We start from the raw sequence: 72,089 nt of genomic DNA on the forward strand, positions 1-72,089 counted from the left end.
CATTTCTCATTGTTAAAAGTGTGTCCAAAGTTTCCTGAATTTTTTATTGTTTTTTTTTCTTTAAGCTATCTGTTTCCTTGAATATTTCTCCCTTCACTTCTTGTATCATATTTTGGATTTCCTTACGGGCTTTGCCTTTCTTTGGTCCCTCCCTGATTAGCTTAATAACTAACCTCCTGAATTATTTTTCGAGTAAAGCAGGGATTTCTTCTTGGTTTGGATCCATTGCTGATGAACTAGTGTGATTTTTTTGGGTTTGTCGAAGAGCCTTGTTTTGTCATATTACCAGAGTTGGTTTTCTGGTGCCTTCTCATTTGGGTAGGCTCTGTCAGAGGGAAGATCTAGGGCTGAAGGCTGTTGTTCCGATTCTTTTTTCCCACAGGGTGTTCCCTTGATGTAGTACTCTCCCCCTTTTCCTGTGGATGTGGCTTCATGTGAGCCGAACTGCAGTGATTGCTGTCTCTCTTCTGGGTCTAGCCACCCAGCGAATCTACCTGGCTCTGGGCTGGTATTGGGGCTTGTCTGCACAGAGTCCTGTGATACCAACCATGTGTGGGTCTCTCAGCCATGGTTACCAGTGCCTGTTCTGGTGGAGGTGGCGGGGTGGGGGGTGCAATGGACTCTGTGAAGATTCTTAGCATTGGTGGTTTAATATTCCATTTTTGTGCTGGTTGGCCTCCTGCCAGGAGGTGGCGCTTTCCAGAGAGCATCAGCTGTGGTATTGAGAGGAACCGGTGGTGGGTGGGGCCTAGAACAACCAAGATTATATACCCTTTGTCTTCCGCTACCAGAGTGGGTAGGAAAGGACCATCAATTGGGAGTGGAACTACGTGTGTCTGAGCTCAGACTGTCCTTGGGCGGGTCTTGCTGCAGCTGCTGTGGGTGGCGGAGGTGAGATTCCCAGGTCAGGGGAGTTGTGTTCCTAGGAGGATTATGGCTGCCTCTGCTGAGTCATGCAGGTTGTCAGGGAAGTTGGGGGAAAGCCGGCAGTCACAGGCCTCACCCAACTCCCTTGCAAACCAAAGGGCTGGTCTCACGCCCACAGTGCACCTCCCAACACCCTCCAGAGCATTTCCAGGCTGAGAGCGATAAGGGCTTGAAAACTTGCCCCAGGCTGTCTGCCTCCTAGCTTTGAAAGAATAAGAGCTTGGTTTTTCCGCTGCCTGTGGAGTCTGCACACTGAATTTGCACCCTCCCTCCAGTTCTGGCCAGGAGGCTTCTCATCCAGTTCAAATTGTTAGAAAGTTCAGCTAGAGATTTCCTTCTTCCTGTGTAGTTTTACCCTCTGCTCTTCTCCCATTGGATCCCTGGGGTGCCAGGCAGGAATGGCCTGCTAGGGGACCCAGCGAGCTCCCAGGGCCCTTCTGCTGCTTCTTCTACCCGTGTATTTTGCTTGGCTCTCCAGATTGACTCAGCTCCAGGTAAAGTTAGAAACTTCTCCTGTAAACAGACCTTCGGCTTCTCCAGTGGGGGTGTGTGTTCAGGAGAGGAGGGTCTCCCTTTCCCACTTCGGCAGTTGGGGCACTCGCAGTTTTGGGGGTGTCTCCTGGGTCCTGCAGGAGCAGCCTGCTTTTTTCAGAGGGTCTATGGGTCCTTTCAGGATTGCTGGTTTGTTCCTGCAGTCGATCTGGTGCTAAAATTCACGATGCCAGCTGCCGCCCACTGCTCTGTCCAGAGCTGCAATCTAGTCCTACCTCCTGTCCACCGTGGTTGACCTTAAAAACTATCCAGCAGTGTTCTGATAACAATTTGAATTCATTTAGATGCTGTCAACATTATTGCTTTAGGATATATTTTGTTTAGCTGCCAAGCCACAACACTAACTTTTTTATTCTTGGCATCCTTTGCTGAGAATAAAACCTGTTTTGTTATAAATTTACTTATCTTGGGGTCTGAATGGGCTTTGGAATGATAGAGTCTTGATTCTAATCCCACTCTGCAATGTAAACTTAAAATTGTTCCCAGCTTAAGTTTTCTCCTTTGTAAAACAGGGTAACAATCCTTACATTATTGTGGTATTTTGAAATCAAGCATGTTGGGGGGCTGACACAATTGCTTGGCAAACAATAAATGCCCTATAAAGGATAGGTATTACCCCCTGCAGAAAAATGAAACTGGACCCCATCTCTCATTATATACAAAAACCAACTTAAGATAGATTAAAGACTTAAATGTAAGACCTGAAATGATAAAAAATACTAGGGGAAAACTCCTGTGGACATTGCTGTAGGCAAGGAATTCATGACTAAGACTTCAAAGGCAGAAGCAACAAAAACAAAAATAGACAAATGAGCTTTAAGTAAACTAAAAAGTTTCTCCACAGCAAAAGAAGTGATCACCATAATGAACAGACAACCACAGAATGAGAGAAAATATTTGCAAACTATGCATCCCACAGGAGACTAATATCCAGAATTTATAAGGAAGTCAACTCAACAAGAACAAAAACTAACCATATTAAAAGGTGGGCAAAGGACATGAATAGACATTTTTCAAAAGCAGACATACAAATGGACAACAAGCATACGAAAAATGTTCAACTCACTAATCATAAGAGAAATGCAAATTAAAACCACAATGAGATATTATCTTATACCAGTCAGAATGGCTATTGTTAAAAGTAAAACAAACAAAGCAAAACAGATGTTGGTGAGGATGCAGAGAAAGGGGAATGCTTATACACTATTGATAGGAAGGTAAATGAGTGCAACCTCTATGGAAATCAGTATGGGGATTTCTCAAAGAACTAAAAATAGAACCATCATTCAATCTAGCAATCCCACTATGGTGTATCTACTCAAAGAAAAATAAATCATTATATCGAAAAGATACCTGCATTTTTACACGTATCACAGCACAATATTCACAATAGCAAAGATATAAAATCAACCTAAGTGTCCATTAACATATGATTCAATAAAGAAAAGGTGGTATCTATACACAATGGAATACTATTCAGCCATAAAAAAGAATGAAATAGTCTTTTGTAGCCACATGGGCAGAACTAGAGGCCATTGTCTTAAGCTAAACAACTCAGACACAGAAAGACAAATACCTTCTGTCCTTACTTATAAGTGAGACCTAAATAATGTGTATATGTGGACGTAGAATGTAGAATGATAGGCAATGGACACTAGGAAAGGTGAGGGGATGGGAGGAGGGTGGATGATTGGGAGTTACTTAATGGGTACATTATTTGGGTGATGGATACCCTAAAAACCCTGATTTCACCATTATGCATGCAGTCCATGTATATAATAAAATTGCACTTGTACCTCATACATTTATACAAATTTTTAAAAAGGCAAATATAAGCCCGTTTTCTTTTAAAAAAACTAAAATAAAAGGTGGGTATTATTGTTAGATGCGATTATTGTTAGATGCTACTTTCTGACTTATTCCTAGTTCTTAGATTGGGGGAACTTGATTTTTGACTCTACAGTTCAACCTTTGGGTTTCTGAAAAAAAAAAAAAAAGCATTTTGGAGAACAGATTGGAGTTTATCTTTAAATAATCAAATTAAGCCTTTGTAATGGGAACAAGACTAAATTTTCAGCTCTCTAAATTAGCCACAGGAAAGAAACAAGAAGGACAAGTGATATTATTTTAGGTGCTCAGATATTTGTATAGGCTTTGCTTGCTCACATAAGGAATTGAGTAGAGTATATCAGCACTGACCTGGTGCTGTAGTCCCAGCTACTGGGGAGACTGAGGTAGGAAGATCACTGGAGTCCAGAAGTTCTGGGCTATAGTGTGCTATCCCTATTGGGTGTCCATGCTGTTTGGCATCGATATAGTGACCTCCCATGAGTGGGGGACTACTAGGTTGCCTAATGAGGGGTAAAACAGCCCAGGTCTGAAATAGAAGAGGTCAAAACTCCCATGCTGATCTGTGTATCAGCAATGTATACAGTCTTGAGGAATCACACAGGACACAAAGTACCTGAATCTTACTCTCAGATATGTCTAAAAGGGATTGTTAATTTTCTGCTGTGTGTCAGGCCCTATCTAGTCATGGTGTGAAAGACAAAGATGAAGAAGGCAAGACTCTTATGCAGTTGATGGATAGCTCCAGGAAAGACCTCCTGGGGAGCAGGACTATGTGAAATAGGGAAGCAGTTCCTGTAAATTCTTTTTTTTTGAGACGGAGTCTCACCCTGTCACCCAGGCTGGAGTGCAATGGTGCGATCTTGGCTCACTGCGACCTCTGCCTCCTGGGTTCAAACAATTCTCCTGCCTCAGCCTCCCAAGTAGCTGGGATTACAGATGCCCAGCACCACGCCCAGACAATTTTTGTATTTTTAATAGAGATAGGGTTTTACTGTGTTGGCCAGGCTGGTCTCGAACTTCTGACCTTGTGATCTGCCCGCCTCAGCCTTCCAAAGTGCTGGGAGTACAGGCGTGAGCCACCGTGCCTGACCTCTAAATTCTTCACATTGGGACTGTATTAGTTAAGGTTCTCCCGAGAAACAGAGCTAACAGGATGTATATATAGAAAGAGGCTTATTTTAAGGAATTGGCTCACATAATTGTGGAAGCTTGATAAATCCAAAATCTTCAGGGTGGGCCAGCAGGCTGGAGACCTGAGAAAGAGTTGCAGTTTTAGTCCAAAGGTGATCTGTTGGCAGAATTCCCTCTGCTTCAGGGGCGGTGAGTCATTTTCTGTTAAGACCTTTCATTGATTGGATGAGGCTCACCCCTATTATGGAGGGTAAGCTGTTTTACTCCAAGTCAACTGATTTAATATCAATCACATCTATAAAACACTTTCACAGAAATATACTGTTTGATCAAATATCTGAGTACAGTGGTCTAGGCAAGTTGACACATAAAACTATCACAGGAACTTGTTTTTGGAATCTGCCTTGGACCCCATAGCAGATTCAATCTTATATAGTATCCCAGCCCTAGGCCTTAAGCCTCTATCACTTAGTTCCATCCTTTGTTTGGGACTGTGCTTCAAGCCTACTTTGATTGATGGCACTGCTAAGACTGTGTGCCTTTCTGATCATACCATTAGCTTCAGTCTTGTCAACATTTTTATCTTTTGCAGATTTCTGCCTGGCCTCTTCCTATAACCCTAAGCTCCACTTTGATCCCAGCCTACTTCAGTCTTCTGCACAGTTGATTTGGCCTACAGACTGCTGAACTGAGGCAGGATACTCATAGCTCTTAGGGGGCCATTAGTGTCCTGAGAATGTCATATCTTCCCCTTAGCTTTGTATACTATCTAGAAGTTACGTGGCTTCCTGGGATTCTTATTACAAACTTCAGATCCTTCTTGTTTAGAGGTCATTTATTGTGAGCCTGCTCCTGCCCTCTTTGTTCTCGCATCATGTTTTGTGGGGAGGAGTAATTATTAAATATACTGCCATTTTTTAAATAATTGAATGCATATGGTATTTATGACCTGCATACCAGTACTCTTGTTTTGCTCCATTATGACTTTTATTCTCAGAGGCCTATGGTTTTCAAATGCCGCTGTTGTGAATAGCTGTCTGTAGAATTGCTACCATGGTACTTGAATCCTTATACACTAGCCATCCTACCTGATACCGTATTCCAGTGAGCACTGTGCTTGCTGCCCAGCATTTCAGATTGGATCTGATTTCCTGGGATTAAATTCCAGATGTTATTTTCCAGTTTGTCATCTGCCTGTTTGGGGGAAGTTTCTTTCAGGTTGTAGGTCAGATATGCATTCACTGACAACTTTAGATCTTATTTATTGGGTCTTCTTGTTGGTATTTTTTTCTATAATGGCAGAATAATTTGTTTTCCTCTTCAGAATAATTGCAAGGTGAAAACAAATAACTCTAGCTTAAAAATGATATCAAATGACTTCATTGGTTATATTTTAGTAGCTTGGAATATTACAGAAAAGAAGTATGTATTTTCTTCTGCTTTGAAAGGGGGAAATTTAAATCAGGATACTTTTAGTCTGTAAACTTAACTACTTTTTAAAAACATATATGAGAAATATTGGAACAATAAAATCTGATTCATCTAATAGCTTTCCTTGATACTTCTTTTTATTTTTAACTATGATAGATATGTATTAACATGTAGTTATTCTCTTTGAAAAAGTATATTCATTTTCTAAAGTGTACTTAGCTTCTCAAATATGATTCTCACAGTCTCCTGTGTATTGTAAAAAATAATTACTGAAACAGTTTCACTTTGAAGTACAGTACTTGAAATCTTCAGATCAATATCGCCTTTTAAACCTTTAATACAACCTTATGCCAATCAAATCACAAGTGTAGTTTGCTAAGGTAGAAACTTCTTGATTTCAGTACAATTATAACTGACCAATCTATATTTCAAAACAGAGGCTTTTATAATGAGATTCCCTATGGATATTGATTTCAGTTTTCTGTGTTAATATAAAAGTGCAAGTGGTCTCAAGCTTAGATGATCCAAAATATTTTTTTAAGGTAGTTGTTTGAAACTTAGAATGTTTTTTCTAAAGAACTAGTGTTATACATGACAGGTTTGCAGGCCCACCCACAAAAGGCTGCTCAAACCATAGTGTAAGCTGAAAATAGTGTCCTAATGGTGGCTGTAACTTCTTTACTTCCCTGAAACCACTCTAAGTCCTGATTTTCTTTGTGTTTCTCTAGTATTTGAGTGTGAGAGGGTAGTTGGTAGAAGCAGGTAGGTTGTATGTGGTTAGGGTAAAAGTGAGAAAAAGGGTTGTTGATCAGTTCAGGTGGGATTTAGGTATAGAAGCTTCATGAATTAGTGAGTTGCTAAATATCAGTGAATGTAAAGAGCAAAGTTTTGGCCTCTGGGGTCTAGCAATAGCAGGAATGGTGCCCCTGTCTTTAGCAGAGGACCTCAGTGTTTCCATAGGGTCTGTGATGGAGCAGTAAGGGTATGGCCCTTAGCAGAGGTATTGGCACTGGTAGCTGTTTGTATACATAGGATTTTTGCAACTGAGTGTTTATAAGGATTGAATGCTGGGATTTAGATGCCAACTTTACTTTTTTTAGGGTCTGCTGGGCTGAGCCTTTAAAGTTTCCCTTTGCTTTTAGAAATTAATTTATGGACCATACTTGTATTTGGCCCATTATCCCAAGAAAATCCTTAAAGCAAACATAAAATACATGGTCCAGGATTTAATCTAGTTGTCATATCATTTTAGGTTTTCTTAATCTGTAACAGCTATTCAGTCTGTCTTTGTCTTTCATGACATTAACACCATTTAAAAAAATTAATAGACTTTATTTTTAAGAGCACTTTTAGGTTTATAGTACAATTGAGCAAGATAATAGTATTATGTCAATGTAAATTTTCTGATTTTGATAGTTATACATGGTTCTGTAAAAAACTGGCTTGTTGTTTTTAAGAAATAAACTGAAGTGCTTAGGGAAAAGAGAGCATCATTCTGCAATTTACTCTCAAAAACTATATATATAGTTTTTTCTCTCTCTCTCTATATATATATATAGAGAGAGAGAGAGAGTGTGTGTGTGTGTAGACAATAAAGCAAGTAAAGTAAAATATTAACAATTAGGGAATCTGGAAGCCTTTGTTCTATATATCTTTATATCCAATAATTTTACTTAAAATAATTTTTTAAGGAAATGGTCATAAATATTTTTCTTTCTCTTTTTTTTTTTTTTTTTTTTTTGAGATGGAGTCTCGCTCTGTTACCCAGGCTGGAGTGCAGTGGCATGATCTTGGCTCACTGCAAGCTCCGTCTCCCGGGTTCATGCCATTCTCCTGCCTCAGCCTCCGGAGTAACTGGGACTACAGGCATGTGCCACCATGCCCAGCTAATTTTTGTATTTTAGTATAGTCTTGACTGTAATAGCAAAAGGTTAGAAAAGACCTAAAGGGCTATCAATGAAGAATTGCTTACATAAGTTAGATTTTTACTTAATGGAATATTATGTATGTATTCATGAAAATGATGTAAAAACGTATAGTCCTTGATTTAGGCAGATGTCTGAAATATTTTCTTTTTTTTTTTTTTTTTTTTGAGATGGAGTCTTGCTCTGTCGCCCAGGCTGGAGTGCAGTGGCGCAATCTCGGCTCACTGCAAGCTCCGCCTCCCGGGTTCACGCCATTCTCCTGCCTCAGCCTCTCCAAGTAGCTGGGACTACAGGCACCCGCCACCACGCCCGGCTAATTTTTTTGTATTTTTAGTAGAGACGGGGTTTCACCATGGTCTCGATCTCCTGACCTCGTGATCCACCTGCCTCGGCCTCCCAAAGTGCTGGGATTACAAGCGTGAGCCACCGCGTCCGGCCGAAATATTGTCTTAAATAAAAATTGTCACAGAAAAAAAGACATTAATTTTGGCCAGGTGAGGTGGCTCATGCTTGTAATCTCAGAACTTTCGGAGGCCAACGGGTGGTTTACTTGAGGCCAGGAGTTCGAGTTCAGCCTGGGCAACATGGCGAAACCCCATCTCTACTAAAAATACAAAAATTAGCTGGGTGTGGTGGCACACGTCCATAATCCCAGCTACTCAGGAGGCTGAGGCACAAGAATTGCTTGAACCTGGGAGGCAGCAGAGGTTGCAGTGAGCCAAGATCATGCGGCAGCACTCCAGACTCTGTCTCAAAAAAAAAAAAGAAAAAGAAAAGAAAAAAGACATTAAATGCAAAGAACAGTGTCAGTATTGCTAGGATGTCAGTTCTTTCCAAATATATGTTCAACATATCCCAAAAGTAAGTTGCAAAACTGTAAAACTTTAGGAGATAACATAGGACAAAATATAGGTGATTCTAGTTTGCTGATGAGCTTCTTTTAGATACAACACCAAAAACACTGTACATGAGAGACGAAATTGGCAAGTGAGACTTCATTACATAAAAAATTTCTGCTTTGTGAAAGACACTGTTAAGAGATTGAAAAGACAAGCCACAGGCTGGGAGAAAACTTTGTAAATATATATCCATCTGATAAAAGACTGGTATCTAAAATATACAAATAATTCTTAAAACCCAACAGTAAGAAAACAACTCAAGTAAAAAGTAAGGAAAAGATTTGAACAGATACTTCACTAAATAAGATGTACAGATGGCAAATAAGCACATGAAAAGATGCTCAGTATTATATATCATTAGAAAATTGCAAGTTAAAATAACAATTAGCTGTCAATACACACCTATCATAATGGCTAAACCCAAAACTCTGACAACACTGAATGCTGACAAGGACATGGAACAACAGTAACTCTCATTCCTTGCTGGTGGGAATGCAAAATGGTACGGCCGTTTTGGAAGACAGGTTGGTAGGTTCTTACAAAGCTAAATTTAGTCTTACTATATGATCCAGCATACATGCTTCTAGTATTTACCCTGAGTTGAAGACTGTACACACAAAAACTTTTACATGAATATTTTTAGCTACTTTATCATAATTGGACCAAAGTAGAAGCAACCAAGATGTCCTTCAATGGAAAAATGCATAGACAAACTATGGTACACAGATATAATGGAATACAGATATAATGCGGAGACACTGCAGTTTTGGTTTCGGATCACCACAGTAAAGTGAGTATAGCAATAAAGTGAGTCACAGAAATTGTTTGCTTTCCTAATGCAAATAAAATTATGTTTACACTATACTTTAGTCTTTTAAGTATTCGATAGCATTATATCTAAAAACATATACATACCTTAATTTAAAAATACTTAATTGCTAAATATTGCTAATGATCATCTGAGTCTTTAGTGAGTTGTAGTCTTTTTGCTGATAGAGGGTCTTGGCTCATTGTTGATCAGGGTGATGGTTGCTGAAGGTTAGGGTGGCTGTGGCAATTTCTTGAAGTAAGACAACAAGGAAGTTTGGTGTAGTTAACTTATCCTTTCAATTTCTCTGTAGCATGGGGTGCTGTTTGATAGCATTGTACACACAGTAGAATTTCTTTCAAAATTGGGTTCAGTCCTCTCAAACAGTACTGCTGCTTTATCAACTAAATTTATGGGATATTCTAATCCTTTGTTGTCGTTTCAGCAGTCTACATAGCATCTTCAAAAGGAGTAGTTTCCATCTCAAGAAACCACTTTCTTTGTCCATCCTTAAGAAGTAACTCCTCATCTGTTCAAGTTTTGTTGTGAGACTGCAGCAATTTAGTTATGTCTTTAGGGTTCACTTCTCATTCTAGTTCTCTTGCTATTTCTACCACATCTGCAGTGATTCCCTTCACTGAAGTCTTGAAGCCCTCAAATTCATCCTTCAGGCTTGGAATCAACTTCTTCCAAACTCTCATTCATGTTTATGTATAATTGTAACATAGGCTGGGCCCATATATATATGTGTATTTTATGTATATGTATATATATATATGTACATATATATATACACACATATATATATACATACATACATATATATATGTACATATATATGTGTGTATATATATATGTACATATATGTATATATGGGCCCAGCCTATGTCATAATTTGACCTCCTTTCACAAATCATGAATGTTTTTAATGGCATCTAGAATGGTGAATCCTTTTTAGAAGTTTTAGAATTACTATCTGTGGCAGTTATAGCCCTATTAAATGTATTTCTTACAAGAAGGCTTGAAAGTTGAAATTACTCCTTGATCCATGGACTACTGAAGGGATGTTGTGTTAGCAGGTGTGAAAAAAACATTAATCTTGTAGATCTCCATCAGAGCTTTTGGGTGGCCGGGTGCATTGTCAATGAGCAGTAATATTTTGAAAGGAATCTTTTTTTTTTTTTTTTCTGAGCAGTAAGTCTCAATAGTAATCTTAAAATATTCAGTAAACCATGTTGTAAACAAATGTGCTGTCATCCAAGCTTTGCTGTTCCATTTATAGAGCACAGGCAGAGTGGATTTAGCATCATTCTTTTTTTTTCTTTTTTTTTAAATTATACTTCAAGTTTTAGGGTACATGCTCACAATGTGCAGGTTTGTTACATATGTATACATGTGCCATGTTGGTGTGCTGCACCCATTAACTCATCATTTAACATTAGGTATATCTCCTAATGCTATCCCTCCCCCCTCTCCCCACCCCAAAACAGACCCCATTGTGTGATGTTCCCCTTCCTGTGTCCATGTGTTCTCATTGTTCAATTCCCACCTGTGGGTGAGAACATGTGGCGTTTGGTTTTTTTGTCCTTGCGATAGTTTGCTGAGAATGATGGTTTCCAGCTTCATCCATGTCCCTACAAAGGACATGAACTCATCCTTTTTTATGGCTGCATAGTATTCCATCGTGTATATGTGCCACATTTTCTTAATCTAGTCTATCATTGTTGGACATTTGGGTTGGTTCCAAGTCTTTGCTATTGTGAATAGTGCCGCAATAAACATACGTGTGCATGTGTCTTTGTAGCAGCATGTTTTATAATCCTTTGGGTATATACCCCTTAATGGGATGGCTGGGTCAAATGGTATTTCTAGTTCTAGATCCCTGAGGAATCGCCACACTGACTTCCACAATGGTTGAACTAGTTTACAGTCCCACCAACAGTGTAAAAGTGTTCCTATTTCTCCATATCCTCTCCAGCACCTGTTGTTTCCTGACTTTTTAATGATCGCCATTCTAACTGGTGTGAGATGGTATCTCATTGTGGTTTTGATTTGCATTTCTCTGATGGCCAGTGATGATGAGCATTTTTTCATGTGTCTTTTGGCTACATAAATGTCTTCTTTTGAGAAGCGTCTGTTCATATCCTTCACCCACTTGTTGATGGGGTTGTTTGTTTTTTTCTTGTAAATTTGTTTGAGTTCATTGTAGATTCTGGATATTAGCCCTTTGTCAGATGAGTAGATTGCAAAAATTTTCTCCCATTCTGTAGGTTGCCTGTTCACTCTGATGGTAGTTTCTTTTGCCGTGCAGAAGCTCTTGAGTTTAATTAGATCTCATTTGTCAATTTTAGCTTTTGTTGCCATTGCTTTTGGTGTTTTAGACATGAAGTCCTTGCCCGTGCCTATTATTAATGGCCCTACAATATTTAGAATGTTAAACGAGCATTGGCCTCAAACTACAGTTACAACCTGCTTTAGCTCTTAACAAGAGAGTTAGCCTGTCCTTTGACTCTTCGAAGCTAAGTATTAACTTCGCCCCTCTAGCTATGAAAATCCCAGATAGTGTCATCTTCCAAAATAAGGCTGTTTTGCCTACACAGAAAATCTCTTGTTTAGTATAGCCACCTTCATCAGTTATCTTAGCTAGATCTAGATAACTTGCTGAAGCTTCTACGTCAGCATTTGCTACTTCATCTTACACTTTCATGTTATGGAGATGGCTTCTTTCCTTAAACCTCAGGAACCTACCTCCGCTAGCTCCCAGCTTTTCTTCTGCAGCTTCCTCACCTCTGTCAGCCTTCATAGAATTGAAGAGACTTAGGGCTTTGTTCTGGATTAGGCTTTGGTTTAAGGGAATATTGTGGTTGGTTTGATGTTCTATCCAGATTGCTCAAATTTTCTCCACATCAGCAATAGGGCTGTTTCAGTTTCTTATCAAATGTGTGTTCATTGGAGTGGCACTTTCAGTTTCCTTCAAGAAATTTTCCATTGCATTTACAATTCAGCCAACTGTTTGGCACAGGAGGCCTAGCTTTCAGCTTGTCTTGGCTTTTGACGTATCTTCCTCACTAATCTTAATCATTTCTAGCTTTTGATTGAAAGTGAGACACACGTGGCTCTTTCTTTCAGTTGAACACTTAGAGGCCATCGTAGGTTTATTAATTGGCCTAATTCCAATCTTGTTGTGTCTCAGGGAATAGGGAGGCTGGAGGAGAGGGAGAGATATGGATAATGGCTGGTCAGTGGAGCAGTCAGAACACACACATTTATAGGTTAAGTTCATTGTCTTATATGGGTGTGGTTCGTGGTGCCCCAAGACAATTACAGTTATAACATCAAAGATCACTGATCACAGATCACCATAAGAGATAAAATAATAATGGAAATGTCTGAAATGTGAGAATCACCAAAACCTGACACAGAGACACTAAGTGAGCACCTCCACTTGGGAAAATGGTGCCAATAGATGTGCTTGATGCAGCGTTGCCACAAACCTTCAATTTGTAAAACATTCAATATCTGTGAAGCATAATAAGTAAAGCATAATAAAATGAGGTATGCCTGTCTTATTTAGTGATATAAAGAAATGAGCTGGCTGGGCGCAGTGGCTCACACCTGTAATCCCAGCACTTTGGGAGGCCAAGGCAGGCGGATCATGAGGTCAGGAGATTGAGACCATCCTGGCTAACACGGTGAAACCCCGTCTCTACTAAAAATAAAACAAAACAAAGCAAAACAAAAAAATTAGCCAGGTGGGGTGTGGTGGCAGGTGCCTGTAGTCCCAGCTACTCGGGAGGCTGAGGCAGGAGAATGGCCTGAACCGGGGGTGGGGGGGCAGAGCTTGCAGTGAGCTGAGATTGTGCCACTGCACTCCAGCCTGGGTGACAGACTCCATCACACACACACACACACACACACACACAAAATAATAATAATAATAATAATAATAATAATAATAATAAATAAAAGGAAATAAAAGAAATGAGCTAACAAGTCATGAAAAGACATGGAGGTACCTTAAATGCCTATTACTAAGTGAAAGACAGCCAGTCTTAAAAGCCTTTATATACTGCCTGATGCCAACTATATGACATTATGGAAAAGGCAAAACTATAGAGACAATAAAAAGATCAGTGGTTGATAGGAGTTGAGTAGGAGGAGTGAATAGGTTGAGCATATGGCAGTTTTAGGGCCGTGAAACTATTCTGGATGATACTCTAAAGGTAAATATATGTTATTATGGATTTGCAAAACCCACAGAGCTGTACAAGAATGAACCCTCATATAATCTCTGGACTTTAATAAATAATAATATATCAATATTGGTAAATCAGTTGTAACAAATGTACCACAGCGATGCAAGATGCTAATAATAGGGCCAACTTTGGACAGGGGAGAGGGGATATATGGGGACTCTGTACTTTATGACCAATTTTTGTCAAAACTTAAAACTGCACTACTAAAAATAAAAGCAGTAATAAAACTCACTAAAAATGCATCAATTAAAAAAAAGTTGGAAAACCATGTAGTCTATTGATTGTTCATATATCCTTTTCCATAATTCTCCAGTGACTTAATATTTGAATTTAAACAATTTAAAAATGATATTCATATAATTCCAAGGTTTTCCACACATTTTTATGGACTCTCAATTGTTCTTGGGTGTACCTTAGTTATTCTTAGTTCATCTGTTATTTTCCTGTAAGTACATCTTTCCTGAAGGTATATGGTTATACTTTGGAACAAAATTAGAAACGATCTTACATTAAACATTATCCTATTTAAACTATTATAACAGTTTTAGATGATTTAAGTTCCCAGCATGCTTTTTCTATCTTCTGTGCTATATATGCTCTATTATTATATCCTTTGTTTCTTTGCAGATGAAATGGTTTCTATTGTTCTAGTTCTTTCTGTCTTTTGCCAATAGCCCACCTCATATCTCTGTACATGCATACCCATCACAAACAGACAGACACACACATGCATACAGACTTTTGAACCTTAGAGTTAAGCTGCATTCTTGTCAAAAAGATCTAGCACTCCAAGAGTGGATGCCTCTCCCTTTCTTTGGGAGATCAGCATTACTCATCACCTCAAATATTCTTGCTTCACTATTTGCTCATTGTTTTGGATATACAGAGCACTTAAATATTTGCTATTTTATGCATCATTAATGAACTGGTTATTATGTTTTCAAAGTCAAATATGGGTCAAAGTAATTTTTTTAACCAAGTTTTACTCTTCAGGTTCTTTTTTAATGTGAAAAAAAGAGGCCCACACTGTTTCTGTCTATTTATAGGTGGTAATTGGAACTTGGTAAAAGAATAGTCTAAACAGACGAGTCATATTGCTCCAGGCAGATTAAAAAAGGTATCTGGTTATATAAGCCTACATAAAGCCACATCTCCAGACTAATATTTTCAAATGTGAAGTGGATAAAATTTATATTATGAACAGCTGTAGATTTAACTTTGTGAAGCCTAAAATTATGGTAGAAAATATTTCAATTACAGTTCTTAAAATATGAAAGAGATGTTGATTGTACATTGAAATATTTTGCATAATGACATCTATTTTTCACACACATGCATACATACGCACACATTCCCATTTTGTAGATTATAAAACAGAGGCACACAGTAGTTAAGAGGCTTGTATAAGCTTACACAGCCAGTAGGGAGACAATGATTCAAACATCAGGCAGTTAAACTCCTGAGTACCCTCTCTGAACTGCTAAGCTATGTTACCTCTCATCTTAACTAACATGACTCATTTTTTGCCCTTAAAATGCCTTGAAAAATATTGTGAAGAAATACCTCATCCAGCTGTAGAGGAACAACCAACTACATTTATTTTTAGAAATGATAAGGGAGTTGTTTTGCTCTATACATAGACTTCTACAACTAGAGCAGTTGCATAACATGGTCTGTGTAGATTACACTTTTTTCACGATTCATTTAACTACTTGAATTTGATATCATTTCCTTTCAAACTGAAGCACATCTGATGCAGATTTACTGGGACATTCACATTCCATTTTGGTTTTAAAAGTTGCAGACCTCATTTACAAGAGCATGAACAACATAGCTATTTGAAATTATCCCATCTTTTATAAGGTTTCACTTTTCTTCTGGAAAGGAAAATAATATGTGGAAAAACATACTTATAGTATTACTGTTTTTTTATTATAACTGACATACTGCTTATGGACTAGTTGCCAGTTAACTCACTGATGTGTAAGTGTCCTAAACTGAGAGGCTTGACTGAAGAAAAATAACCAAGTTACTTAGCCTATATGACCAAGTTTCCTAAAAACCCCTCCATACACATTTGGAAATATTCATATTATATGTTTTTTTAAATCTCTAAATGGGAAATTCATGTGTATTTTTGAAATCAAATCCAGACTGCTTTGATTTGCTTGTGCTTATGTCCTATAATTTCAATGTCAAGGTGTAAAATTGTACTAGTCATTCCTTGGAGTGGTTAAAAATGAAACAGTAGTTTGATTTCATATTCATGATCGATTAAGTGAGAAATCAACTATGCATTAGAACTTTTCCAGTTTATATAATTCTTGAAGCTTTATGAGCTTTAGAATCAAAACGCTTTCATGATCTTTGCTGAAGACATTATAGTAGTGTTGCTTAGAAGACAAAGCAAATAAAAATACTTTTATATTCTTTGCTTGATACCTTGTAGTAGTCTTGCTTACTTAAAAAAATAAAGCAAAAAAAATCTACATCTGCCACCTTGCATTTAATATTTAGAAAATACTAAAATAAAAGAATAAAATTAACAAACATTTATTTACTCAACATAAATAATTAACATTTTTGGTTTTTTGCTTAATATATTTTATTAAAAATTTGATGTCAAAGATAAGGTTGAAGTCCACTCTGTTATTTCTTTAGTTCCAACAACCGCCCTTTCTTTCCAGAGGCTACTGCATTTATGAATTTGGTGTGTATTCATTTAGTTCATACTTTTGTCCATTGCCTCTACTAGTTTAATGCTTAAATTCAATCTGCCTTCTTGTATCAACCATCATGTTTAGTATTTTAGATGCACCATATTTTAAACTATTTCCAATCAAAATGTCAGTTATTTAAAAAATCAGTGTTTATTATAAATTTCTATGATAAATATTTTTCTCGGATCTAATTCCTTCTTTATTGCCAAAATTTGTTTTTAGTGAGAGTGTAATAAACTCTTAATTTTTTTATGTCTGAAAATTTCTTAATTTTATCCTTACTCTTTAATAATTTAGATTCAAGTATAGAATCCTGGGTATAGAATTCCTGCTGGATGGTTAGTTTTCTTCAATAATTAGAAGATAATATTTCATAATCTAGTAGCATTTGTTGTTGCTGATTAGAAGTGTTAGTCTAATTGCTACCTCTATAACAAGCTCTCATATCTCTCTGATAGCTTTAAAAATTTTCTTTTTGTCTTTGTTGTTATGGAATTTCATTACAATTATGAATACCTGTGGATTTATGTGCATGTAATGTGTATGTATATAAATACAATCTCCCATTTCTTCAATCTGATGATTCTTTTTTTTTGTTAGAGAATATCAGCCACATTCTTTGTATATATTATCTCTGCACATTCTCTTTGTTTCCTCACCTAGTGGGACTCCTGTGAGACAAATGATTCGTCTTTTCATTCTTGCACCTCAAATCAATTTCTCTTTCATATTTTTTATCTTTTTTCTTTCCATATTGTGTATCTGCCTCATAGATCTCTTTAGCTAAGTCTAATTTATAGTTGTATTAATTCTTTTATTGAGTTTTTCCTAGTTTTTTAAAGTTTTTTTTTGAATTCACCTTTTTACGTTGTCTTCTCCTTGATTTATATACCCTTATGAAAACATTTTAAACATGCTTATGTTAATGCTCAGATTGTTTTGGTTTTATTTCTTAGGATATAAGTTCTTCTGTTCATTAGCAAGTAACTTTTTCTGTTGGTATGACTTCTAATTTTTTCTTGCTGTGCTTGCCATCAATAAAGATTGTTTTCCATGGGAGTTCTGTGTGTTGGGAGTTGTAGATGTATTTTGTAAGATATTTTTAGATTTTATTTGACTTCAGGGATATTTCTGATTCCAGACCAGTTTTTTAGTTAAGTTTTCATTTGTAGTTCCTATGCCATATATATATGAAACTTTAGACCTCATACTTAATTGTACAGCTGAGACTGGGATTCTAATTTCCCGTGGGTGACTCTTTTCCACTCATGACCCTGGCCAGCTTTTTTGCTGATTTACTTCAACGGGGGAGTGGATTTTCTTTTTTTTATTATTATTATTATTATGTTTTAAGTTCTAGGGTACATGTGCACAACGTGCAGGTTTGTTACATATGTATACATGTGCCATGTTGGTGTGCTGCACCCATTAACTCGTCATTTACATTAGTTATATCTCCTAATGCTGTCCCTCCCCCCTCCCCCCACCCCACGACAGGCCCCGGTGTGTGATGTTCCCCACCCTGTGTCCAAGTGTTCTCATTGTTCAGTTCCCACCTATGAGTGAGAACATGCGGTATTTGGTTTTCTGTCCTTGCGATAGTTTGCTCAGAATGATGGTTTCCAGCTTCATCCATGTCCCTGCAAAGGACATGAACTCATCCTTTTTTATGGCTGCATAGTATTCCATGGTGTATATGTGCCACATTTTCTTAATCCAGTCTATCGTTGATGGCCATTTGGGTTGGTTCCAAGTCTTTGCTATTGTGAATAGTGCCGCAGTAAACATACGTGTGCATGTGTCTTTATAGCAGCATGATTTATAATCCTTTGGGTATATACCCCTTAATGGGATGGCTGGGTCAAATGGTATTTCTAGTTCTAGATCCCTGAGGAATCACCACACTGTCTTCCACAATGGTTGAACTAGTTTACAGTCCCAGCAACAGTATAAAAGTGTTCCTGTTTCTCCATGTCCTCTCCAGCACCTGTTGTTTCCTGACGTTTTAATGATCGCCATTCTAACTGGTGTGAGATGGTATCTCATTGTGGTTTTGATTTGCATTTCTCTGATGGCCAGTAATGATGAGCATTTTTTCATGTGTCTTTTGGCTACATAAATGTCTTCTTTTGAGATGTGTCTGTTTATATCCTTCACCCACTTTTTGATGGGGTTGCTTGATTTTTTCTTGTAAATTTATTTAAGTTCTTTGTAGATTCTGGGTACTAGCCCTTTGTCAGATGAGTAGATTGCAAAAATTTTTTCCCATTCTGTAGGTTGCCTATTCACTCTGATGGTAGTTTCTTTTGCCGTGCAGAAGCTCTTGAGTTTAATTAGATCTCATTTGTCAATTTTGGCTTTTGTTGCCATTGCTTTCGGTGTTTTAGTCATGAAGTCCTTGCCCATGCCTATGTCCTGAATGGTATTGCCCAGGCTTTCTTCTAGGGTTTTTATGGTTTTAGGTCTAACATTTAAGTCTTTAATCCATCTTGAATTAATTTTTGTATAAGGTGTAAGGAAGGGATCCAGTTTCAGCTTTCTACATATGGCTAGCCAGTTTTCCCAGCACCATTTATTAAATAGGGAATCCTTTCTCCATTTCTTGTTTTTGTCAGATTTGTCAAAGATCAGATGGTTGTAGATGTGTGGTATTATTTCTGAAGGCTCTGTTCTGTTCCACTGGTCTATATCTCTGTTTTGGTACCAGTACCATGCTGTTTTGGTTACTGTAGGCTTGTAGTATAGTTTGAAGTCAGGTAGTGTGATGCCTCCAGCTTTGTTCTTTTGGCTTCGGGTTGTCTTGGCAATGCGGGCTCTTTTTTGGTTCCATATAAACTTTAAAGTAGTTTTTTCCAATTCTGTGAAGAACGTCATTGGTAGCTTGATGGGGATGGCATTGAATCTATAAATTACCTTGGACAGTATGGCCATTTTCACGATATGGATTCTTCCAACCCATGAGCATGGAATGTTCTTCCATTTGTTTGTATCCTCTTTTATTTCCTTGAGCAGTGGTTTGTAGTTCTCCTTGAAGAGGTCCTTCACATCCCTTGTAAGTTGTATTCCTAGGTATTTTATTCTCTTTGAAGCAATTGTGAATGAGAGTTCACTCATGATTTGGCTCTCTGTTTGTCTGTTACTGGTGTATAGGAATTCTTGTGATTTTTGCACATCGATTTTGTATCCTGGGACTTTGCTGAAGTTGCTTATCAGCTTGGGCTGAGACAGTGGGGCTTTCTAAATATACAGTCATGTCATCAGCAAACAGGGACAATTTGACTTCCTCTTTTCCTAATTGAATACCCTTTATTTCTTTCTCCTGCCTGATTCTCCTGGCCAGAACTTCCAGCACTATGTTGAATAGGAGTGGTGAGAGAGGGCATCCCTGTCTTGTGCCAGTTTTCAAAGGGAATGCTTCCAGTTTTTGCCCATTCAGTATGATTTTGGCTGTGGGTTTGTCATAAATAGCTCTTATTATTTTGAGATACGTCCCATCAATACCTAATTTATTGAGAGTTTTTAGCATGAAGGCTGTTGAATTTTGTCAAAGGCCTTTTCTGCATCTATTGAGATAATCATGTAGCTTTTGTCTTTGGTTCTGTTTATATGATGGATTACATTTATTGATTTGCGTATGTTGAACCAGCCTTGCATCCCAGGGATGAAGCCAACTTGATCATGTTGGATAAGCTTTTTGATGTGCTGCTGGATTTGGTTTGCTAGTATTTTATTGAGGATATTCGCATTGATGTTCATCAGGGATATTGGTCTAAAATTCTCTTTTTTTGTTGTGTCTCTGCCAGGCTTCAGTATCAGGATGATGCTGGCCTCATAAAATGAGTTAGGGAGAATTCCCTCTTTTTCTATTGATTGGAATAGTTTCAGAAGGGAGTGAGTTTTCTAAACCTAGCTTCAGTGATAGCTTTATGCTGGTAACTCACTTTCCATTTCCTTATACATATGGGGCTTTTGGATAAGACTTCCCTCCTTGCCTGGGTATTTTAATGTGTTAGTTCCCAGCTATTAAGACATGATACTTAGTGAGACATTTTAGTTTTAGCTTTGCCCACCACTCTAAATTTCAGTGTCATTTATATCAGGTAGGACTGTACCTTTCTCAGTATTAAGCTTGGTTATGTCTTTTGTAATAGGTTATATTTTATCCATTGTAATAAGGTATTTACTATCTTGGCAAATATTAATCTCATATATGCAATACAAAAAAGAATCACTATTCAGTTTCTGACATTCAAAAAGTAGCCATGAGGGACAATTTCCTGTTTTCCTTTGGTCCCCCTTTAACACATAAACAACCAAGTATGGGAAATGTATTTTATAACTCTATCTCCAATTTCTGGATGGTCTGATTGGCTGCATCAATCAGTTAGTAGAAAGACACTAGGAGGAGATGAAGACGGGCAAAAAAAATTTATTAAAACAGGTTCTACTGCAGCTTGATACCTTAATCTCATGTACCTAGCATTTTCATGTATTCTTAAAATATTTATTTCCTCATATTTTTTTTTGTTGGCTTCTGTTACACATGATCAAATAGGAGTTATATACTCATTTGTTAATTTAACACATATTTACCAAGTTTTACTTTTCGCCAGGCACTATTTTAAGCACTGGGGACAGTAATAAACAATATCCTTGCTTCAATAAAGCATTCTTCTTTTTTTTTTTTAGACGAAGTCTTGCTCTGTCACCCAGGCTGGAGTGCAGTGGCATAATCTTAGCTCACTGCAACCTCTACCTCCTAGGTTCAAGCGATTCTCCTGCCTCAGTCTCCTGAGTAGCTGGTATTACAGACACGTGCCACCATGTCCACCTAATTTTTGTATTTTTAGTAAAGATGGGGTTTCGTTATGTTGACCAGGCTGGTCTCGAACTCCTGAGCTCGAGTGATCCACTTGTCTTGGCTTCCCAAAGTGCTGGGATTACAGACATGAGCCACTGTGCCCGGCCAATAAAGCATTATTCTGATAGTGCATTTAGGGAGGCATCAAATCAGTTAATAAAGAAATAAACCAAAAATTTAGTATGTGTCAGGATTTTATAAGTGCAATGAAGGAAGACAAAGCAGAGTAATGGGGACAGAGTATGAGCAGAGGGTGTAACTTTATATATAGTAGTTAGAGAAAGCTGTCTAATGATATGTGAGCAGAGATCCTCCCCAAATGCAGTTGGATCAATGTGTATATCTGTGCAAGATCATTACAGGCAGCAGGTTCAACAAGACCATACTCAACCTGCTGTAAGAATGCAGGGAATGGAGTGAGTAAGGTGAGAATGTGGTTAAGTCAGGTTAGGTAAATGGCAGAGGGCCTTATGTAAGTTCACTTTGACTTTCAGGGAGGTAGAAAGCCTGGAGGATTTTAAGAATAAGAGTGGCATGATATGTTTGATGATTTAAAGAAAGCATTGACCCTTCGTGCTTTAAGGAAACATCGAATTTATCCAGAAGACAAGAGTGGAAGTATGAGCACTACCTAGGCTGATGTTTCAGTAGTCCAAACTAGAGACAATAATGATTTTAACCAGGTGGTCAAGGTAGAGGTGTTGAAAAGTGGTTGTATTCTAGGTGTGTTTCAAAGGTGAAGACAGCAGGTTTGTTCAAGGGATGTGGGGAGAAGAGAAATAAGGAGTTGAGGATGGTCCTGAGGTTTTTTATCTAAGCAATTGGAAAAATAGAGTTGTTTTGTAATGAAATGGGGGTAATTTGTAGAAAGAACAGATGTGGGTATAAAAACTAAGAGCATGGTATGGATACGTGAAGTTTGAGATAACTGTTAAATATTCAAGATGCTGAGTAGAGAATAGGGCTTGGTGATACAGTTTTGGGAGCTCTCAGCATACAGACAGCAATTAAAGGCATGACATTACACAAAATCACCTAAGGAGTGAGAACAGGAAAGAGACCTGAGCCTTGGGTTCTGCCATTGTCTAGAGCTCATAAAAATGAGGAATGACCAGAAATGGATACTGAGGAAGAGTAGCCAGTGAGGGAGGAAGAGAACTAAGAAAGAAAAGAACTAATGACCTTGGAAGCTGTGAAGAAAATGATATAAGAAACTAGGGGAGTGACTAATTCATCACGTTTCTCAGAGATTGGGTAACGTGGAATGAGAATTAGAGTTGGTGACATGGAAGGCAATGATAGCTTCCTTATTCTATCTCTGATGATAAAATATAGCATCATAGAGCATCTAGATATCTTGTGAATTATTTTGTTTAAATTATTTTACAGATAAGGATTCTGGAGGAAGACTTTTCCTATGACATAGTCTCTTGGTTTCAAAATATATGTGTGTAATTACAAAATAATTAGATTTTTTAAAAAAGATCAGAGTTTGTAAACCCACACTACTATGGTACTGCCTTGAAAGTCTGTATTCTTATTCCACTGATCTTGCTGTACTAAGCCATTTTTGTGACCTACTTCAGAATTGTTTTCAAAACTGTATTAAAAGCCACTCATGAGAAAGACTGACATTATTTATAATTGGTATTTCTAGTCATGCTTTGGTTTTTTGGTAGCTCTTAACTTGCCATCACAGATATTGTCCAGAATAAATGATGCAACCTCAGAAGAAAGACACAACAGATTTCATGAATGGTACTACCAGTGGGTAAAGTTGTACTCTCGTGAGAAGAGACAGATATTATTTGTGTAAACAATTCTGGTGTTGGTATACATATTATAGGTTAAAAAATAGTTCTGCTGCCCTACATTTCCTTATGTGCAGTGGTTATTCCTTTAATGATTCTCTTGAATCTCTTTTGGGACATTAATTTTTACCCTATATTCTTGTCAGAAGGGCTGATTTATCAGCAACGACCTATATGTATTCCCAATTAGGAATATAAGTCTTCCAAATGGCTAAGAGGTGTTAAAGATTAAACCAAGTATATCTTTTAAGTATTTATTCTTTGTCCCTGGAGGAATTTGGAAATTGAGGGTCTGTGCCCTCATTAGAATTATCAGAGAAATGGTGTTGGTAATTTAATTTCAAATAATGATATCATTATTCAAATAAGAGAGACAGTGATTTTAAAAACTGTATATTGATTCAAGGTGAGATGGCTGACTAGATGCAGCTATGAGTCCTAACATCTGCCTCCAGGGGACGGGGACACAGGGAAGACTGGTGCACTCCGAGCACATCTTCAGAAGGAAGGCATTGAGAGTGGATGGAGGGAGGACACAGACTCTGGGCTAAAGGAGGAGGAAGCTGGGCACTGTGCACAGGGCTACTGAGCACCTGGACTCATTTCTTGCCCCAAAGACTCCTGGGGTAGGGGTGAGTTGGCTGGGTGAGAAGCAATCCCTCTTGCTGTGGACCTCTGGAATCCTGGCAGCAGGAGACTCCACGACCCCCATGAACACTCGAATTGGCAGGGAGAGCTCTTTGGAGAGGTGGTAAGGGGTGGTCCTGCAGCCTTTGCAGAGCCCAGAGGGTCTGGTGCAGGAATGTCTACAGGCAAGCACGGCAAGGGACGCTTATCCCCCAAGGCTTGCCGTGCATTCCTAGGAGACTCTAGCCTTAGAGGAACTGAGGGGCCCAAACAGTGCAGGGTGATCTAGCCCCGTGAGTCACAGCCAGTCTGAGCTGAGTGCCTGCTATCTGCTGATCTCTCTCCCAAGGCCCCAGCCTGGCTGTGCCTGCTTGCAGTGCAGCCTTGGATGCCCAACTGGGGTGCCTCCCGGGGGCTGCATCATAGCTCCTGTGCTCTGTTGGAGAGCTCCAGCAGAGCAGCCCCTGCCAACACGCACCAACTCACCTACATCCTTCCACCACTGCAGCCACTCCCATGCCACTCTGTCATCATGCACTTACCCGTGGCCACCCCCAATGCTTTGCTGGGACACATGTGGGCAGACCTCACCTCCCCTTCTCCACCAGCATGTGGGTGTGCATGCACCCCACAACGCCATTGCTGCCAGTAGGAGCATACCTACCTCTCCTGCTGCCATGCTGCTGCACTGCCATTTCCAGTGCAAACACACCCAGACACTGGCAGCCCTGTTTCCTGACCAACGCCACCACTGCCACTGGCAAGAATAAGCATACAGAGGTAGGCAGTCCCATGTCTGCCAGTGCCCTGCCCCTGTGCTGACACCAATGCACACAGACCCCAGTTGCCCTGCTCCCCCTCTCCCACCTCACTCACCCACCTCCATTGCTGCCAATGCTCACATGGAGCTGACAGCCCCAGGTGTGCCAGTACCCCGCCCCAGCCAACCAGTATGCACCCCACTGCACTGCTGCTACTGCTGGCATGAGTGAATGAGCACAGATCCCCTTGCCACTGCCCAGTAAAGCACTTTGGCTGGCATCACCCTTCTGAATGTTGTGGCCAGCAATCTAGGAACATCTTGGCTTTTCCAGTGCAGTAAATTCCGAACCTTGAAGTAGAGGGGAAAACAAAGCCAGGGAATCAATAACAACCCCATTGAGTTAGAGCAGGCAGCCCAGGAGTGCTGAGCTGAGCCTTGATTCCTCCCTCCAACAAAAATTTTACCAGAAACAAAGCCAGTCAACTGAACCCACCTTATACCACAATCAAACCCCCAAGGACATCAAAGAAGATAAAAGCAAAACAAACAACAGCAACAATCCCAACACAGAAACAACAACAACCCCAACACAGAAACAACAAGAACAAAACAAAACTCATCCAAAGGACAGAAACTTCAAAGATTGAAGGAATAGAAACATCAGCGCACACAGATGAGAAAGAACCAGCACAAGAATTCTGACAACTCAAAAAGCCAGAGTGTCTTCTTATCTCCATATGACTGCACTAGTTTCCTGGCAGTGGTTCTCAGGCAGGCTGAAATGCCTGAAATGACAGACATAGAATTCAGAATATGGATAGGAGTAAAGATTATCAACATTCAGTAGAAAGCAGAATTCCAATCCAAGGATTCTAAGAAACACAATAAAACAATATAGGAGATGAAAGACAAAATGGCCATTTTAAGAAGAGAAACAAAATGAGCTGATAGAGCTGAAAAACTCAATTCAAGAATTTCAGAATACAGTTGCACGTATTAACAGCAAAATCAATGAAGCCAAGGAAAGAATCTCAGAGCTTGAAAACCTGCTCTCTGAAATAACTCAGACAAAAATTAAAAAAAAGAATGAACAATACCTCTGAGAAATATGGGATTATGTAAAATTACTAAATATATGACTAATTTGTGTCCCTGAAAGAGAAGGATATCGATAAAGCAAGCAACTTTGGAAACATATTTGAGGATATGGTACATGAAAATTTCTTCAACCTCCTTAGAGAGGCCAACATTCAAATTCAGGAAATGCAGAGAACCCTGGTGAAATACTACACAAGATGACCATCCCCAAGACACATAGTCATCTGATTCACCAATGTCAAAATAAAAGAAAAAATGTTAAAGGCAGCTAGAGAGAAGGGGCAGGTCACCTATAAGGGGAACCCTATCAGGCTAACAGAACTTTCAGTAGAAAACGTACAAGCCAGAAGAGATTGGGGACCTATACTCATAAACAAAAAAAAGAATTTCCAGCCAAGAATTTTATATCCAGCCAAACTAAGCTTTATAAGTGAAGGAGAAGTAAGATCCTTTTTAGACAAGCAAATGCTAAGAGAATTTATTACTATCAGATCTGCCTTATAAGAAGTCCTGAAGGGAGCACTAAATATGTAAAGGAAAGACCATTACCAGCCACTACAAAAACACACTGAAGTACATAGGCCAATGACACTATAAAGCAACCACATAAACAGGTCTGCATAACAAGCAGCTAGCAACATGATGACAGAATCAAAGTCATACATACCAATACAAATTGTGAATGTAAATGGGCTAAATGGCCCAATTAAAAGGCATAGAGTGGCAAGTTGGATAAAGAAGCAAGACCCAATGGTATGCTATCTTTAAGAGACTCATCTCACATGCAGTGACACTATAGAGTCAAAGTTAAGGGACGGAGAAAAATTTAGCAAGCAAATTGAATACAGAAAAAAAGCAAGAGTTGCTATTCGAATTTCAGACCAAACACACTTTAGAGCAACAAAAAATTTTAAAGACAAAAAAGGGCATTACATAATGGTAAAGGGCTCAATTCAGAAAGAAGATATAACTATCCTAAATGAATATGCACCAACACAGAATACCCAGATTCATAAAGCAGGTTCTTAGAGAACTACAAAGAGACTTAGATAACCACGCAATAATAGTGGGAAATTGAAACAATCCCCGCTGCTGCCAACCGACAGTATTAGACAGATCATCAAGGCAGAAAACAGTGATATTCAGGACTTGGACTTCACGCTTGACCAAAAGGACCTAATAGATATCTACAGAATACTCCACCTAAAATCAACAGAATATACATTTTTCTTATCTGTACATGACACACACTCTAAAATCAACTACACAATTGGATGTAAAACAATCCTCAGCATATTAAAGAAAAAACAAAATCATACTAGCCATGCTCTTTGACCACAGTGTAATAAAAATAGAAATCAATACTGAGAAAATCGCTCAAAACCATATAATTACATGGAAATTCAACAACCTGCTCATGAATAACTTTGGGGTAAACAATGAAATTAAAGCAGAAATCAAGAAATTATTTGAACCTACTGAGAATAAAGATGCAACATGCCAGAGTCTCTGGGACACAGCTAAGGCAGTGTTAAGAGGGGTTTATAGCACTAAATGCCCACATCAATAAGTTAGAAACATCTCAAATTAACAACTTAACATCATAGTTAGAGGAACTAGAGAAGCAAGAACAAGCCAACCCCAAGGCTAGTAGAAGACAAGAAATAACCAAAATTAAAGCTGAACTGAAGGAAATTGAGATGAAAAAAAAAATGCAAAGGCAAAACTAATCCATAAGTTCGTTTTTTGAAAAAAATCATAAGATAGACCACTAGCTAGACTAATAAAGAAAAATAAAAGAGAAGACCCAAATAAACACAATCAGAAATGACAAAGGTGACGTTACCACTGATCCCACAGAGGCTATTATGAATACCTCTATGCACACAAACTAGAAAACCTAGAATAAATGGATAAATTCCTAGACATATACAACCTCCCAAGACTGAATCAGGAAGAAAGTGAATCACTGAAAAGACTAATAACAAGATCAGAAATTGAATCAGTAATGAAAAGCTTGCTAACTAATAAGAAGTCCAGGACCACATGGATTCACAGCTGAATGTGTAAAATACCAGATGTATAAAGAAGATCTGTTACTAATCCTACTGAAACTATCCCTTCAAAATGAGATGTGACCCCTCCCTAACTCATTCTGTGTGGCCAGCATCATCCTGATGCCAAAACCTGGCAGAGACACAACAAAAAAAGAAAACTTCAGGCCAATATCCTTGATGAACATGGAGACAAAATTCCTCAACAGAATACTAGCAAACTGAATCCCACAGCACATCAAAAAGGTAATCCACCATGATCAAATAGGCTTTATCCCTGGGATGTAAGATTGCTTCAATGTATGTAAAACATTCCATGCTCAGGGATAGGAAGAATCAACATTGTTAAAATGACTATACTCCAGAAAGCAATTTATAGATTCAATGCTATTTCTATCAAATTGCCAGTGACATTCTTCACAGAATTAGAAAATGCTATTTTAAAATTCACGTGGGACCAGAAAACAGCCTGAGTAGCCAAGGTAATCCAAAGCAAAAAGATAAAAGCCAGAGGTATCAGATTACCTGACTTCAAACTATACTGCAAGTCTACAGTAATCAAAACAGCATGATTCTTTTATAAAAACAGACACATAGACCAATGGAACAGAACAGAGAGCCCAGAAATGATGCTGCATATTTACAGCCATTTGATTTTCAACACTGTCCACAAAAGCAAGCAAAGGGAAAAGGACTCCCTATTCAATAAACGGTGCTGGAATAACTGGTTAGCCATATGCAGAAGATTGAAACTTGAACTCTTCCTTATACCATATACAGAAATCAATGCAAGATGGATTATAGACTTAAATGTGAAGCCGAAAACTATAAAAATCATGGAAGATAACCTAGGAAATACCATTCTGGACATAGGGCCTGGCAAAGATTTCATGACGAACATGCCAAAAGCAATTGCAGCAAAAACAATTGGCAAATGGAACCTAGGTAAACTAAAGAGCTTTTGCTCAACAAAGGACACTATCAACAGAGTAAACAGGCAACCTACGGAATGGGAGAAAATATTTGCAAATTATGCATCTGACAACAGTCTAATATCTAGAATACATAAGGAACCTAAACAAATTTATAAGCATAAAACAACCCCATTAAAAAGTGGACAAAGGACATGAACAGATACTTTTCAAAAAAAGACATATATTTGACCAAGAAGCATATGAAAAAATGCTCAACATCACTAACCATTAGAGAAATGCAAATCAAAACCACAAAAAGATACCATCTCATAGCAGTCAGAATAGCTGTTTTTAAAAACTCAAAAAGTAACAAATGCTGGTGAGGTTGCAGAGAAAAGGGAACACTTTTACACTGCTTGTGGGGATGCAAATTAGTTCGCCATTGTGGAAAGCAGTTTAGAGATTTTTCAAAGAACTTTAAACAGAATTACCATTTGCCCCAGCAATCCTATTGTTGGGCCTGTACCCGAAGGAATATAAGTCATTCTACCACAAATACACATGCACATATATATTCATCACAGTACTATTCACAATAGTAAAGATGTAGAATCAACCGAAATGCCCATCAATAGTAGACTGGATAAAGAAAATGCAGTGTACACCATGGACTACTACATATCCATAAAAAAGAACAAGATCATGCCCTTTGCAGCAACATGGATGGAGCTGAAGGGCATTATCTTAAGTGAACTAACACAGGAACAGAAAACCAAATACCACATGTTCTCACTTATAAGTGGGAGCTAAACATGGAGTACACAGGGACATAAAGAAGGGAACAACAAGGTCGGGTGCGGTGGCTGACGCCTGTAATCCCTGCACTTTGGGATGCTGAGGCGGGTAGATCACCTGAGGTCAGGAGTTCAAGACTAGCCTGACCAACATGATGAAACTCTGTCTCTACTAAAAATACAAAAAATTAGCCGGGTGTGGTGGTGGGAGCCTGTAATCCCAGCTTTTGGGAGGCTGAGGCAGGCCTCAGCTTGAACCTGGGAGGTGGAGATTACAGTGAGCCGGGATCATGCCATTGCACTCCAGCCTGGGCAACAAGAGCGAAACTTTGTCTCAAAAAAAAAAAAAAAAAAAAGGGAACAACAGATACTGGGGCTGACTTACTGGAGGGTGAAGAGATGAAGGATAGGAGGATGGCGAGGATCGAAAAACTACCTATCAAGTATTATGCTTATTACCTAGGCAATGAAATTTGTACACCAAACCCCCATGAAATAACAAACCTGCACATGTATCCCTGAACCTAAAATAAAAGTTAAAACAACTTAATATTGATGGATTAATAGATGCATTCATTTTAATATTGATTAATAAAATACCAGTATGAACCTAACATTTACTTATTTTTATTTTATTTTTTGAGATAGAGTCTCATTCCATTGCCCAGTGGTGAGCAATGATCTCGGCTCACTGCAACCTCCACTTCCTGGGTTCAGGTGATTCTCGTGCCTCAGCCTCCCAAGTAGTTGGGATTACAGGCACGCCATCATGCCCAACTAATTTTTTTGTATTTTTAGTAGACATGGGGTTTCACCTTGTTGGCCAGGCTTGTCTTGAACTCCTGGCCTCAAGTGATCTGCCTGCCTCAACCTCCCAAACTGCTGGGATTACAGACGTGAGCCACCATGCCTGGCCACATTTATTATTTTTAATGAAGAAAAATATTAAAAGTAAACAAAAATTGTTCATAATCCATTGGCAGACATTGGAGTAGATAACAAAAAGTAATTTATTTTAGATTAGTTGACATTAAAAATAAAAGGATCTGGCTGGGCACGGTGGCTCACCCCTGTAATCCCAGCATTTTGGGAGGCCAAGATGGGCAGATCACGAGGTCAGGAGATCGAGACCATCCTGGCCAACATGGTGAAACCCCGTCTCTACTAAAAATATAAAAAGTAGCTGGGTGTGGTGGCACGTGCCTGTAATCCCAGCTACTCGGGAGGCTGAGGCAGGAGAATCGCTTGAACCAGGGACTTAGAGCTTGCAGTGAGTCGAGATGGCGCCACTACACTCCAGCCTGGCAACAGAGCGAGACTCTGTTTCACTCATAGGGAATGAACAATGAGAACATGACACAGAAGGTGAACATCACACCGGGACTGTGGGGGGGGGGGGGGGGGAAGCATAGGAGAACCAAGCAATGACGAGTAATGGGCAGGAATCAACATGGCACATGATACATATGAAAACCTGCACATGGCACATGTACCTAAACCTAAGTATAAAAAAAAAAAAAAAAAAAAAAAAAGAAAAAAATAAAAAAAAAAAATAAAATAAAATAAAATAAAATGATCTATATACATGAGCAGAAAACATATAAAGTAAAAGATGCCTTTTTCTCCTTTTCTGTACATGTATGATGATTTAATGTGATCCTCAAACTTGCATACCATAAATGAGAACACAATAGATGAAATAATAATATAACTATTGTGTTGCACCCTCCTTTTTTATTATTTTTATTTATTTAATTTTCTGGCCCTATATTTTGCTGAGAGCACCTTGCTTTTTTTTAACTTCATGATGTTTTTGAGATATTTTATTGTATAGCAGCATATAAAGATATAGAACAGTCTTTTAGAAGTTTCATCATATGGCTGTATTATAATGTATTAAATAATGGACATTTTAGGATGTTTCCTGTTCTTTAGTATCAGAAATGTATAACAGACATCCTTATAGCTATATCTTAGCATCTGTTGGAAAGTGTAAGGCAAATTCCTATTGGTGGAAAAAAGTACTGGATAATATCAAATTCAGAAATAGTTGCATCAATTATAGTCACAAAAATGAAATATGAAAATTTTGGTCCTTCTCAATCTTACTAATGAACAGATACTTTGGTTGCTTCTCAATCTTCCTAATGTGGCTATTTTAAAACTCTTTACTGTTTTCCAACCTGATAAGTGAAATATATATATCAAATATATATATTTATATTTGATATATATTAATATATTTGATATATATTTGATATGTATTATATCAAATTTGATATATCAAATTTAATATATATCAAATATATGATATATATATTTATATATAAATAAATATTTATATATAAATATATATATCATATATTTATATATATCATATATTTGATATATATAAATTGTATATCTTTTGCCATTATTGATATATGTTTATTATATATTATATAAATATATATTAATATATACATATAATCTATAAAATAATATATAAATATAGATATATATAAATATATATTACTGTTTTCCAACCTGGTAAGTGAAATATATATGTCAATATATATTTATCTTTGATATATAATATATAATATATTATATAAATAATGTATAAATATAGATATATAAATATGTATCAAATTATATCATATATCAAATATATATTTGAGGTGAGATTCATATAACATAAAATTCACTATTATAAAGTGTACAATTCAGTGGCATTTAGTACATTCACGTTGTTGTGCATTGTTGTGCAATCATCAGCTTTATCTAGTACCAAAACATTTTTATCATCCCAAACATGACTCTGTATTAATTATGCAGTCACTCCCCACTATCCCCTCCCTTCCACCCCCATGGCAACTACTAATTTGCTTTCTGTCTCTATGGACTTACCTATTTTACATATTTCATATAAATGGAATAATACAATATTCATCTTTTTTTTCTCTGGCTTCATTGCCTTAGCATAATATTTTTGAGGTTTATCCACATAGTAGCATATATCAGGATTTCATTCCTTTTTATGGCTAATATTCTATTGTTCAGAAAAATACCCCATTGTGTTTATCCATTCATCCAGTGATAGTCATTTGCATTGTTTCCACCTTTTGGCTGTTGTGAATATTGCTACTGTGCATGTTTGTGTGCAAGTATTTGTTTGAACACTCATTTTCAATTTTTTTTGATATGTACGTGGGAGCAGAATTGCTGGTTTATGTAGTAATTCTATGTTTAACCTTAGAATTACTAAGGGACCAACAAGTTGTTTTCCACAACAACTGCACCATGTTACATTCCTACCAGCAATATACAAGGGTTCCAGTTTTTCCACATCCTGACCAACTCTTGTTTTTCTGTTTACTTCTTTGCTTGTTTTTAAAATTATAGCCATGGCAGTGGGTGTGAAATAGTATCTCATTGTGGTTTTAACTTATATTTCCCAAATGAATAATGATGTTGGGCATCTTTTCATTTTCTTGTTGGCCAAATGGAAGTGTATTGTTTTTCAGGTATATCTATTTAATCTTAATTGGGTTGTTTGTCTTTTTATTGTGGGTTTCTTTTTCATTTTCTTTTTTTTTTGAGACGGAGTCTCGCTGGAGTGCAATGGTGTGATCTCGGCTCACTGCAACCTCCACCTCCTGGGGTTCACTTGATACTCCTGCCTCAGCCTCCTGAGTAGCTGGGACTACAAGAGGGTTCCACCACACCGGGCTAATTTTTTCTATTTTTTAGTAGAGACGGAGTTTCACCGTGTTAGCTAGGATAGTCTCAATCTCCCGACCTCAGGTGATCCGCCCATCTCGGCCTCCCAAAGTGCTGGGATTACAGGCGTGAGCCACTGTGCCTGGCCTTATTGTAGGTTTCTAAGAGTTCCTTACATTTTCTGGCTCCTAGACCCTTATCAGATATATGATTTGCAGATATTTTATCCAATTCTGTGCATTTTCTTTTCATTTTCTTGATAGTGTCTTTTGATATGCAAAATAATTAATTTTTATGAAGTTCAATTTATCTGTTTTTTTTTTTGTCGCTCATGCTTTTGGAATCAAGTCTCAAACTTTATGACAAAACCAAAATCATTAAGATTTTCCGTATGTCTTGTAAGAGTTTTATAGCTTTATATTTATATTTTTGATCCACTTTGAATTTTTATATTATGTTTATGAGGGAAGGGCTGAATTTTATACTTTTGCATTAGATATTTAGTTGTCCTGTCACCATTCATTGAACAAATTATTCTTTCCCTGTTAAATGATTTTTATGTCCTTTCACAGATCAATAGACCAGTGATGGTTGGGTTAGTTCTGAACCCTATTGGTCCATATATCTATCTGGTATATATTGGCTTTTTCATTTGTATTTCTTTTGTTGGGAATGAGGTTGCTCATATTTCATGTTTTCTTGCTGTTTGTGTTTCTTTTGCTAATACCTTCTTGTACATAGGCTTTTTAATTTTTTGATTGGACTATAGAATTTTTTCTTGATTTTTTTGTGTACTGTGGGAATTTTAGAAATTTGTCTTATTTCCAGTGAAAGTATTTCCCTAGTTTATGCCTATTTGGTTTTGACTTTTTATTGTACTTTTTTTTTTTTTTTTTTTTTTTTTTTTTTTTTTTTGAGACGGAGTCTCCCTCTGTTTCCCAGCCTGGAGTTCAGTGGCACAATCTCGGCTCACCACAACTTCTGCATCCTGCGTTCAAGTGATTCTCCTGCCTCAGCCTCCCGAGTAGCTGGGACTACAGGCATGCTCCACTATGCCCGGCTAATTTTTGTATTTTTAGTAGAGACGGAGTTTCACTATATTGGCCAGGCTGGTCTTGAACTCTCGACCACGTGATTAGCCTGCCTCAGCCTCCCAAAGTGCTTTGATTATAGGCTTGAGCCACCGCGCCCGGCCTGTACTTTTAATGCAGTAGAATTAATGTTTTTTGATCACTATACTTATTAATTTCATTTCACTGGTAACTTCTGGGTTTTTAGTATTACCTTTCCTACTTAAAGAGTATAAATATATATATACCCTATGTATTCCTCTAGAAACCTTATAGTTTCATTTTTTCCCTTTAAAGTATCCTTTTTGTTATAAAAGTAACACATGCATTTATAATAAATTTTTAAAAATCAAATATTTATATTTAAAAAGTTAATTATTTTTCCTTTCTTCTTATCATCCCCTTAGCTCCCATTTTCCCGGAGGTAGCTAGGTTTTATTCTCTGTTGAGTACTTTTTCACAGTTTGCATTATGCTAATGCAGTCATAAGACTTCTGGCTTTTGTATTAATGTATGTGTGTGTGTGTTTTAGAGAATTGAGAGGTGTTTTGAACCAGAAACCTGATACATATATTCAAAAATGTAGTAGGAGTTGCTTTTATAAATTTTGATAATTTATTTTATTTTAAAAAATTATTTTGAAGAGTAAATTACTTTAAAATTTAATTCACAACCTCTTTCTTCTATATAACTATAATGTTTTGACCTAATTTCTTATTACCTCATTACCCACTCCCATCCTCTTCCCTTACACACAGAGGGCTTACTTACATCATTAGCTTATTTTGTAAGTCTGTCTTTAAAGGAGATTGTCATTTATGACACCATGTGTTTTAAATTGTGTTTTGCTTGAGATACACATTAGAATAGATTATCTTTAAACTTTCTTTTACTATTTTCTAGGTTGTTAATGAACAGTAAATTTGATAATTAAGTTTTAATGTAAATTGATTGATTTGAAATTTAAGTCCTCTTCATGCTGAAAGGAAAAAATATCAGAATATGCATTGAAGTTATGGAGAGTTTGCACTGGAAAGTTAAAGGAACATTTTGGTTCATTTTTTGAGAATCTAAATGATTCTGTTGGTTTCCTGTCATTCTGAGTTGGGAAGTATTGTCCTTTGAGCCATTGTTATCAGCTGGCTTCCTCAGACTTCAGCTATATAAATTATTGTTAGTATGTTGTTCCCCATAAAGTCCACATTTCCTTGTGAAGACTGGTGTCATCATTGTGTTTTGAACGTGACTGAAAGCTTAACTTTTTAAAAAATCTTTGGGTGTGTGTTTTGTTTAATTTTGTTTACAACTGTCCGCCTTTTAAAAAAATTCTTCCCTTCACCATATTATCTTTATCTTAGTGTTTCTTGTTTTATCTCTCCAGTTTTTAGTTTTCCTTTAGTTTTGCTTCACTTTTAACCAAATTGTTATTCTTTTACCATACATGGGTGTTTTTCTTGAATATATTTGTTAAAGCTAAAAGCAGATGATGAAATCCTAATAATATTTACATTGTGAAGTATTGTGTTTGTGTGCTTAATGACGGATTGAGAACGATCAGATCTAAAATTCAACTGAGGAGGTAGACAAAAAAAAAAAAAATGCCAAGAAGTAGTTGGCAATGTCAGTGGAAAGTGGTGGTGGTGATATATAACACAGATAATGCAATCTTACAAATAAAAGAAAATAATATAACTGTTTATATTTTATGATTTATAATAGCCTCAAACAGTTAAAACTGACTGATTTGAGTTTCACAAATTTTCCCTTATCTACCCTCTAATGAAGAATAGTAAAATAAGAAAAAAAGATGAGAAACCGGAGAGAAAACAAACAGAAATAAGTATCCCTAAATTAACCCTTCAACCACCAAATGACCGAAGAGTTGGCTGAATGTATTTCTATTATAAACTAGGTACATTTCTTTGTTGTTGCATTTCTGGAGATTGGAAACAGTTCATCTTATATATACATACATTTTAATAATTTGAGGAGATAGGTAATTATTTCTCATAGGTTTATGTTATGAGCTTCATTGACACTACCAGAGGCCAGGCATGGTGGTTCATGCCTGTAATCCCAGCACTCTGGGGGGCCGAGGTGGGTGGGTCATGAGGTCAGGAGTTCAAAACCAGCATGGCCAACATAGTGAAACCCTGTCTCTACTAAAAATACAAAAATTAGCCAGGTGTGGTGGCATGTGCTTGTAGTCCCAGCTACTTGGGAGGCTGATGCAGGAGAATCACTTGAACCCGAAAGGTGGAGGTTGTAGTGAGCCAAGACTGCACCATTGCACTCCAGCCTGGGTGACAGAGCGAGACTCTGTCTCCAAACAAACAAACAAACAACAACAACAAAACACTACAAGAGTGTTGTGAAACTTATTTTTATTTTTATTTTATTTTTTGAGATGGGGTCTCACTATGCTTCCCAGGTTGGTCTTAAACTCTTGGGCTCAAGCAGCCCTCCCATGTAGCCTCCTGACTAGCTGGTACTGCAGGTCACACCACTGGACCTGGCTGTGAAACTTATTTTTAAAAGAAAATATATTGAGTGGTACTAGGGTTTAAAGCATGGATGGTACTAGGGTTTAAAGTATCGATGAAGACATTACTGGTCCTGAGTACATATACTGACTGGATCTTAGCAGAATCTGTCACTGGATTTGCCTCTGTGAAATGTAGTTTTCTTAAATTCCAGAAGTCTACATCTACATCAGGTCTACTTTGTCAAGTGTGAAATCTCTAGGAGCCTACTTTCTAGTTCTAACCTTGCTGCTAAACTTGTAGTCCATTAGATAAATCAGATATCCTTTCTGGAACTCAGAGTTTTCTGGGAAAAAGGACTTGATGCTACTTGTTATAAATAATGTTTTATTGGAAAACAGACCAAAAAGGGGTAATTTACTTTAACTCAGAACTTTGATGAATCAAATGAGCTCTGGTATATATGTATTCTATCGGGCAGAAAACTTTACTAATGCTTCAGTTTATTGTGTTCCTATTTTTCCTACTGCATCCTAGAACTAACACTGCAAAGCCAAGAATATATCACAGGAAGAGTTTATGTTTCCCCTGGCACTTCTAGTTGAATGATTGAATGAAAGATGGTAGGGGGTAAAGCATGCTGGAAGTTCTGTCTTGCTTTGAAAATTGTGGGTTCACCTTTCCTGCTTATCTTATTTATAAACCAGCCTTCTTGTCTTATTTTAAAATGCCAACACTGTCAAGATAGGTGAATGGACTAACATTGCCTGGTGGGCTTGTTGCTGTGTTTCAGATCTAGTTATTTAAAGCAGATATGAAAGGCTTTCTTCCTGAGACAGGTGAAGGTTAACACCATCTGTGTCACTGCCTCTACACTGAAGTGTGAAGGAAGTGAGAGCAAGAGAAGAAAAGTTAAATTATCTAGGAAGATGTTCAGCAGAGAACTCACAACCACCTAGAACCAAAATGCAAAGCATTGGCCAGCTCTTCAATACACTTGCGGTCTGACAAAGATAACTTCTTTTCAATCTGGATCAGAAGTTTCTTAGAATGGACAGCTTGCATTTTCTATTACACAGTCATACTTCCGAAATTTCTTTAATAAAAATTTGTATGTTATGTGTAGTAATATACAAATATATCTAATCTTAAGTGTATATCTAGGGCGTTTAGATGTCTAGGTTTCTAATGTTTTTCTCTGTTTGATCCCATTTTTCAGCCAAGTTTTATTGTACATAATGGATGACCAGTTAGAAGGCTCAAGATACTTTAATTTCACTGGTTTACTTGTCAGCTCTGATCTCATTGCTTTCTAGTTTCATGCTATATCTCTTTTCTTTCTTAAAATAAATAAGCATGTAATCCACTTGTTTGGCAAAAGCCCAGGCATTTTTAAGCTCTGTTGCTTCCAAAGTCATCCTTTGCAGTAATTCTGTGTTCTACTGTGATGGTGATAATTAAGATGTTCTACTTTCTATCCAGTGAAATGTCTGATTATTTTGGGACGAAGTCTTAAGATGCTGCACTCTGAAAGAAGCCGGAAGAGCAGTTATTGATGCAGATCAACATTAAAGCAGTTCAATAATATAACATTGAAGAGTTTTTCATTTCCACAAAGACTTCTCTCTTTTTTGTATTTTTTATTGATATGTCATAACTGTGTTCACAATGACTTATTCAAAAACAATAACTGTGGATTAGGTAGATTTAGGGAAAGAATGTGTTTTACGAATTAAGAGAGTAGACTTTGGCATCAAATTGGCATGGGTTTGAATCCATATCTTTTTTTTTTTTACTTTAAGTTTTAGGGTACATGTGCACAATGTGCAGGTTTGTTACGTATGTATACATGTGCCATGTTGGTGTGCTGCACCTATAACTCATCATTTAACATTAGGTATATCTCCTAATGCTATCCCTCCCCCCTCTCCCCTCCCCCCACTCCACAACAGGCCTCAGTGTGTGATGTTCCCCTTCCCGTGTCCATGTGTTCTCATTGTTCAGTTCCCACCTATGAGTGAGAACATGCAGTGCTTGGTTTTTTGTCCTTGCGATAGTTTGCTGAGAATGATGGTTTCCAGCTTCATCCATGTCCCTACAAAGACATGAACTCATCATTTTTTATGACTGCATAGTATTCCATGGTGTGTATGTGCCACATTTTCTTAATCCAGTCTATCATTGTAGGACATTTGGGTTGGTTCCAAGTCTTTGCTATTGTGAGTAGTGCCACAATAAACATACGTGTGCATGTGTCTTTATAGCAGCATGATTTATAATCCTTTGGGTATATACCCAGTAATGGGATGGCTGGGTCAGATGGTCTTTCTAGTTCTAGATCCCTGAGGAATCGCCACACTGACTTCCACAATGGTTGAACTAGTTTACAATCCCAGCAACAGTATAAAAGTGTTCCTGTTTCTCCATGTCCTCTCCAGCACCTGTTGTTTCCTGACTTTTTAATGATCGCTGTTCTAACTGGTGTGAGATGGTATCTCATTGTGGTTTTGATTTGCATTTCTCTGATGATCAGTGATGATGAGCATTTTTATGTGTCTTTTGGCTGCATAAATGTCTTCTTTTGAGAAGTGTCTGTTCATATCCTTCACCCACTTTTTGATGGGGTTGTTTGTTTTTTTCTTGTAAATTTGTTTGAGTTCATTGTGGATTCTGGATATTAGCCCTTTGTCAGATGAGTAGATTGCAAAAATTTTCTCCCATTCTGTAGGTTGCCTGTTCACTCTGATGGTAGTTTCTTTTGCTGTGCAGAAGCTCTTGAGTTTAATTAGATCCCATTTGTCAATTTTAGCTTTTGTTGCCATTGCTTTTGGTGTTTTAGACATGAAGTCCTTGCCCATGCCTATGTCCTGAATGGTACTGCCTAGGTTTTCTTCTAGGGTTTTTATGGTTTTAGGTCTAATATTTAAGTCTTTAATCCATCTTGAATTAATTTTTGTATAAGGTGTAAGGAAGGGTCCACTTTCAGCTTTCTACATGTGGCTAGCCAGTTTTCCCAGCACCATTTGTTAAATAGGGAATCCTTTCCCCATTTCTTGTTTTTGTCAGGTTTGTCAAAGATCAGATAGTTGTAGATATGTGGCATTATTTCTGAGGGCTCTGTTCTGTTCCATTGGTCTATATCTCTGTTTAGGTACCAGTACCATGCTGTTTTGGTTACTGTAGCCTTGTAGCATAGTTTGAAGTCAGGTCGCGTGATGCCTCCAGCTTTGTTCTTTTGGCTTAGGATTGACTTGGCGATGCGGGCTGTTTTTTTGTTCCATATGAACTTTAAAGTAGTTTTTTCCAATTCTGTGAAGAAAGTCATTGGTAGCTTGATGGGGATGGCATTGCATCTATAAATTACCTTGGGCAGTATGGCCATTTTCACGATATGGATTCTTCCAACCCATGAGCATGGAATGTTCTTCCATTTGTTTGTATCCTCTTTTATTTCATTGAGCAGTGGTTTGTAGTTCTCCTTGAAGAGTTCCCTCACATCCCTTGTAAGTTGTATTCCTAGGTATTTTATTCTTTTTGAAGCAATTGTGAATGAGAGTTCACTCGATTTGGCTCTCTGTTTGTCGGTTATTGGTGTATAAGAATGCTTGTGATTTTTGCTCATTGATTTTGTATCCTGAGACTTTGCTGAAGTTGCTTATCAGCTTAAGGAGATTTGGGGCTGAGACGATGGGATTTTCTAGATATACAATCGTGTCATCTGCAAACAGGGACAATTTGACTTCCTCTTTTCCTAATTGAATACCCTTTATTTCCTTCTCCTGCCTGATTGCCCTGGCCAGAACTTCTAACACGATGTTGAATAGGAGTGGTGAGAGAGGGCATCCCTGTCTTGTGCCAGTTTTCAAAGGGTTAGTGTTAGGGTTACGGTTTGTCATAAATAGCTCTTATTATTTTGAGATACATCCCATCAATACCTAATTTATTGATAGTTTTTAGCATGAAGGGCCGTTGAATTTTGTCAAAGGCCTTTTCTGCATCTGTTGAGATAATCATGTGGTTTGTGTCATTGGTTCTGTTTATATGCTGAATTACGTTTATTGATTTGCATACATTGAACCAGCCTTGCATCCCAGGGATGAAGCCCACTTGATCATGGTGGATAAGCTTTTTGATGCGCTGCTGGATTCGGTTTGCCAGTATTTTATTGAGGATTTTTATATCGATGTTCATCAGGGATATTGGTCTAAAATTCTCTTTTTTTGTTGTGTCTCTGCCAGGCTTTGGTATCAGGATGATGCTGGCCTCATAAAATGTGTTAGGGAGGATTCCCTCTTTTTTCTATTGATTGGAATAGTTTCAGAAGGAATGGTACCATCTCCTCCTTGTACCTCTGGTAGAATTCAGCTGTGCCTCCATCTGGTCCTGGACTTTTTTTGGTTGGTAAGCTATAAATTATTGCCTCAATTTCAGAGCTTGTTATTGGCCTTTTTTTAGCCATTTATTTGGCTATGTGATCCTGCCCTTGTTTAGCATCTAAACTTTAGTTCCTTTGTCTGTGAAGTGGAATTAATAATGCCTATACCACTGGGTTTCTCTGAGATTCAAGTGATATTATGCATAGGAAGTACTCAGTATAATATTTCACACGTTCTAAATCCTGAATATATGGCTAAGACCAACAGTATTCAATTATTCAAACATATTTTCTGTTTAACTTTCTGTAATGTAGTTTCTGTATAACTTTCTGTAAAAAGTTATAACTCATACTGTTTCCATCTGCAGATTTACTATGGTAATGCCAATGAAAGTGTTTGAGTCAATATACAAATGCAATGAGCTCGGTCTATAGCCAAGTATTTAAGAAGTATTTTGGATTGTTTGTAGTTCTAGAGGCTCCAGTAGTAAATCTTCTAATACAGTTTTTTTTCTGATTAATATGTTTAAGTTTTAGATTCTTCCCTTAGGATAGTGAACCCTTATAGGAATGGGTTTGGGAATATACTTTGGTAATTCTGGAACTCTAAACATATTGGCAGCATAATTAAACATTCAAATGGGCAAGTTATATTGAATTGAAATGGCCAGGAGAAATAAGCTAGGAAGATTTCTTTGAACAAAATTTGTTAAGAGTTATCTATGTACACTTTTTTGGTAATACTCTTGATATGTGTAGAAATCAGGCAATTGTGCATTATCTTTTTAAAAGAGATGATAATTGTTTAACAATATTAACATTGTGCAACTTACCACATGAGCCACTTGGTGCTGGATTTTTAGATTCTTAAGTTGGAGTTTGGTGTGAATAGATAAGTGAAAATATGGGAAACACTAGAGATTTTTTTAAAGGAAACAAGTCATTCCTTGAAAAATCTTTAGAAGTTATAAATTTTAAGAATAAGTATGTTTATAATAAGTTGGTATACAAACAACCTTTTATGGGCTAGAGACTGTAACTTCTTTCTAAACCCAATTCAAATTGATACTTTTAAAATATAAAATGATATACAACAATCACAGCATCTGTTTTAAAATATGGTTTGGTTTCTTAAAAAATCTATACTGATCACATACTCTGTGTGAGTCATTTATTTCTTTTTTTTTTTTTTTTTTTTTTGAGACGGAGTCTCGCTCTGTCGCCCAGGCTGGAGTGCAGTGGCGCGATCTCGGCTCACTGCAAGCTCCGCCTCCCGGGTTCACGCCGTTCTCCTGCCTCAGCCTCTCCGAGTAGCTGGGACTATAGGCGCCCGCCACCACGCCCGGCTAATTTTTTGTATTTTTAGTAGAGACGGGGTTTCACCGTGGTCTCGATCTCCTGACCTCGTGATCCGCCCGCCTCGACCTCCCAAAGTGCTGGGATTACAAGCGTGAGCCACCGCGCCCGGCCTGAGTCATTTATTTCTGAGAAGCTAAAATCATTTTTTTTTCTGACATGGACAGAGTAACTGTCATAAAATATAATGGGCAAGTAAAAGGAGCTAATTTTCTGCTCACATTTCATGCTGTAAATCTCCTATAATTAAGATTTAAATGCATAAATACTGTATAATGATAAATGCATTTACTTGGATCATAAAACAAATGCTTAGGATATGAAGTTGGCAAAGACCCTTCATCGGTTTGCATAAGGCAGAATGCCTTTCTGATAGGCATGCTTGAGTTTGGAATGGGATAATTCAGACCAAGGATTCTGGGAACAGTCTGCTGGGCTGTCGCAAGGGGGCCATAGGAAAGTTCCAGAGTAGTAGATGATTGTAGGGAGACTGACCTTCAAGGAGTCTCGTGAAAGTCTAAATAAGTGACCATTATTTATAGGAAAGCCCAGTGTTACGATGCAGGCAATCACTTTGACAAAGACACAGAAGATAGTATCACCAGGGCCTGGCTGCTGGCAATGGTCAGAAATTCAGGTCAGTTTGGGAGTCTGAGATGGGTAGATCATGAGGTCAGGAGTTCGAGACCAAGCTGGCCAACATAGTGAAACCCTGTCTCTGCTACAAATACGACAATTAACCGGGCATGGTGGCGCGTGCCTGTAGTCCCAGCTACTTGGGGACTGTGGTTCAGGTTAGGAAAGGTCCTCTCATCTTAGAATAAGTCATCAAATATGCTTTGGGAATACAATATGTGCAAAACATTGAGCTAAGAGTAGTGAGGGTTACAAATATAAATGTGATATTGTTTCTGCTCATTGAGGAATTTACATAGGGGAATGAAAACATGTGCACAGATGTTCTTGTCCTCTGAGTTGAAAATGCCAATGGAAAACACAAAGATAAATAGGAAAGCAAACGGAGAAAGGAGGAAGATTAAGGACAGTACTGGCTATATGTAAATATTGGAGAATGAGTCAAAGGTATTATTACAAACTTGTTCAACGTAAGAGGAAAGGATTAGCTACCTAAAAATTGTTGACATCTGTAAAAGTTATAATTGTACATTAAAACCCTCTGAAGAGTTGTTGGAAAAATAATTAGTAGAATAGGATTACTTGGTGTTTAAAATGTGATATTGAACGGTTTTTTTCCTAATGTATGTAACTTCATAAAATTATAAGCATAAAATATTTTCTGCAGTAACTGTTAGTTGCTAACTCTTGTGTATCACCAAGTATACAGCTTTCAGTGTTTTGAATGGTTAACTCTCAATTTGGCCATGATTTGCTTTTTTATTTTGCATCTCCTCCAAATTCATTCTTTAAAAGTATAGGTAACATGAACAAGTCCCACTGTAAGCTTGTCTAATGAGTTGTTTCCATTGTCTATTGCAGCGAATACCACAGACTTGGTAAAAGGAAATTAGGCCCTGTTATGGAATTATAAATCTTTTTGCTGAGATAGATAAGAAAGCAGATATCCTTGACTGTATAGGGGAGCTGAGGGTTCTTAAAAACAAGAATAAACCTGATTATAATATCTTTCACATGTATACCTTTGTTGTACTGCTTATGTAAGTTAATTTTTTTAAAAAAATACTCTTTAGCTTTGCTTGTTATTTTCAGGACTTGCCTTCACAAATATTATGTTAAAATGAAACTTTAATGTATTCATTTCATCTATCAACATAATCTATTGACTGCATCCCAAGTTTAATTTCATTTTATTTATAATGAAGGAACAGTGGGTAATAAATCCCTTTACAAATTCTCATAATTTAAGAGTAGAATTTTTGAGTTGTGGATTTTCTTTGAAAGAGCAATGCATTACATTTTCATGATGTGCGTTAATTAAACTTTGAATTACATAAGTTATTAGATGAAATTTGAAGAATTAACACCATGATGTAATTTTGTATGCATTTTGTATTGTGTGTGTGTATACATGTATGAGTTTATAGCATTTCCATGAAGACAAACACTAATTGTGGTGTCTATTCAGTGTGCACTTCAGTGAGCCCAACTTCCCCTTATACCTGGATGAATTTCATTTATGTCTCATGACTTTCCAGGTCACTTTTAGGTATAGAAAGCCCTATTGTTTTAAAGTACAAACATAGTTTCAGTTCACTACTTAATATGTCTGGCAATTCAGTATAATAATAAAAACTACAACCTTAAAGTTGAGGCTTCTGTTATTGCAGGCCAGTTGCCTCAATATGAGGAAGAAGGGCAAGGCCAGCTATCTCTCTTTCCCATCCTGTGCTTTTACCCCTTCTCACCAGTGTTTCAGGTACAGTTTCTGACCCATCCAGGGTTGCAGTGGTGAAGAAGAGGTAAAAGAACAAGAAAATTTTTACCTGACTGCTGTTGTTTTAAACTGGACTCGTGTTTAAAGCTGATTCACTATCTTGTGGGCACCTTCTCCTCTACCTTTTGACTCACTCACCTTCTGTTTCTTTAACAAAGAAAAACATATCTTGATTCTAACTAGCTACTCATACCTTTTTCAGTCTGTACGCATCTGGTGACACGGTTTCTTCTGAGGTCTTGTTTCCTCTTCAGGTGGCTCTTCTGGACCAGACTAAAGATGACCCCACATGACTCTCTCAAACATGAACCACATATGGGTCATGGCAAATATGCATTCTTTGACCAAAGAAACTCTAGGATTATAGGCTGATTCTATCACAGCTCTCTCCATCAGAGCAACTGAATAGCCACTCTCTCATTTTTTAGATTTTCTAGGCAAAACTCAGATGCCATTGTACCATATCACTTTGAAACCTTGAGGGCCATACATTTAACTGAAAGGTAAGGATCAGGAACCTACATACCTCTCCCTTTTATTGGGGTTTGGAGGTTAATCATGCACAGAAGCTCTGCAAAAATCTGCTCTCAATTTTTATTATGTTTATTATGCCAGTAATATCGATCTGATGTAGGGTTTAAGAATTACATGGTTTTTAGATACTTCTTTTGAAAATTGCAATCATGGTCCAGCACCTGACTTTGGAATGCCATATTTAATATAGCTCGTGTCTCAATCAAAATTTACATTTTAACATTATTAAAATTGATAAAATGAGAATTTACTATTTACCTTAAGATATTTTAATTTTTTTCTTTAATAAAATGCCATACTTCCAATTTTACATTATTATGCACATCTTGCTACTCAGAATATGTAAAAAAAAAAAGTGATATAGGAAAATGCCTTTCAGAAGTTCATGATTTGCTGAAAAATGGTGTAAATAAACTTAACCTTTTTTCAATATTTGTAAAGCGTTTTTAGATATACTTTTGTAGATGTTTTAAAATATTTTTTGCATTTTCAAAGAGCATTTTAAAAGATTGGTTAACCAAAGTCATTTCTGTTATGCTTACTTCTCCTCTTCATGATACGAACTAAGTTTATTTTATTTTTTGGATTTGATGTAGTTTTAAAAAATACATTAAAAATACCTCAAAATTACTTAGTAGTAGGTAGATTATAAATAATAATAGAATAACTCAAGGGTTTCTGTTATTTCTGGAAAACCATCTATTTGGAAAGGAAGATAAAATTGTTATTTTTCAGCATTTTGATTCTGGTTTTGAGAAATTTAAGAGTAAATATCAAATAATAGTGACATGGGTAAAATATCAGGAATAAGTTAGAATCGGAGATAAGGATTTGTGAGTCACCTCAACAGAAGTTAGAAGAATGGATGATCTCAGAGAATGATCTGTGGAGGAGAAGCCCTCTCTGGTTAGCATATTTGTGGTCCTCATTACAGAGAAAGAAGCCTTATTGGGAGACTAAGGCAGAAAAAGATATATCCAAAAGTCTAAGAAAAGAGCCAGGATGGTAGGATGGCATGGGAGCCAAGCAAACAAAGTTTCAAGAAGAAAGGAGAAACAGCAGCAGGAGAGGAAAAGAGAATGAAAAACAGTCTCTGGATTTGGCATGAAAGAGTTAGGAAAGAAGCCAGAATGCTGGCCATCAAGGAAATGGAGGTAGGATGTTTAAACCACTTATTTGAGAAAAAATGGGCACAATAAATGATACAGGAATAAAATGATAGCTGGAAAAGGAAGAGAGGCAAAATGTTAATTTGTTTTAAAAATGAGAGACTTGTGAACATTTGAAGGAGTTAATGGCATATGAGAATTTAAAGTACAAATGAAACAAAACCATAACCTAATTGAGAGGGGGGAGATGAGAGTGGGAGGAAAAAGATCCCGGAGCAAGAACACACAGGATTTAGAACGCACATGAAGAAATCAGCTTTAGGAAGGAGGTGAGCCACTTTTTTTGGGGAGTGTGGCTCTTTGGGGAGCCCCTTTTTGGAAGGGAGTGTGAGATAAAATGACACAACCAAATGCCTAAATCTTTTGGAGCTACTGAATGAGAATGTCTTTGGATGGATATTTGCAAGGGAGCAATAATTTGTATTATTAAACAAACTCTTCAGAATATGAAAGTGTTATTATGGCACTAGATCATGGAGTGGCATTTGGAACCCATTGTTTTAAATTCTTCCAGGTAAATATTTATTTCCATTTCATATTTACTCTGATTTAGAAATATTAGAGGCAGAAATTAAGATAAAGTGGTTTTTTAAAAGTTATATTTTTTAGGGACTTAATCTTTTATTATTATTATTATTATTTTTTGAGACAGAGTCTCACTCTGTCACCCAGGCTGGTGTGATCTCAGCTCACTGCATCCTCCGCCTCCTGGGTTCAAGCGATTCTTGTGCCTTAGCATCTCAAGTAGCTGGGATTACAGGCATGCACCACCACACCCAGCTAATTTTTGTATTTTTAGTAGAGATGGGGTTTCGCCATGATGGCCAGGCTGGTCTCAAACTCCTGGCCTCAAGTGATCCACCCACCTCAGCCTCCCAAAGTGCTGGGATTATAGGCATGAGCCACCGTGCCCAGCTGGAGACTTAATCTTTATTGTAATGGTAGAATATAATTATTTTACAAAATTAAAATGTGTATTTAAAAGTAAGACTCATGGACTTTTAAGTGATAAAAGCCAATCTTTGTCCTGCAAATGATTCCTACTACAGTATAAGAGATGTTTCAGATGTTTTAGGTAGTTAGCAAGTTATTAAGGCCTATGTTTTCTTTTCAGCATTAGGTGTTTTTTATGTCCCAAATCTTTAGAAATTTGACTTCTGCTAAGTATAATTTAGTGACTATAAAATTGTATCCCAATGTATTCTTCATAGAGACACATTTTTGAGACAAAGAAATTCATGATTAAAGATCTCATGATATGCTAAAAACACCAGTAGGAAAATTCTTCAGTACACAGGTTATAACAATTGTTTTATAATTTAAAAAGAACAAAGTATCTATATTTGCATCTCTTATGGTATACTTACAACTTTCATGCCCCACAAAAATTCTGGAATATGCTAATAGGAAAGTAAAAGTAAAATCAATCCACAACCCTAATTAGAAGAAAGTACAACTATTAAATATCTAACAAGTAACAAATTAGAGAAACAACAATAACAAAAACCCAAAGAAAAGATCATTAGATTTGATTGCATAAAAATTCAAACCTTTATTTTAAAATGCCACAAAAGACATAGAGATTAGGAAAAATATCTGTAACATATGTGAAAGACAAATGGTTAGTATTTTTCTTATGTACAGAATTCTGAGATATTGTTAATGAAGCCATCAAGATATCATTAGATAAATGGCAAAAGATATGAACAGACAATTCATTCAAAAGTGGAAATAAATAGAAAAAACATGGCTATTTAATTCTTATGTTAATCAACAATAAGAAGTGTCATTTTACCCAAAACAAATTACCAAGTAAATACATTTAAAAATTATACTTACCAATGCTGGTGAGCTATCAGTAGGTATACTGTTTTCATACATTAATGATGACAGTGTGAAATGATGCAACATTTTTGGAAAGCTAGTTGACATTATAGATTGAGAGCTATAAAAATATTTGTATTTATTGATCTAATTATTCTCTTTGTGGCATTTGATATACAGGAAATAAACTATAGGAAACAACTAAGAATATCCAATTTTCAGAGAAGCTTTATTTAAATTACAGTGCTTGCATTTATTGGAATATAATGTGGTCTAAGCTGATATAAACTAATATATATGATAATTGAGCTTATGATATAAGGGTAAGTATCTGGTCATCTGTTGCTATGTAACAAACCACCCAAAACTTCTTAAAATAACAATAATTTAATTAGCTCATGATTCTGTAATTTAGGCAGAGCTTGTTGGGGAAAGTTCCATGCTGTTCCATATAACAGTACCTGGGGATCCTTAACTTGGGGCAAAAGCATCCACTTATGAGGTTGCTCTGTTATGTGACTGACAAGTTGGTGCTGGCTATCAGCTGGGTGTTCAGCTATGGCTGAATGTTTGAGGCCTTGGTTCCCTTCTAGGTGGGTCTCTTCATGGCTGTTTGGGCTTCTTCATGGCATTGTGGCAGAGTTCCAAGAGCAAGTGTCCCAAAGGAACCAGGCGGAAGGTGTATCACTTTTTTAGCTCTGAAAGTCATAGCATCACTCCCACCATAGTCATAAATTGGCCAAGATTCAAGGAACAGGAATATGGACTCCACCTCTGCAAGAGTCAAAGTCACACTGTAAGAAGGTTATATGGAATGAGAGATGTTATTGCAGCTATTAAAAAGTACAATTTGTAACTTTAAGTGAAAAAAGGACACAAAATAATAGCATGGTAGTGATTATAATCTTCATAATCTATATCACCTGAGATAAGTATAAAACCTATATATGCTTGGCGAAATAATATTTGAGAAGGGTATACACAAAAATATCTATCATGTTCTGTTGCTATTATTTTAAAAATGATTTTTATTATATAATATACCATAAATTAAAAAGTACACTTTTTTTCTTTTCTTTTCTTTTTTTTTTTTTTTTTTTTTGAGTCGGAGTCTCGCTCTGTCACCAGGCTGGAGTGCAGTGGCGTGATCTTGGCTCACTGCAACCTCCACCTCCCAGGTTCCAGTGATTCTCCTGTCTCAGCCTCCCCAGTACATGGGACTACAGGCATGCACCAACATGCCTGGCTAATTTTTGTATTTTTAGTAGAGATGGGGTTTCACCATATTGGTCAGGCTGGTCTTGAATTCCTGACTTCATGATCTGCCCGCCTGGGCCTCCCAAACTGCTGGTATTACAGGCATGAGCCACCACACCCAGCCGTCATATGTTTAAAGAAAAAGTACAACTGTAAAAATAAAATGAATACCATCCAACTTTATTACAGAAAAAAAAATAAACAACAATTGAAAGATAGTAGAGTTACCTTCCTCATGATTTTCCAAACTTTTCCTAATTTTTTCATTTTAATTTTATACTGTAGTTTTAAAAAATTGGCCACAATTAAAAGAAAAATAAAATAATTCCAAAGGAAGCCAGCAAATTGGCACCAGGTACCTAAGAAAAAAGTGGGTGCTTCTGACATGATGACTTTCTGTTTACTATTTCATGTTGTATCATTTATTCTTAGACATTTTTGCTTCCAAAATATCCTGGACCTTAGACACATTCTTTTGTGTGTGTAAAGCTGTCTGACATATTTTGTTGCTAAAAATTTTTAAAAATCTGCTATATTGTTTTTTCAAGTTGAATTCCAATTTTAGTATGTAGATATTAATTAGTTAAGGTGTGACTTTTAATTCTCTTTGGGGAGGTCTTACAGTCTATCCCACTACCTTGTTTAGTTTTTTCTTTTATGTTTTCCTCACCATTATTACTTGGGATAAAGTGTTTGTTAATTTCCTCTTAACTATATTTGAAGCTTGCTATTTTTTGCTTTAAATTTTCTTTACAACAGAGTTTCTCTAAAAGAGAAAAGCATTCTAGTAGGCACTACCTTTTCAGAACTAAAACGTCCCTGTATGTTTTTCTCTTCTCAATCTGCTTTAACTCTGTTGTCTCACAGAGAACTGAAATTATAGTTCAGAAGAATTGAGATGTTCTGAGAAAGCAATTTTATGCCAAGGAAAATTTCACTGAAGCATACATGACAGCTTTCCTTTAGGGGAAAAAATTAACCTCTATTGAGTACTTTAGGAAGTTCTGAAGCACTGGATATTAGTTAACATTATGATGCAATCAATGGTAAGGAGTTTTTTAAAAAGCATTTACATTGATGTCACTACTTGGTTTTTAATATAAATATATGTTTGGGACTGGGCGCGGTGGTTCACACCTGTAATCCCAGCACTTTGGGAGGCCCAGGTGGGTGAATCACAAGGTCAGGAGTTCAAGACCAGCCTGGCTAAGATGGTGAAACCCCGTCTCTACTAAAAATACAAAAATTAGCTGGGCGCATTGGCAGGTGCCTGTAATTTCAGCTACTCGGGAGGCTGAGGCAGGAGAATCGCTTGAACCCAGGCGGCAGAGGTTGCAGTGAGCTGAGATTGCGTCACTGCACTCCAGCCTGGGTAACAGAGTGAGACTCCATCTCAAAAAAAAAAAAAAAATATATATGTATATATATATATATATATATATATATATATATATATATATATAAAAGTTTGGATTTTATAAGTGTTATGTAATAAACATCAATTTTCTGATTCCTCTGTTATCTACTCTCCCAATTCCCTCCTACTCCATGCATAATTAACGGTCTAGCATTACTCTTCCTCTGGCTTATGACGTGATATTTATTACATTCTACTTCTTTAATATATTAAATATATATATACTGTGAGGATGTTTAAATCCTCATACTTACTATTTGGACTCAACATTTTCTATTCAGACTACAATGACAATTTGTTTTTACTCTGTATTTTTAAATAAACTATATTTTCCTCTGAAACAATTAATTTTGCTGTTTTGAAGAATCGAAATGAAGAACTGAGCTGCTGCTGCTGGTGCAGACGTGGGTGTGTTCTGGCAATCTTGCCTCTGCCGGTGCCCCTTCCCAGCCAACACAAATGTACCCTGCAACGTGCTGTGACTGATGGCATTTATGAATAAGCAGAGATCCCACCACCACTGTCTCTATGAAGCCCTTTACCTGACACCTCCCCCTGACTCCCCCCTCAGAGTGCTGTCGCCAGCGGACCAGGAAAGCCTCAGTCTCTGCAGCCCTGCAGGTTCCTAACCTTGAGGGGCCAGAGAACAAAGCTGAGTGCCTGGTACCAACTCCCCAGAGTTAAAGCATGCAGCCCAGGAGTGCTAAGCTGAGCCTTGCTCCCCTAAAATCTTCCAGAAATGAAACTATTTGATTGAACCCACCTTAAACCCTCAAGGGCATCAACGAAGATAAAAGCAAAAACCCCATCCAAAGGACAGCAACATCAAAAATTAAAGGAACATCAGCCCACACAGATGCGAAAGACCAGCATAAGAACTCTGGCAACTCACAAAGCGAGAGTGTCTTCCTACCTCCAAATGACTGCAGTGGTTTCCTGGAAATGGTTCTTAATCAGGCTGAAATGGCAGACATAGAATTCAGAATGTGGATAAGAATGAAGATCATTGAGATTCGGAAGAAGGTTGAAACCCAATCCAAGGAATCTAATGAATAAAATAAAATGATACAGGAGCTGAAAGATGAAATGGCAATTTTAAGAAAGAACCAAACTGAGGATAATTGAGCTGAAAAACTCACTAGAAGAATTTCAGAATACAATTGCAAGCATTAACCACAGAATCAATGAAGCCAAGGAAAGAATCTCAGAGCTTGAAAACCTACTCTCTGAAATAACTCTGACTGAGAGTATTTTTGTCTGACTGACAAAAATAAATTTAAGAAATTAAAGAAGAATGAACAATACCTCGGAGAGATATTGGATTATGTAAAGTGACCAAATATATGACCCATTTGTGTCCCTGAAAGAGAGGGAGATAGAGCAAGCAACTTGGAAAACATATTTGAGGATATGGTACATGAAAATTTCCCCAACCTTGCTAGAGAGGCCAACATTCAAATTCAGGAAATGCAGAGAACCCTGGTGAAATACTACACAAGAAGACCATTCCCAAGACACATAGTTATCAGATTTACCTAAGTCAAAATAAAAGAAAAAATGTTAAAGGCAGCTCGGGAGAAGGGGCAGGTCATCTATAAAGGGAATCCTATTAGGCTAACAATAGACCTTTCAGTGGAAACCCTACAGCCAGAAGAGATTGGGGGCCTATATTCAACACTCTTAAGGAAAAGAATTTCCAATCAAGAATTTCCTATCTAGCCAAACTAAGCTTCATAAGTGAAGGAGAAATAACATCCTTTTTAGACAAGCAAATGCTAAGAGTATTTGTTACCACCAGATGTGCCTTACAGGTTTTGAAGAGAGCACTAAATATGGAAAGACTGTTACTGGCCACTACAAAAACACACTGAAGTACGTAGGGCAGTGAAACTATAAAGCAGCCATACAAACAATCTGCATAACAATCAGGTAACAACATGAGGACAGCATCAAATTCACATGTCAATACTAACCATGAATGTAAATTGTCTAAATGGCCTAATTAAAAGGCACAGAGTGACACGTTGGATAAAAAGCAAGAATCAATGGTATGCTCTTGTCAAGAGACCTGTCTCACATGCAGTGACACCTATAGGCTCAAAGCTAAGGGATGGAGAAAATTGTACCAAGCAAGTGGAAAAAAGAAAAAAAGCAAGGGTTACTATTCTTATTTTAGATAAAACAGGCATCAAGCCAACAAAAATTTAAAAAGACAAAGATGGGTTTTACAAAATGGCAAGTGACTCAATTCAATAAGAAGATATAACTGTCCTAAATATATATGTGCTAACACAGAAGCACCGAGATTCATAAAACAAGTTTTAGAGACCTACAAAGAGACTTAGATAACCATACATTAGTAGTGGGAGATGTAAACACCCCCTTGAACAATATTAGACAGATCTTTGAGGCAGAAAATTAACAAAGATATTCAGGACCAGGACTCAACACTTGACCATATGTACCTAGTAGACATCTACAGAATACTCCACCCCAAAACAGCAGAATACACATTCTTTTCATCTGCACATGACACATACTCTAAATTCGACCACACAATCAGACATAAAGCAACTCTTAGCAAATTTTTAAAAACTGTAAAATCATAGCAGCCACACTCTTGGATCACAGCACAATAAAATTAGTTATCAACACTAGGAAAGTCACCCAAAACCATATAATCCTGTTCATGAATGACTTTGAGGTAAATAATAAAATTAAGGGAGGAATCAAGAAACTTTTTGAAACTAATGAGAACAAAGATACAACATGCTAGAATCTGTGGGGCATAGCTAAAACAGTGTTAAGAGGAAAGTTTAGCACTAAAAACCCACATCAAAAAGTTAGCTCTCAAATTAACAATCTTTAACATTATAACTAGAGGAACTGGAGAACGAAGAGCAAACCAATCCCATAGCTAGCAGAAGATAAGAAACAACAAAAATCAGAACTGAACTCAGGGAAATTGGGATGCCAAAAAAAAAAAAACAACAACAACAAAAAACATACAAAAGATAAACTAATTGAGGAATTTGTTCTTTGAAATAATAAGATAGATATTTCACTTGCTAGAATAAGATAGAAAAAAAGAGAAGCTCTAAGTAAACATAATCAAAAATTACAAAAGGGACATTAGCAATGACCCCAAAGAAATGTAAAGAACCCTCAGCAACTTATTACTACTACATCTATGGTTACAAGCTAGAAAACCCAGAAGAAAGGGATAAATTCCTGGAAACAGACAACCCCCCAATATTGAACCAGGAAGAAACTGAATTTCTGAACAGACGAATAATGACTTCTAAAATTGAATCATTAGTAAAGCCTACCAACCAGAAAAATCCTGGGGCCAGATGGATTCACAGCCAAATTCTTCCACATGTATAAAGAAGAGCTGGTACCATTCCTACTGGAACTATTCCAAAAAACTGAGAAGGGAGGAACTCCTCTAATTCATTCTGTGAGGCCAGCATCATCCTGATACCAAAACCTAACAGAGACACAACCAAAAAAAGAAAACTTTGGGCCAATATTTTTGATGAACATGGATGCAAAATTCCTCAGCAGAATACTAGCAAAATCCAGCAGAATCCAGCAGCACATCTAAAGCACCACGATCATGTAGGCTGTATCCCTGGGATGCAAAGTTGGTTCAACAAATGCAAATCAATAAATGTTATTTATTACATAAACAGAACTCAGAAGAAAAAACCACATGATTATATTATTATCTTAATTAATGTAGAAAAACCTTTTAATGAAATTCAACATCCATTCAGGTTAGAAATACTCAAAACACCAGGCATTGAAGGAACATAATTCAAAATAATAAGAACTATGTATGAAAAACCCACAAACAACATTTTATTAATGAGCAAAAGCTGCAAGCATCCCCCTTGAAAACTGGAACAAGACAAGGATCCCCACTCTCACCACTCCTATTCAACATAGTATTGGAAGTCCTGGCCAGAACAGTTAGGCAAGAGAAAGATATAAAAGGAATCCACATTGGAAGAGAGGAAGTCAAACTATTCCTTTTTGCAGACAATATGATTCTATTCCTGGAAAATCCCACAGTCTCTACCCAAAATCTCCTTGAGCTGACAAACAATTTCAGCAATCACGATACAAAATCAGTGTACAAAAATCAGCAGCCTTCTGACTGGCCCAGTGGCTCACGCCTGTAATCCCAGCACTTTGGGAGGCTGAGGCGGGTGGATCATGAGGTCAGGAGTTCAAGACCAGCCTGGTCAATATGGTGAAACCCCATCTCTAATAAAAATACAAAAATTAGCCAGACACAATGGCATCAACCTGTAGTCTCAGCTACTTGGGAGGCTAAGGCAGGAGAATCACTTGAACCTGGGGGGCAGAGGTTGCAGTGAGCCAAGATCGTGCCACTGCACTCCAGCCTGGGCAACAGAGTGAGACTCCGTCTCAAAAAAAAAAAAAAAAAAGCAGCCTTCCTATACACCAGCAGCATCCAAGTTGGGACCCCAATGAAGAATGCAATCTCATTCCCAATAGGCAAAAAAAGAGAATAAAGTACTTAGGAATACAGCTAACTATGGAAGTTAAAGGTCTCTACAATGAGAATTACAAAACACTGCTGAAAGAAATCAGCGATAACAGAAACAAATGGAAAAACATTTCATACTCATGGATAGGAAGAATCAATATTGTTAAAATGGCTATACTTCCCAAAGCAATTTACAGATTTAATGCTATTAATATCAGGTTACCAATGACATTCTTCAAAGAATTAGAGAAATTGTTTTAAAATTCATATGGAACAACAACAAAAAGCTTCAATAACCAAGGCAATCCTAAGCAAAAAGAAATGCTGGAGACATTTTACTACCTATCTTTAAACTATTCTACAAGGCTAGAGTAACCAAAACAGCATGATATTGTTACAGACACACAGACAAATGGAACAGAGTAGAGAGCCCTGAAATAATGCCATATACCTACAACCATCTGATCATAAAATATGTTGACAAAAACAAGCAATGGAGAAAGGACTTCTCATTCAATAAATGGCGGATATGCACTAGACCCCTTCCTTACACTATATATAAAAATCAACTCAAGATGGATTAAAGTCTTAAATGTAAAACCTGAAACTATAAAAACCATGGAAGGTAATCTAGGAAATACCATTCTGGACACAGGCCCTAAAGATTTCATGACGTAGATGCCAAAAGCAGTTGCAGTAAAAACAAAACTTGACAAATGAGACCTAATTAAACTAAAGAGCTTCTGCAGAGCAAAAGAAACTATCAGTGCAGTAAACAGACTACCTACAGAATGGGAGAAAATATTTGTAAGCTGCACATCTGACAAGGCTCTTATATCTGGAATCTATAAAGAACTTAAACAAATTAACAAGCAAACAAACCCCAAACAACCTCATGAAAAAGTGGGCAAAGGACGTGAACAAATACTTTTCTAAGGAAGACTTACATGTGGTTAAGAAGAACATGAAAAAATGGTCAACATCACGAATCATTAGAGAAACAATAATCAACAACCACAATGAGATACCATTTTATACCAGTCAGAATGGCTATCATTAAAAAGTCAAAAAAAATAACACGGGCTGGCAAGGTTGTAGAGTAAAGGGAATGCTTATATGCTACTGGTGGGAGTGTAAATTAGTTCAGCCCTTGTGAAAAGCAGTTTGGTGATTTCTGAAATAACTTAAAACAGAACTACGATTCAACTCAGCAATTCCATTATTGGGTATATACTGAAAAGGAAAATAAATCATTATGCAAAAAAGAAAATGCACTTGTATGTTTATTTCAGTACTCTCCATAATTGCAAAGACATGGAATTAACATAAATGCCCATCAGTGTTAGATTGGATGAAGAAAATACGGTACATATACACTATGGAATACTACACAGCCCCCCAGAATGGATGAGATCATGTCCTTTGCAGCAATATGGATGGAGCTGGAGTTCAGCATCCTAAGCAAAGTAACATAGGAACAGTAGACAAATACTGCATGTTCTCACTTATAAGTGGGAGCTAAACACTGAGTAGACATGGGCACAAAGAAGAGAACCACAGATACCCAGGCCTACTTGAGGGAGGAAGGAGGGAGGACATGAGGATCAAAAGCTACTTATGAGGTATTATGCCTATTACCTGGGTGACTGAATAATTAGTACACTAAATGCTCATGACATGCAGTTTACCTGCACATGTATCCAGAACCTAAAATAAAAGTTTTGGCTGGGCGTGGTGGCTCCTGCCTGTAATCTCAGCCCTTTGGGAGGCCGAGGCGGGTGGATCACGAGGTCAGGAATTGGAGATCAGCCTGACCAACATGGTGAAACCCGTCTCTACTAAAAATACAAAAATTAGCTGGGCGTGGTGGCACGTGCCTGTAATCCCAGTTACTCAGGAAGCTGAGGCAGGAGAATCACTTGAACCTGGGAGGTGGAGGTTGCAGTGAGCCGAGATTGTGCCACTGCACTTCAGCCTGGGTGACAGAGTGAGATTCTGTCTCAAAAAAAAGTTTTTAAGAAATAAATAAAAAATAACACAAAGAACTATTTGCTAAGGCATATTTTTCTTTTGGAGCTTAGTATATTAATAGGTATGTGATGCATATTAACTAGCATAATCTGAGAAATTTGTAAAGGAAAATATCATCTTGCTAAGTGGTTATATCTCGGCCAAAAATAAATTTACATTTGTCATAAAAATTGAAAATTTATGTGGTTTATGTGTAGAAGGCTTATAGAATCAGAATGATTTTAATTGAGATTGGTGTGTGATTCTTTTTTTTTCAGTAGAAAATTTTGTTTATGATAACAACATGAACCACTGCTGGGAATTCAATGGATTGTAAACATAGGCACATTACAGACATAGAAACACATACATTGTGAAGGATAAGTAGATATTTATCAAATTATATATATGATACATATACATATAAGCATATATGTATATATATATGTAAAACATTGTAACCATGGCCACCACCTTTAGTAAAGGTACATGGTGATATGAATGCTTATAATAGGGAATTACCTAGTCAGGAAAGTTAGGGAAAGCTTTCCTGAACAACTGATGCTTGAACTCCAACCTGTGGGATGATGTATTAGAACTGGCTAGTGAGTGGGAATATCCTTACAAGAGGGGGCCTGTAGCAGAAGGAAAAGCAGATGAAAAAATTGTCTTCATACTTAGAATTTAATTTTAAATTTTACTGATGTTTGTGTTAATATCATTGTCTAATACTATTCTTTTACATAAGCTTTAATGGAGACTACCCAATTGGTTCCTTCAGAAAATGTATGTTAATTAATGCTAGGGACCTATAGTAGATGTCATAAAATTACGATTAATTTAAACATTACAACTGTGTAAAATTACATCTTAGTAACCTCATTCATTTGTATTATATTAAAATGAGAAAATGCACAGTGATAGAAGTCAGATTAAAGGTCATGTAACTAAAATTGTATGCTGAATGTTGAGGAAAGAAAATTTGGATGTTCTCTATGTTTATTTGAGTTATTCAAAATGACATGTAGTCCTGAATACATTTAAAAAATTAAATTAGACAATTTATCAGTTGTCTAATTTAAAATGTTTGGATTCATCTTCCTATCTGATAACAATTTTTTGTTTTTATATTCGGTACTTTGAAAAATCACAGACTTCACGTTAACACTTAAGTATCTAAAAAGGCACAAAAGCACATGAATATAGAATTTAAATTTTGAGGATTGTTCTTGTCATTTCCTGCACATACAGTATTTGAAAAATGCATATGACCTTGCATTAAAGTAATATTAAATCAGAATGATCTTTTCAAATAGAATATTCATATGCCAGCAGAAGTATACATATCTACTCTAGAGATAGTGAACATAGGTCAAATAGCGACTCTGGACCATGTATATTCACAGCATAAAGAAATTCTCACATTGAGGAAATTTTATTTATTTGAATTTTAAAATTGTTCTATTGGATGATGGATAACATTTAGGTGTTAATTACCCAATTATTTTCCTTTAAAAATAATAAACGTATGTAATTTCTGTGAAAAGGAAAACCAGAAAACAGGCCTTTGTTTATTCTCATGTACTACCAACTTAAATTTTATATAATTTCGAAGTCCAAAGCCAAATTATACACCTTTTCTATTGCAAGGAAATAAAAGCAATGTAAAAGTTACTTTAAATTCAAGAAACATGAGCTTATACAGTTTTCATTATGATCACATCCCTAATGTTCAGAGCCTTTCAGTAAAAAGGATTTTCATCCATTATTCTAAATTATTTGATTAATTTGTTAAATTAAACAGATACTATCATGTAAAAGTAACCTCTTCCTATCTCTTTTTTACTAATTACTTTCACCAAGATCATAATACCTTCTTAAACTGAAGAAACTATTCATGTCCCCAAATACAGTGCATTGGCCTTCGCACATAGTTATTGTATGTTTTGGCTCATCATGGGCCCTCTTTGGAGGCATGCTTGAGGACTCCTCTTTGGCTCTAATGTCTACAGATTCAGCTTTTCAGTTCATTGTGTTAACTGAGCTTTACATACAGACTATAAACTGTCTGCTGAATCTATTGAGATAAAATTTGTTAGTTTTTATGTTCTTTTGCATAGGGTGAATACTCATCTTCATATTCTTATACATTTAGTTTGAAACAAAGTGAAATTAACTGGTAGTTTAATACTTCATTGCCTTATGCCTTTTTAGCTGACCATTTGGCTTTTTCTCTCCAGTCTTGCTTTTTCATCTACAAGTTTACTACAAAGACTCTACAAATGGTTAATTTGATTGAAAACATCTGCCTAAACTATGTCAGTAAAGCATTTTTCCCCCTTTTTGGCTGGACACCATTATTCCATATATATAATTATTCCATTATTCTCTCTTCTTTATATCAGATTAAGATTCATGATACACATTCTTATATTGCCTGTTAGGAAAACACAGCTCCATTATTCAGTTTGACTAAGAGCCCCTTGGGATTTCTGACATTGGATAAATTATAGATACAGTAGACAAACTGTTAACTCAGGAGTAGTGAAGAACTTAACTCTTTAATGGGTAGCTTATCCCAATTCACTGCTTTCATGGGAAACCAAGGCTGTTTTGAACAACATTTGATAGAAAGTGGCAGGACACATTCTGTCACTTGACTCCTGACAATAAATTACATATCTCTTTTCCTTAGTGTACATGTTAGGAAAATTAGCAAGCATTTATAAGCTCATGGAAACTCTGAAATTCCATATAAGATGTTTTATCAAGTCTGTAGCGGTCAGTTCCATGACAGCATATGCTATACAGGGCCAGGGCAAAAACTACATCTACCTGGACATGTTGCTGGCTACACATCTTATTGAAGACCAGATTAGACAGTAAGGAGGTGGTGAGTCCTTACTGGAACATCTAAAGATAATCATCAAAGACATGTACTGAATATTGTTATGTCTAGGCTTCTTTCTAAGTGCATTTTAGGTGCCAGCTCATTTACTTTTCACAGTTCTTTGAAATGCTGATATTGTCTCCATTTTGTAGCTGGGGAAACTGAGTCAGAGAGAAAGGTTAGGAAGCCTTGCTCAAGGTAACACTGAAGAATGACAGAGCTAGGATTTGACTGCAGATGTTCTGGCCCATGGCACCTCTTAACCATTGTGTTGTGTTGCTTCTCATGCTGTCAGTGAGCTCAGACACTGGAATGTTAGGTCAAAATCAGGGGACTTGAAAGTGAACTTCAAAATTATCCAGTTATTTTCTGGGATGATGCCAAAAAAAAAAACCACCCATATTTAGTAGTAAGCAGAAGAAGAGGTGTCATGAAGAATGTTTATTTAATGTGTCAGTATGTAGATGGCCAACTCTAGAGGGAGATGTGACATCGTGGTGTCCAGGCTGCATGTTATGAATAGATTTGGAACCTGGCATGACGATCCATAGCGAGCCCATGGGTGGATCTATACAGAACAAAGGCCCTAACCCACGAACTAGTATGTCCTTTTTCTGGCCTCCTTTTAAAACAACTTCTTGGTGTGGGCATATAACGTGGACAGAGGTGTTCTGTTCTCCAAAGCAGGTACAAATGATGGCTGCTGAGTGCTGGAGCCTCCAGGGCCATCACATTTTTAACAGATAAATTACTCTTATGGCCTGAATAAATGGAATCTTGTCCATGCTCTGATATTACTTGGCTCTTTGTGGGTCCTCAGTAAATATGAAATAACCCTGACCTTTTAGGAAAAGATTAATCTGGTTACTAGCCATAAGTGCTAATGTAATATTCTTGTGGTAAATAAAGCACTAAGCACATAGTTGTTGTTTGGTAAACATTTTGTTTTTTGAGCCTGATTTTCCTGCTTTCAGCCATAGAGAAATTCAAGCTTCATATATTATTCTTTCTTGGGTAAATCGTACCTGCTTTTTGAGGGTGAGTAGACTGAAACTAGGACTATGGAAGCTAACAATTTCGTATGCTTTTGCTAGGCATTATAATGTTTAATCCTCACATCAACCATGGAAATGAAAATATATTCATTCCCATTCTTCAGTGGAGAAACTTGAAGCTCAGAGAGGATGAGTAACTTGCACAGAGTTGCATAGTTAGTAAGCATTAAATCCAGGATAGAACCCAGGTCTGAGGAACTCCCAATCCATTGCTTATGTTACTTCATCTGCAATTATTGTGAAATATACAACTATAACATTTCAAAGAGCAGAATTAAAGGATCTGCCAGCTTCCTTTTGAATAGCAGAGGGGTATTCCAAGGTCATTAGAGAACTGGCCTGGAGCACTTAATGCTGTAACTCCTACCACCACTAAAGGAGAGAGTGGGATCGTTGTCCTGTTCCCACTGCCATCACCTCTACACCTAAAGCATGCAGACATACTTTATCCAGAGAGTTGAAAATTCACAGACACCATTCCATTCCTCTCATTCCTTGCAAGCTGCTGTGGCTTAGATCCAAGCAAGCTCCCCATGTTTCCCTTAATTCCAAGGGCTATTATCTCAGGTTCTGCACATCTTACAAAGTAGATGTAGTATTGCAAGTATTGTTTTATCTCAGGCTAACCTATCCATTTAAAGGTCTGAACAGTCATGTTGGTATAGTTTATGAATGTAAAATTCTTCCTTAAACATAAATTCTAGCTTGAAATTATTCCTAACCACCATCTACTCCAAGGCCACATGAAACTAATCTTTTACATATGATTTTCTGGAAAGTAAGTTTTTGCTTCTACCTGAGGGAGTACATCCTTATCTGTTCAGGGCTCATTGATGTTTCCTCTAAGATCCCACAACAGCTATTTGTAACACTTCATGGTACTTCTCATGCAGGCAGGCATGCATTTGCTCTGAGGATAATCAGGATATCATCATCATCTTCGTTGTAGTGACTTCTATCCCTTTCTGTAGTACTTTGATATAGTACTGGAGTATTATATCAGGATAATACAGGATGAAATCCTCCCTGAATAAATCATGCTTGACTCTCTGCTGAGGAAATTCCTCCCTCTATTTAATAACAGAGAAAATTCCAGTCATCTCTGAGTCTAGCTCAAGAATCTCCACTGTGTGAAGCTTTTCCTAATTCCTCATTTAAATTAGTCTGTTTTTCCTATTCTTTGTATAGACTACACCATGCTGTCTCCTAGTTCTGCTTCTGATTCCTTTTCTAGGTAGTCTCAACCTTCTAGAATGAGAGATATTAAGGATACAAGGGTGAAACAGGTAGTGGAAGATGGAAATTTTATAATTTCCTTTATTTACTCTGGTTCGTACTAAACAACGGATTTATCAGAATCAGAATCTTTGTAGCATTCAGATCCAGTTTAACCCTTTTTAAAAGGTAACAGACTTCTTTATCCTGTTGTAAAAACCCCTCCCAAACTCTTATTCAGCCTTCCTTCAAGGTGAAGTTCCATTTGTCGCTACAAAGTGCTTGATTCATATCTGTTATTTCATATTATAATATAATTATCAAAAGTTAGGGGCCTCATTTCCATGGCAACCAGGGTGAAATTTTGTCCTTGCAACAGTCTTAACCCTACTTGATTAAATTCCAGAATATCCTTTTGTCTCCTCTCATTTTTGTGATTGCAAGCACACAAAATGTCCTACAGTTCACCTGTCTGTTGCTCCCAGCTTTTTCTGTCTAACTGTAAATGAATCTGTGCATTCATAACTAAAATCACTAAATTTGGCCTCTAGGTTATTTTGATAGTTTTAGAAATAAGTGTATATAAATACATAAATAAATTATTAACAATAGAGAAACAAATCTACAGGATTGAAGTAATATACACAAGGTGCGACATCACATACAGACAGATCCAAAACTTGGACCTGATCTTCAGGATTTCCAGTGCGAGGCTCCTTCCACTAATAAGGAAGGGTGGAAAGATGCCTTCTTATGCCAGCGCTAACAAAACATATGTTATGTAATGTCATTGTCAACATCTCAATGGTTGTTGTGCTTATGTGGACTTTTGCAGTGCTTATATTCAGAATATGGCTACGTAAGAATCAGATGAAATGTAAGGAATGACTCAAAGTTGGTTGTAATATTTGAAGTCATTTCCTTTACTTTATTTAGCATAGCCACATGTTATTTGGAGATAAGAGTTTTAAATGTATCATTTTACAGGTTGGGTATCCCTAATCTGAAAATATGAAATTCAAAATGTTCCAAAAGCCAAAACTTCTTTTGAGTGCCAACATGATGCCACAAGTGGATAATGAAGATGATGTTTTTAACACTGCAGAAGTGCCTATAAATGACAGTGAAAATGTGTGATCGGATTATTGAAGGAATAGAGCAGCACACATTCATAACAGAACAAGAAATCATGTCAGTTAATAAAATCAAAGGAAGATTTCTAAGACAAAAAAATTCATGTGGCAGATGACTCTGAGGGGAACATTTGAAAAACATATCCAGCAGAATTCCTTCTCATCTCTATAGGACCCGTTTCCTGGTCCCTTAACTGCTTCTTATGTTTTTTCTCACCTAAAAAAAAAAATGCTATTTACAGTAACCTTTTAGTCAAAACACAGCATCATAGGTGGAGACTGAAAGCCTGCTGCTGTTTGTTGTTGCTGTTGTCTAACAGCTGCTATAGGTATCTGGTGATGCAACTGTGCTGCTTAGCTACACTTAACACATTACTTTTTCACTGTATTAATGATACGCCATTTTTTTTATTGTTAAGTACTTATATCTGACTAAATGTAAGAAAATGATTGCTTATCAGTAGCATATAAATTCAGAGTCAGGAATAAGGTCATGCCAAGCAACCACAGATTGTCCGTATGGGTGGCTGAGATAGTGGCACCTTTGCTTTCTAACCGTTTAATGTACACAGACTTTGTTTCGTGCACAAAATTATTTAAAATATTGTATATGGCCAGGCACAGTGGCTCAGTGTGTAAGCTCACAGTGGCTGAGCCTGTAAGCTCAGCACTTTGGGAGCCGAGGCGGGCAGATCACCTGAGGTCAGGAGTTCGAGACCAGCCTGATCAACATAGTGAAACCCTGTCTTGTAGATGACACAGAAACTTCTCAGTTTATTCCACTGTGTCATCTAAAATACTATAATTGAATAAAAATTCAAAATTAGTTGGGCATGGTGGCACATGCCTGTAATCCCAGCTACTTGGGAGGCTGAGGCAGGAGAATCACTTGAACCCGGCAGGCAGAGGTTGCAGTGAGCTGAGATTATGTCATTGCACTCCAGCCTGAGCGACAGAGTGAGACTCTGTCTCAAAATAATAATAATAATAATAATAATAATAATAATAATTGTATAAAATTACCCTCAGGCTACGTGCATAAAATGCATATAAAGCATAAATAGATTTTTGGGTTTAGACTTGTATCCCATCTCCAAGATATCTCATTATGTATATGCAGATATTCCAAAAATCAGAAAAAAATCCCAAATCTGAAACACTTTTGGTCCCATGCATTTCACCTAAGGGATACTCAATCCATATTGGCATAGAATTTTTTTTTGTATATATTCTTCTTCAGAATATATTCAATAAGATAATCTATAACTTTTTTGGATATGAGATTAGATTTTTAAAAATACATTCTCTCTAGTTTCATTGGTCACTTAGGAAACAATAGACTACACTGTGTCATTTAAATAGCACTGATTAGCCAAATGGCCATTTTAAATTCCAATTCTTACTCTGATTTAATAGCCAATAGAAGAAGTTTTTCTAGAGGCAAAATCTTGTCAGAAACAATTAATGGGTTGCCCTTTGTGGCTTCTTTTTTCTTTTTAGGGTATTCTTTTCTATGATTTCAAAGGGTTTTTTTTTTTTTTTTTTTGTAGATGACACAGAAACTTCTCAGTTTATTCCACTGTGTCATCTAAAATACTATAATTTGCCCCAGAAATTTGCTCTGATGCAGTCCCCTGAAATCATTCTACCACCCTCAATTGTGGTAGGAAATATGTTTAAAATGTTGTCTAAGTATAATGCAAAAAACAGAGTTAAGAGTGATATGGAAAAGTGATCAGATGAGGTGGAGAGGCAAGAATAGTAGCATGAAGCTCAGTCGTGTATATTTTGACAAGAAATAGGAAGGGGCAAAATCAAGGAGAAGGTGGCAGGGATAGAGAAAAGAGGGTGGCTTTCCAAGAGATAGGCTTTATCTTGGTTCTGCCTGCATAGTTGCAGCACTTGAGGGTTGAAGAGGGACCAAGGGGGTCACAGAGCTATGTCTCCAGCATCAAAATTAGAGGGCCCAAGACGTAATTCAGAAGTTTGGGATGCAAACTTTTTTGAAGTTCTCCCATGAGATCTGCCATCAAGATCCTGACTGTTGTCATATTGAGTTTGTTTTCATAGCAAGATTTATTGTTATCAAGTTCTATCATATCTTGTAAAGCTTTTTTTTAAAAAAAACTTCAGAGTGATTTTGAGCTATAGTATGGCAAAATGTATACCCTGCTACCTTTCTGGAGCCATACAATATACTACAACAGAAAATATAAGGTGGCACGTTGTATAGAATACAAGTGATAATGGAGAAACTGAATAATTGGAAGTACTCTAAAACTACACCCAGACACGGGGGTGGGGCATAGCAGTATAAAATGTTCACCGACCAAAGTCAAAGTATAAAAGGAGAAGCAGGACTTTGGAGCAGGAGTGTAAGATCTCGGAGACTCATGGGCGGGGTGAGGGTGGATGTGGGAGAATAACTTTACAAAATATTGAGGGAAATAATTATAAAGTTTGGCCTACCCAGAAAGGCTGGATAGGGATGCTGAAAAAGATGAAAGCGCTCACCTTTTTCCAACCAAGATTGACTATACGTAGGTGGTTTCATTCTGAAAAAATATAACTGATTTGGACCTCCTCTGGGCTGTATGTGGGCACAGTTGAGAGGATGTACTGTCCCACCTTTCTGATAAAGAAACTACATAAATAATTGTAAATAATTGCTTTGTTGCCAATTTTAAGGAATGACATATCTGTATTGTATTATAAATAGATTTCTCCTCACCTCCCCACCCCCAGCCTGCTCATTTACATTTCCTTTAGTTCTTTGGAAAATAGAAATCATCACTGGAATACATGAAAACCATTATTAATTTCTTTTGACTTTCATTTTCTAAGAATAATGAATACTTACCTACTACCCTCCATGCTACTTCTGAAAAGTGGATTGGAAAATACCCTTTGAGCCAGAGTCTTGAGTAGATTGTCTAGGTCAGTAGTGCCCTGTTTGAGCCATTGTGTCCTTTGGAAAATGACAGTTTATCTGGCAAATTCTTGATTGGGGAATTGCAGATGGATCAGGCGTTGTCTGATTCCCTTATTTTCTTTTACCCATATAATTTGCCATCTTATACCTTTTCAAATATATCAAATTGTCCTTAGTATATATAATTTATTTCCATAGAGTCTCTAGCTTGTTGTACTAATAAAGTGATAATAATAACAGTAATGGCAATAATAATAATAATAATGTCAACCTTTTTGCCAAAGAATTATTTGAATCTGAAAAAATGCATTAATAGGTGTAACTGAAAGTAAGACTCTATAAAGTGATCTTACCTTATTTAAGCCAGTAATTTTATTGCTGTTTAAAGATTTTTTTGTTGTGGTTCCTCATGGAACAGAAAAGTTCTAATTGATTGTCAGCAAATACTATAACTAAAATTAATATTTATTACCTAACTGGAAAATAACATTTTATAATAGTTTGATGACATTTTAAACAGATTTTGAAAGCTAAACATACTTTTATTGCTGGCACTTCTAGATTCATAAAATTAAGTGACAGATGAATTCGAATGTGTTGGAAGACCTATGTACTATGAGATCACAACAAAACTTCCTAACTGCCATACACCAAAAAATAGACTTAGGGACTAAACCATCTGTCCTACTGCACTGTGCAGTGTACTTTTTTCTGTTTTCTAATTGCATATCTTCTTTTTCTCATGGAAAACATTTGATAAAGGTACTTTAAGAAAGAAACTTGAAGTTGAGCTCCTGCTATTGGAAAAAGTTCTGTATACTCTTAATGAATTGTTCGTATATTTGTCATTGAAACATTTAATTATATTCTTACATTACAGTGTTTGTTTTATGTAAACTTGTGTTTCCAAGGGCATATCTAGGTAAGATTTAACTGAACACCACACTTTTTCAGATGGGATATTTTACTCAAATAAGACATGATTGTATTACAGATGGAATACAGTCAATTATAATATTTCTACATATGTTAGAAGAGCAAAGATGAAATAGCTAAAACCCATTAAGGATTTAATAAAAGGAGCCAAAATATTACCACTAGCATTTGTTAATCTAAGTGCTAAAAATGTCTGCCTCTGAAGCCAGCAGAAAACAATTATTTAAGTGAGTGGAAAATAGACAATGAGGAAAATGGTGCTTTCAAATATCTTCATTATGTTTGTCTATGCAATGACATGATAGGAAGTAGAAAAGATTGTTGAAGTGTAAAGTGTACGAAACTTAGACAAATATTAGAAAAAGGTCTAGAATGGTTAAAAACCAAAGGAGTTTAAGGAAGCTGAATTTCCTTAAGACCATGTATCTATTAATTTACCTTCTTGGGAACTTCATCTGCCCAAATTTGCACTAGTTTTTTTCTTGAGGTTTAATTTAAATCTACAGTACTCACTTAAAAAAAATCCTTAATTTGGTTCTAAGCAATAATATCTGCAAATAAAAGAGCACTGTCTACCACCTAAAATCTTTTATGTGTCCCACTATGGACACACTGCCTTGGGGAAGATGTTAAATATATCAGAGGGTAACTGTTTCTATAAAGATGAGAAGTAAGAAATGGAGGAAGAAATCTAGAGAGCTAAATACAGAATTGCATAATTACCAGAGGCAGGAGAAAATTGCACAAATCTATGCTAAGTTTATCCAGATCAGATCTCTCCAGTTACATTGTGAGTGGGTGATGTGAGCCTATCTGGAGACTTTTCTGTTTCCCAGTCACTGTTGTCCTCTAATAATTATCCTGGCTATATGGGATCAAAAAAATTTTGGAGTGGGCTTTGGTTGGCCACTTTTCCCTCATCTAGAGGATTTGCTGCTGTTCTTTTATTCTTTCACCGTATAAAAACCCCAAAGAGGAGTCTCTGTTAAAATCTACTGATTTTTTCCTATTTATTCTATGTATCCCTACTTTAATATTCACATATTCTATCTATTATTTATATATTTTTTGGTCTCTTTCCCTTCACTTGTATATAGCTTCATGAAGACAAGAATTTGTGTGTTTTGTTTACTGCCATATTTTGAACTCCTTGAACAGAATCTGGCACATACCAAATGTTCAATAAATATTTGCTGAATGAATGAATGGTGAATGATTTTAGCTTTGAATATTATCTCATGTTCTTGTTATTTCTTGTCCCCTGTCTTGATAAAAAATTTCCTCTCACCCAGCATTTAAAGTGGATTTTTTCTTCTTGCATTGTTTAGTCTCTTCCTTTTATTTAGGCTGCAGCTTTTAAAGCTACATTTTATTTAGTTGTAGCATTAATTTATAGTTGAAGCTCCAAAAATGTTTTATTTTTCTTTTATCATGGTAAAATTAATTCTTTAATTTTATTTTCCCTAGTCATTGATCATTTCTAGCATAAGATTAAAATTATATACTTCATTAATTTTCCTGACACTGTAAAATTTAGTTTTACAGTATGGTATGAACCCTGTTGTTTTGAGTGTTATTATACTTCTTGTGCTTTAAACTTTTATCATTTGATAGAAATGGTATATTTCTAAAGGTACATGTAAATGGTATGTTTTACATTTTTTTCTTTTTAGCACTCAAGGAGATTCTGACAGAAAATGGTATATTTTATGAGTAGTGATTTTGTGAAAAGCATTTCGGAGCTGCCATTTCCCCTCTTGCTTTGATAAATACCTTTTACTTCAGATAACATGGTAGTTTTGGTCTGTTGTTAGTAAGTATAGTCTTATGGTTTTGAAAAGAAATGTTTTAACATAACTTATTTTTACTTCTTCACTTTATATTTCTTTAATGCTTAAAGTATGTTCTCAACAAATAACTGAGGCAAAACAGGTGATTAATCAATATGACTAGAGTATATTTTTATCTTCTCTAAGATATATATGTGAAAGATGGTATAGTATGTTTTCCCCAAATATACTAATTTTTCCTACTTTAAATATTTTCTAAGATTTTAATCTATATTTTTAGATTGTTAATATTTTCATACAAGCTACTTTAAAAATAATGTCCATATGTGTTTGAATTTTTATTACCTCCAAGCCTGTTCTTATTCTCTACACTTCCTTGCAATTGAAATCAAGTACAATGCTTTTGATCTACAATTAGAATATTTATCATCAAGGGGTCAGAATCTGAACTTTTTCAAACCTCTGGATTTGAAATTCTGTATGTTTTCTGAGTCAAAGGATGAGTACATCTTTGAACTTCATAGGCCGTAATGCAAGGCAGACAGCAAGAAATACAAATATTTTCCTTTCTTGCTTACTGTGAGATACAGATGTGCATTTATTTGTTTCATATGTCCCTCACTTTTTCAGTCTAAACGAATGGGTGCAATTAAATTAGAATAAATGTAAAACAAAAAATTAAAGTAAAACATTATTTGGAAAATTCAGGGACTGTCAAATGTGAAAAGCAAATAGATTTCTAAATGCCCGATAATTTAAAACAAAATGAATACAAAAATTAACAAATAGAGCATTAAAAAAAGATAGATATGCACATATACTAACATGGAGGACATTTGTTTTTCTGAAAGAATATGTAAATCTGCAATCTTTATGAAATGAATTTATTTAATACATTTATTAGTGAATTATTATTCAGGACTGAATTTTGTGGTATATTGAGGATTTTACTATTATCATTTTGCTTTTCAGTTATTTTCCATTGTCTTAATTCTCTCAAAAATATTTGGAAACTATTTTTTCTATCAAATTTTCAATATTCAAAAATTTGAAATTGGTTTTAAGAACTGCTAAGAATATACACTTGAATGTATCTACATGATTGGCATTGAAGTGTCATTTTTAATAATTTAGTGAAAAAAGGGTAAAGATTGTGTCTTAGTGTGTGGCAATATAAAATTAAGATACAAAGAGGGCCTAGTTTTCCATATATGTTAAAATATTTTATTTTTATCAGGTAAAATTGATTCTTTAATTATATTCTCTTTAGTCATTTATTATTTATTTCTAGTAAAATAAGGAGAGTTACTTTTTATCTAAAAGAAATTCAGCTAGTTTTCCCTATGAAATACTAAACATTTCCACAAAATAGTTTTTTTTACCAGTGTTGCTAAGAGGTTACATTAAATAATTTTGTTCTATCCATATTTTAGTGATTATGCTATAGCTAGCCCTCTTTTCTAAAAATGGAATTAAAAAGAAGCGTAAGGTTAATATTGTTATGTTTGAATTTGATCCTGTCATTATGATGTTAGTTGGTTATTTTGCTCGTTAGTTGATGCAGTTTCTTCCTAGCCTCGATGGTCTTTACAATTTGGCATGTTTTTGCAGTGGCTGGTACTGGTTGTTCCTTTCCATGTTTAGTGCTTCCTTCAGGAGCTCTTTTAGGGCAGGCCTGGTGGTGACAAAATCTCTCAGCATTTGCTTATCTGTAAAGTATTTTATTTCTCCTTCACTTATGAAGCTTAGTTTGGCTGGATGTGAAATTCTGAGTTGAAAATTCTTTCCTTTAAGAACGTTGAATATTGGCCCCTACTCTCTTCTGACTTGTAGAGTTTCTGCCAAGAAATCAGCTGTTAGTCTGATAGGCTTCCCTTTGTGGGTAACCCAACCTTTCTCTCTGGCTGCTCTTAACAATATTAACCTTAAATGTAAATGGGCTAAATGCTCCAATTAAAAGACACAGACTGGCAAATTGGATAAAGAGTCAAGATCCATCAGTGTGCAAAGCAAAGACTTGGAACGAAGCCAAATGTCCAACAATGATAGATTGGATTAAGAAAATGTGGCACATATATACCATGGAATACTATGCAGCCATAAAAAATGATGAGTTCATGTCCTTTGTAGTGACATGGATGAAGCTGGAAACCATCATTCTCAGCAAACTATCACAGGGACAAAAAACCAAACACCACATGTTCTCACTCATAGGTGGGAATTGAACAATGAGAACACATGGACACAGGAAGGGGAACATCACACACCGGAGCCTGTTGTGGGGTGGGGGGACGGGGGAGGGACAGCATTAGGAGATATACCTAATGTTAAATGACGAGTTAATGGGTGCAGCACACCAACATGGTACATGGATACATATGTAACTAACCTGCACATTGTGCACATGTACCCTAAAACTTAAAGTATAATAAAAAAATAAATAAATAAATAAAAGAGAAAATGTCATTCCATTGTCTTCTGTCTCATTCCAAGAAGTCAGCTGTAACTCTTATTGTAGCTCTTTGAAAGTACTATGTCTCTGACTCACATTCTCCCTCTCTCTCTTTTTACCTCTTTAAAACATTTT

This window comes from Nomascus leucogenys, chromosome 11, assembly GCF_006542625.1.
Source record: "Nomascus leucogenys isolate Asia chromosome 11, Asia_NLE_v1, whole genome shotgun sequence".
Taxonomy (NCBI): domain Eukaryota; kingdom Metazoa; phylum Chordata; class Mammalia; order Primates; family Hylobatidae; genus Nomascus; species Nomascus leucogenys.